Source organism: Mustela erminea, chromosome X (genome assembly GCF_009829155.1).
Source record: "Mustela erminea isolate mMusErm1 chromosome X, mMusErm1.Pri, whole genome shotgun sequence".
Lineage (NCBI taxonomy): Eukaryota > Metazoa > Chordata > Mammalia > Carnivora > Mustelidae > Mustela > Mustela erminea.
In genome coordinates this window covers 33,198,121-33,270,209 of record NC_045635.1, presented here as the reverse complement: position 1 = coordinate 33,270,209, position 72,089 = coordinate 33,198,121, and the positions used below count along the sequence as shown (strand labels likewise).

At 41.2% G+C, this 72,089-nt stretch overlaps 2 protein-coding genes and 1 pseudogene across 2 annotated transcripts in view; 2 read left to right on the top strand and 1 right to left on the bottom strand.

Annotated features, from left to right (window-relative positions):
* The window catches only part of DYNLT3 (dynein light chain Tctex-type 3), an 8,016-nt gene extending 3,547 nt beyond the window's left edge, over positions 1 to 4,469 (top strand). Inside the window, exons 3-5 of the mRNA XM_032330899.1 lie at positions 1,539 to 1,662; positions 2,321 to 2,398; positions 2,687 to 4,469. Of these exons, the coding sequence (XP_032186790.1) occupies positions 1,539 to 1,662; positions 2,321 to 2,398; positions 2,687 to 2,763 (279 nt within the window). The 3' untranslated portion in view covers positions 2,764 to 4,469. The remainder of the gene's footprint in view (positions 1 to 1,538; positions 1,663 to 2,320; positions 2,399 to 2,686) is intronic.
* A 26,463-nt stretch (positions 4,470 to 30,932) lies between these two features.
* Positions 30,933 to 31,554, top strand: LOC116582228 (annotated as a pseudogene).
* Positions 31,555 to 37,040: 5,486 nt separating this feature from the next.
* On the bottom strand, positions 37,041 to 70,068 carry LOC116582650 (cytochrome b-245 heavy chain). The gene is made up of 13 exons (XM_032330286.1): positions 69,946 to 70,068; positions 67,867 to 67,962; positions 66,220 to 66,330; positions 57,097 to 57,181; positions 54,300 to 54,445; positions 52,135 to 52,325; positions 49,260 to 49,389; positions 47,034 to 47,126; positions 44,022 to 44,275; positions 42,744 to 42,906; positions 41,577 to 41,723; positions 38,799 to 38,923; positions 37,041 to 37,512 (listed from the first exon to the last, which is right to left on the bottom strand). Exons 1-13 carry the CDS (start codon positions 69,988 to 69,990, stop codon positions 37,386 to 37,388), a joined length of 1,713 nt encoding a protein of 570 aa, XP_032186177.1. The 5' UTR covers positions 69,991 to 70,068; the 3' UTR covers positions 37,041 to 37,385.
* Positions 70,069 to 72,089: the final 2,021 nt, after the last annotated feature.

Below are 72,089 nucleotides of genomic sequence, written 5' to 3'. Positions count from 1 at the left end.
TGGGAATCAGTTCTGGCAGAGAAACTTGAATTACTCTAGTGGTATACCATACAGACTACACGGTGGGGTAAGGTATTTATGAACACTTTTAATAGTCCTGAGTCATTTTTCACTGTGCCAAATCCCAGGGGGAAATTGAGCTGGCCTAGAAGGCAACCTTGTGTTGTAGGTATGGTGGCTGAGGCTGTGTCCTAGCAGGCCCTACCTGCCTCTAAGTCTGGGCTGTGTTGGCTTGCCTTCTGGGCACTGAGCACCTCCTCAGTCCATCCTAAGACAGTGCCTCACCTGTCTGAATGTTCTAGGGCACAAGCTCACCGAGAACTCACCCAGGGCTGGCCTTATACAGCTAGGATCAAGCCGAGGTCTGAGAAAGCTAGACAGGCCCCTGAAGATCCTGCCATATTTTTCAAGTTCAGACTCATGTGTTCAAACTCCTTAGTATAGCAGGATGGCTGCAATTAACAACACAGCACTGTATGCTCCAAGCCTGCTGAGAGTAGATTTTAAATGTTTCTACCACAAAGACACAAAGTGGTAACTGCATGGAGGGATGGATATGTTACATAACTGACCTTATTGTGATCATTTCCTAGTGTATCTGTGCATCAGGTGATCACATTGTACACCTTGAACTTACACACTGTTATAGGTCAGTTACATCTCAGTAACGCCGGAAGGAATAGAACAGCAGCAGCGATAAGGGTGACGATGGTGATCTGTAAGGTTTCATGTGGGCTTACTCTGTCTCAGTCACTGGACTTGAGCGCTTGACATTCATCTCACTCCATCTTCACAGTAACCGGATGAGGATCTTATCTCTAAGGATTAGGAAAATAGGGGCTCCGAGAGGTGAAGTCACTTGCAAAAGGTCACAGTGAGTAGGTGGCAGAAGTGACCTTACCTAAGATTGTGACGCTAAACCAGTGGCCTTAACCATCCAGAGGTGGATGTGAGTGAGCACTGGAAAATTATTCAACGGTCTTGTGCTGGGGCACCTGAAAAGTGGTGTTTGTTCATTTACTTTTAGTGGCGGGAGGTGGTGGCTTTATGGCTGAGTAATTACATAATATCAACAAATGTAATTTTTACACATGAGAATTCGCTTTTTAAATTGGACTCCTGCTTTATTTCTAGTATCCGAAACCTCTTCAAATCCCAGCTGTTTCAAAGCCAACCTTCAACCAATTAATATCACCCTTTTTTAATCTCCACTCCCCTCCATAATCCTTTTATGACATAGCTTATCATCCTGATTAGTCTTTCTTGTGTTACAGATTTCTTTTATTAGCTTCTCTGCTAGTTCTTTACAACAGAGGCCATGTCCTGTTGATCTTTATATGGCCCATAGTATCTCATAGAGTGAGATGATACACGCAGGAACACTCTGAAAATTCCAAAACAGCTGGAGACAGGACATAATAAAGTATTTACCAGAAGCCTATTTTCTAAGATGCTTTTTGGGGTTATTAATTTTTTTTGTTTTGAATAAATTTTTGCTGTGGTTTGTACAGGTCTTTAACTGTCCTCTGCCCTTTTAGTGTATAGATGGGGTCTTGGGTGGTGAAGATTATAACCAGAACAACATCAACCAGTGGACCGCAAGCATAGTGGAGCAATCCTTGACACATCTGGTTAAGTTGGGAAAAGCTTATAAATATATTGGTAAGTATCAGTGACCTTCCTCCCTCATTTGCTCCCCTTTGTCCTCACGGTCTTCTCTGAACTTAGAGACTGTAAATGAGTAATAGACAAGTTGGATTCTAATAGGATGTGAAGGACTTCTGGCTTACTGCTCCAACGAGAGTATCTGGTAATACCTAAAAGATGGAGAGCTTTCACTACTTGGAAGCACTTGGAGCTCCTGCCAGCCGCCTGCCTGTCCTTGGCAGCAGCCCGTTTTACATTTGTATCAGCTGCCGCCTTCCACAGAGACCCACTCAGCCCTACGGTCACCCCATCAGGAGCTCCGTGCCTCCCCACACATACATAGGATGGCAAAGAGCCACACGGTAGTTGTTGAGACAGTGTAATCTTTTCTTCATTTTTTGTGTTTGGATTATGCCCAGGGAACGAGGCACGTGATTTGGCCCAGATTTTTCCTGCAGCATAATCACCAGTGGTCATGGCAGTGGGCAACAGACTGGATCCAGTGGGGTCAGAATTGTGGTGGTAGATAATCAAGAGGACTTATTTTTTTCTGTTTGCCGAAAGCTTTGTTTTCTGTTCTTTTTATAGCTTGTAGAGCTCTGAACTCAAACACTCAGATATCTGAGATATCTTTTCCTTTGTTAGTGTTCTCACGCTGCAACTTTATTTTTAGTGACCTGTGCAGTGGTCCAGAGGAGTGCCTATGGCTTTCACACAGCCAGCTCATGTTTTTGGGATACTACATCTGACGGTAAGAGACCTTAAGCTGATTTATACAGAATCCAACTTCCGGCAGGGTCAAACAGTGCACTTATGATCAAATGCTCGTTTATCTCTAATTAAATTTTGAAAAGGCTATCAATAGGATCGCTTTATACCTAGCCACAAGTATGTCTTCAGAGAGAGATGAAATGTGAAGATTTAGCAGATTGCAGGAAATAATATATTAAAACTGATGAAAAATGTGTATATATATTCCCTCGCAATTTCAATATTTTGCTGATATTTCATCTGAGTTCTCGTTTTGTGTGTGTTTCAGGAACCTGTACCATAAGATGGGAGAACCGAACCATGAACTGCATTGTCAATGTTTTCGCTATTGCTATTGTCCTGTAACAGACTAAAAATGTTCGGCCAAAGCCATTAACTTAAGAATTTGTCAGTGTATCCTTTCTAAAAAGAGTAGTAGTTACTTAGTAATGTGTTAGATGACAAGTGTGCAATATGCTTCAAAAGCTACCAATGAAAACTGAATATTATAAGCAAGCAATCTCATAGTGAGTTGGCAGATTATCTCATATTCTATCTGGCATTATTTAAATAGGAAAAATTTATTGTTGGCAAAAAACAAAAGCAAATATGGCATGACATAAAAATATAATCTTATATTTACACCGGCTTTTCACCAGCATGTACCTAGGAAGATGGGAAAATCCATTCAGATAATAAAATTCTCTTTCATCCAGAGAAATTAACAGGGATAAATATATGACCCCCCCCAAAAAAAGCTGCAAAGATAAATGTGCAGAAAATAATAACTAACTAACCCTTCTTAGTTTTTCATTTTTTCTCTTCACTTAGTTGTACATATATCACTGAGTAGGAAATAATTCTGTTCGGCTTTTTTTCCCTACCAACTATTACTATAGTAGCAACCATCAGCGACTTATTTACTTTTTTCTGAGAATTGTTGAAACAGTTTTTTAAGTTTAAAATTCTTGGATTTACATTTGAGGGCCAAATAAATCTGGTAACCTGAATTCTCTAGTTCGGCAAAGTTCATGACTGTGTGTGCTAAAAAGTACATGACACTGACAGCCGCCTTACACTGACTCATTTCACGTAGAGCTGACATGTATGGGATCCTTATTATATGCTTATTTCTCTCTCAGCATTGTAATTATCAATGTACTGTGCGAATTCTAAGTTACCTTTGGCACCTGTTCAGTTGGACAGCTAACATATTTGGGGAAGAAATAAAGAATTATTTTACAAGAAGAAAATGAATCTGGTTATCCACATAGAAACAAGCAAAATGAAAAGCACCTATTGCTGATGGAGTATTGTCAGTTTAAGAATTGCTCCTACCAAGTAAAAAAATGCATAAAATATGCAACTATTAGTTAAAGGCCTTACTAGCTGTGTAACTATATAGATAGTCAGTTTTCTGATTGGTTTAGTTATAACCATCTGTAAGTAATTTAAATACTTACTACATGGGGTTCAAATTGAGTGGAGTCAAGTATAAATTAAAAGTATACAATCATTAGCAGGTTAATGAATATCTCAGGGCTTATGAAATGTAGCTGTATTTATTAAGAAAATAAAAGATGAAAAAATAGATGGTGGTAGATAGTTGGTCTGACAACTGGTCACCAAACGCTAAGTCAATCTGGTTATTTATGCTGGAAAACAAAATTTTACATATTACCACTAACACTAATATACATAAGGAGTGGAACCACGATTCATTGCATTTTGAGGGGAAAGAAAGGCTTAGTATTAGTACTGACAATATTAAGAGAGTGATGGTATTCTTGTAGGAATACTATGTGCATGTTTGCTATATTGCTGAATAATTTTTCAATGTTTAAGAAGAATATTAAGAAAATACAAGGAAAGAGTTTCATGCGGTGATAGACGTTTTTTGGCACGTCAAAAATTCTCATAGCCATTACCTTTCTTTTACTTTGCACTGCTGGCTTTTGTGCCCTTGAAGATTATAATAGTGACCAAAATATTTGTTTGGTTAAGGCTTGCTTTTGATTATTGTTATTGAGGCCTGATTTTAAAGGAATAATAAATATACCTCGTGAACTTGCTATCTGCTCTGTTTTTATTTAAGAATACAATAAAGATTATATTCCTGTGCTGTGCTTTTGCTTCTTGCGTGATCATTGAATAGTTTAAAAATGGCATTGTGGGGGCACCTGGGTGGCTCAGTGGGTTAAACCTCTGCCTTGGGCTCAGGTCAGGATCTCAGGGTCCTGGCATCAAGTCCCACATCAGGCTCTCTGCTCAGCAGGGAGCCTGCCTCCCCTTTCTCTCTGCCTGCCTACTTGTGATACCTCTCTCACTCTCTCTCTCTGCCAAATAAGTAAATAAAATCTTTTAAAAAAACGGCATTGTGCTTACTTGAAAAAATTCTAAAGAATAAGGGAAAGGAATGTCAGACCACATAGATACAGCGTACAGAATAAATACCATTAAAATAGCAACCCAAACCCAGTATTCAACATTACAACATAATTAATAGCTTCTATTTTGTGCCTTTTACCCTGTGACCTTAAGAGAAAATTTCACTTTAAAAAAAGTCAATGTAAAATATATTCTGTAACTATTCATTAGCTTTTAATGACTATTTTTGGCAAGGAATTCTGTCCTGTTTGTCAACTTTCAATTGAATTGTTGCTGTTGTTTTTTTAATTAAAGACTTTAACTATGTAAAATTAGTGTATTCAAATGTAAGTACTAACTCGGATTTTTGTAAAGCTGCAATTTTATGTTTGTAAAGTGGTGGTACGCTGCCTTAAGTTGATGGTAACCTCTCATTACATTTTCTCCAGTAAAAAGTACTTTTTTGCTCTCCCCAAGCTGGATGTTATCTAATTAGGAGTTACTGAAAGCATTTCACCACATACAGTCATCACATATTTAAAGTAATCTTAAGATACTGCAGATTTGGGGTGCCTGGGTGGCTCAGTGGGTTAAGCCTCTGCCTTCGGCTCAGGTCATGATCTTAGGGTCCTGGGATCGAGTCCCGCATCAGCTCTCTGCTCAGTGGGAAGGCTGCTTACCCCTCTCTCTGCCTGCTTGTGATCTCTCTGTCAAATAAATAAAATCTTTAAAAAAAAAAAAAGATACTGCAGATTTTATTTTCAAAGGATGAGTAAAAACAAAAAACAAAACCTTGACTGTTCCTGACAAGTCTCTCAAAACTGAGAGAAAACTGGCTTTTTATGACAAAGGAAGTAGTCTTTTCACATAGTGGACACCAAAGGAGTTTGAGAGATGAACTGAAAATTGCACCCCATGTGTTAGAATCTACCCAAGGGGAATTTGTTTTAAAATTCAGAAGGTGGAGCTACATTTGTGGCTAGAAAAATGAGAAAAATTGACTTTTGTATATTTGTGAAATTCTCTGTAAAAGGATCTTCTTAAACACTCAGCTCTTGCAAGATTCAGATGGCCATCATCCTTCTACATCAGGTGGCCCAGGAGATTCCAGTCCACCATGCCAGTTGCAAACTCAATCATTCCCACTGAGGTTCCACTTAATGTCCCTCTATGTCATCCTTGGATATGTAGGATAAATGGACAATCCAGGATTATTTAGAAATGACCTGCACTGCTTCATGAAAAGAGTCTCTTTCCAAAATGGTTTCTAAGGATCTCAGGGACGAAGCTGGGACTTTGAACAGATGCTTACAGCACCCCTGGTATGATGTGTATCTTCCCTGCAGGGCACAAAACATGGGCAACTCCCCCCACACACACACTCTGGGATCCTTTAAAGGTGTAGACTGTATGCGGAAGTTTCTTTGCAGCTCTGCCTCACCAGGTCAGAGAATTTGATGCCTGGGCTTATCCAGTAATGTATATTCGACTTTTTTCATGCCAAAACATGCCTTTTTATTTTACTGAATGCTTCATCTTTTTATGTACCTTTTTTTTTTAAATGAACACCAGCTTTTAATGAGATATTTAAGTCTGGGTTTCTCAGGGCAGAGTTTTACATGAGCCAGTAATGAAAGTTCTGTCAACTCATCTTCATCCCCTCTAATACCTTACAGAGAAAATCTGCAGGAAAATTATTAGATATGGGCATGTACTGACCTTTCATTTCATAGGCCAGGAATTTGAGTTAAGCTGCATGACTGAACATAGCCTTCATAGTTAATGCTCATATAGAATACCACCCAAAAGGATCAGGGTTAGAATAATGATTTCTCAATAAAAGTAAAGCAATTTTTTTTCATAAAGGGTCATCTAGTAAATATTTGAGCCTCTGCAGGCCTTTGCAACTATTGAGGTATGCCGGCGTGGTATGAAAGCAGCCATACAGTGAGTGAATGGGTATGGCTGTGTCCCAGGGAAACTACAAAAACAGGTGGCCTGCTGGCAGAGTTTACCAACCCCTGCATTAGAGGAAGCAGTGTTTCCTGGACACTTAAAAAATTAGATGTTGGGGTGCCTGGGTGGCTCAGTGGGTTAAGGCCTCTGCTTTCAGCTCAAGTCATGACCCCAGGGTCCTGGGATTGAGCCCCGCATCGGGCTCTCTGCTTCACGGGGAGCCTGCTTCCTCCTCTCTCTGCCTGACTCTCTGCCTACTTGTGATCTTTGTCTGTCTAATAAACAAAATCTTTAAAAAAAAAAACTTTAAAAAAATTAGATGTTAATGGACCCAGGATTTTTTTTTCCTTTTATCGTTCTCAGTTACAAAGGGACACAAAGCATTTTTTATATATTATGTTTTTATTTTCTTGGTCTCAGAGAGACCTTATCAGTAAGCCTAATCTGTACTCTCCCTACAAAAAGAAAGGCTACAAATCAACTTTTCCAAAACTAAAGTGTTCTTTTTTTGATATATATATCCCCTAACTTTTCATTGGTCAGCAGATCATTTTATATCTTGTTGGAGTTCATGTTATCACCTATCTTAAAGAACATTATTGTAAAAAGTCAACATTTCCGGTTTTATTGGTTTTGGGGTTTTTTGTGAGGATTCTAGAGAATCTCCCATGCATACCAGACACGGTAATCATGTCCCATTCAATGCCTCCTGTTAGCAGAAATCACATACGAGAAAGTGCATAGCCCACAGATGAAATAACGTTGCCTCATAATTTGGGAAAGAGGATGTTCTTTACCCAGGAGTAGCTGTGTATTGCATTGGCATGAACACCTGACCTAATGAAGGCTTATCCATAGACTGATTCTTAATCCATAACATGGCTGGGGTACATTAAGTCAAACAAAGTAGTTCCCTCTGCGGATCAGAAAATAATGAGAATTAGTCAACAGGAAGAAAAGAGAGCAGAGAGAGAAGCAGAAGTTTTGTCAAAGATTGGTGGCGGAAGAGTCACCACAGCTTGCCCGGTCTACCATCCTTCAATCCCAGGAAGACAGACCAAACTCCAGTACCAGAGTGGTGTATTAGGCCGGGAGCAGGTCAGTGAGAATGGTCTGGCTTAGAATCACTAGCATAGGGTGATAAAAAGAATAAAGAAACCTGCACACAAATGTTCATAACAATTTTAATAATAGCAAAAAAACTAGAAAACACTTAGAGGTCTTTCATGGATGAATGTTTTAACCAACTGTGGTTCCTACATAGAATAATACTCAGAAAAAAGGAATACATTATCGGTACAAGAACTTGCATGAATCTCAAGAGAAGTAGGCTGAGTAAAAAAGTCAGCCCATGATATATGATTCCATCTATATAGCATTTTTGAAATATTTTATTTTTTTGAAGATTATTTTAGAGAGAAAGCACCTGAGTGGGGGGAGGGGCAGAGGGAGAGGGAGACAGAATCCTCAAGCAGACTCCCCACTGAGCGCAGAGCTTGATGCAGGGCTCAATCTCATGACCCTGAGATCATGAACACAGCTGAAACCAGGAGTCAAACACTTAACCAATTGAGACACCCAGGCACTGCTTAAAACAGCACTTTAAAAACGAGAACAGATTAGCGGGTGCCAGAGTGTAGAGATAATAGACAAGAGGAATCCTTGTGGGGTTGGAACTATTCGGCATCCTGGCTGTGGTCGTGGACATGCAGAACTATAGGTCATAAAATTGTGTAGAAGTGAATACCCACAGATGAGTACAAGGAAAAACAGGGAAATCTGAATGAGGTTAATGGACTCATCAATGGCAATATCCTAATTGTGATATTATAGTGTAGGTTTGCAAAATGTTACCACTGGAGGAAACTGGGAAAAGGACACTGGGCTATCTGTATTATTTCCTATAACTACATATGAATCTATAATTACATCAATAAAAATTCCATTTAAAAATGAAGATGAAACAAAATTTCATACAAAAAAATAAATAAATACAGATCAACTTTTGGTTTTTTTTTTTTTTACTCTAAAATTCGCTACCAACTACATGCTCCCTTATTGCTTACTCCTGGGGAAGACCACTCACACTACTTCCCAGGATATACCCCTAGGTTAAGACATACTAAAAGAAAGAGTTGCTCTTTAATAACCTAGTCTCTTAATCAGGAAAATTCTGTGTTGATTACCTTAAATTTGAACTCTTGAATGCTTTGTTGTAGCAAGGATACAATTACACTTAGACCAGACAAGTGTTAGCTTTCCATAGAGTCTACCACAAGTGTGGAAGATAGCTGAATTATTTCTAAAAAATTGAGGTACTTTTTTGCAAACTGTATTTATTTTACATACTGTATTTATCAGTTGATGGAAATTTGGATTGTTCCTTGGTTTGGTTTTTTTTTTTTAAGATTTTTATTTATTTATTTGACAGTGAAGATCACAAGTAGGCAGAGAGGCAGGCAGGGAGAGAGGAGGAAGCAGGCCCCCTGCCGAGCAGAGAGCGCGATGTGGGGCTCGATCCCAGGACCCTGAGATCATGACCTGAGCAGAAGGCAACGGCTTAACCCACTGAGCCACCCAGGTGCCCCGTTTCTTAGTTTTTGATATTATGAAAAGGCTGTCCTGAACATTTGTGAACAAGTTTTTATGTGGGCATACGTTTTCATTTTCTCTTGGGTACATGCTTAAGAGGGTAATTGCTGGGTCATACGTTGTGAAAGGAGCAGAAGGGCTTGGACGGGATGCCAGTAAGAAATCGGCAATGCCCATTACCCTTCCACAAAGAAATGCTCTCCCACGTTATTTTAAAATATATAGTTATCTTGATATAGTTTCCATTTCCCTCTAGGGATAGATAATGCATATAAGAAATGTTTTACTTTCTCCTTAATTCTTACATTAGTTTCCTATTGCTGCGTACACTTGGTGGCCCCAAACAAAATGAATGAAGTTTCTTACAGTTCTGGAGGTCATAAGTCCAACATGGTCTTACTGGGATAAAATCAAGGTTAAAGCAGGGCTGCATTCCTTCTGGAGGCTCTAGGAAAGCATCTGGGTTTTTTTTGCCTTTTCTAGTTTCTAGAGGCTACACACATTTCTTGGTTAGTGGTTCCATCATCAAAGCCAGAAGTGTAACGTTTTCAAACTTCTCTCCTCTCTGACCCCTGCTTGTCCTTGTCTCTGACTCTGAGCCTCCAACCTCCACCTTTCCTTCCCTAAGTTCCTTGTGATTATACCAGGCCCACACAGGATAATCTCACCCTCCCAAATTCTTTAACTTAATCACACCTGCAAAGGTGTCAACGGACTTGATCTAAGTATCGTAAAATAGGGGGCTCGATCCCATGACCCTGAGATCATGACCTGAGTGGAAACTAAGAGTCGGGCACTCAACTGACTGTACCACCCAGGCGCTCAGATTCTGAGGTTTTTAAACACTGTGTAGACTGACATTGTCCAGGCCGAAGAAAGCAGGTCTGTGGGTCAATATGGCCCATGGGTCATTAGTCTGTCTCTGTTTCATGGCCCACCAGGCCCTACCTTCCCCTCCCACACTTTCCCAGTCTCTTCCCCTGTTTGGCTAATGGCCAGACACTGCAATCATTCCATGATGGTCAACAGGCAAGGGGAGAAAATTAAGTCAGCCTTAATTTTGTTGTCTGGACTTAAGGCCAAGTCAGTATGTCTGGGAGTGGTTGCTATCACGGCAACTTCGATGACGTGAGCTACAACTACACAGAACTACTGTTCTATGAATCGTTAGTATGCTCTCTTCCGAGGGCAATTCGGCAGCATCTAGCCAATGTTTAAGTGTTACATCCCATGACCTCAGTTCTTAGAATCTATACAACAGAAACGACAGCATTAATGGATGAAGAAAAAAACAAGAATTTTCCTTGCCATAGTTCATAAAAGCAAATTTACAAAAAGAAAACTACCACCACTAGGACAAGAGATAAATTATGGAGAAGAAAAGAGGAGGTATCACACTGGGCTTTATAGATTACAGGTTAGAAACAGATAAACAGTTATATATTAATTTTTAAAACTTAATTTAAGTCACACATGAATGCATTTTTATGGGTCACACTTCTAATATAACAAAAGCTTAACAAGGCCCTTGCTCTCCATCTTGTCCCCTTCTGGTTCCCCACCTTGTCATCCACTCCCAAGGGTAATAAGAGGTAATAATTGCTGTCATTTTGATGCATATAATTTTTCCCACATTTATATACATATATACATGTACCACCAGAAAATTGTATAAAATAGAGATGATTCTGCGGACTGTTCCTTTCAGGCAACAGTATACCTTGGGGATTTGTTTTCAAGTGAACACACACCAAGCCACCTTGTTAAGTTTAGCTGCCATATTACATCATAGGGTACAGATCGGCCATAGTTTATTCCTTTTCCTCCTTGTGGGCAACTGGGTAATTTCCAATGTTCCACTCTTACCAACAATACTGACACGAGTATCTTTGCCCAATCTGCCTCGTGTCTGTGTGCAAATGTTTCTCTAAAAATACTTCAGAAATAGAATTATTGGGTTTTAACATGCATACCTTTCAAATATTAATATATTGCATTTCTTCTGTAATCGAAAAATCATCATTTGTCTTAAGAAGACAGAAAACAATTCAGACTCTTGAAAATAGCGAGCAAATATATTTGCACACGGGAGGGAACATTTCCTCCCACGGACATACATACAATGTACACATAGAAGGCTAAAGCGATCCTGCGCCAGCCCTTTAAACAAACAAACTCAAGAGCAAAGAAGAAAAAAAATGTGTTACTAGGCGGAAGTAAGAGTACGTGGTGAGGCAGCACATGGCTCCGGCAAGGGGAAGCTGGACAAGTTCGGAATGCCCAGACTCACGGACTAGAAGGGAATGGGAAGAGAAGGGCTCGTCATAAAGCCGTAGAGTCCTGGAGTTGGAGGGAACTTTGAGTTTGCCTGTATTAACCTTCTGACCACAATAGAAGTTCTTTTTACAAACACATTTGGCAGATGGTTTATGAGGGAGGTCAGGGAGGGCCTGGGTTGGGGGGTGTTCTACATCCCAATCCATTACCTGGCAGGGTAATGTCTTTCGTTGAACTGGTCCCCTTTGATGCAGAAACATCAAAGCATCATCGGATTTCATGGAGAAGAAACCCTGGGACGTCTTTACCCCCGAGCAAATACACCTGTGCACACACATTTAGGGTTGGTATGGGCTTTGGCAGATAGAACATTGAAATTCTTGTTTTGCCTTCTCTTCTTCAAGGAAATTTAACTCCCTTGCAGGTTAGCGGTGCTGCCACCAGGGGACAGAAGGAAGCCACTGATCCTGTCCTGATTGTGAACTTGAAAGTTTGTGCTCTCCCCAAGATTCAGACCATGGCTCAGCTGGCTTCGATCTCTCACCCAAGATGTGCAGCCCTAGAGCTCCAGCTGCTCCTAGAAAACGTATCCGTTTGTTAAACCGATTAAAATCTGTCAAGCTTTAAGCCCGTCACGCTGGAACCCTCATTTTCCAGGCCTCTGAGTATATAAACTGGAGAAACTCGGACAGTTTGATTTGCAGCAACTCTTCTTCAGAGAAGTCCCTGAAATGCCAAATCCTGCCATCGCATTGGAGGCCTCTCGACTGTGTCTCATTTGTTTTCCTCAGTGGCCCTTTTAGGCCTCCTCTTGCCAGCCTCCCAATGCCTCTTGTCCTTGCCTGGTCTCTTCCCACGTGGGACACGGAACACGGGCCGGTGGGGGGATGGCGGGGATGGGAGGTCAGTAAATCATGCAGTTAAAGTTTACTTAGCGGGGCGCCTGGGTGGCTCAGTGGGTTGAGTCCTCTGCCTTCGGCTCAGGTCATGATCCCAGGGCCCTGAGATCAAGCCCCGCATCGGGCTCTCTGCTCAGCGGGGAGCCTGCTTCCTCCTCTCTCTCTCTGCCTGCCTCTCTGCCTACTTGTGATCTCTGAGTATAAAATAAATAGATGAAATCTTTAAAAAAAAAAAAAAGTTTACTTAGCGTGCACTAGGGGCCAGACACCGTTCCAGGCTCTGGAGGAACAGAGGAACAAAACTCTTCCCTCACGGAGCTTACATTCCCGGGGAGAGGCAAACAAGAAACACACGTGTTCAGACAGTAATCAACACTACACAGAAGTAATAATAAATAAGAAGTAATGCAGGTCTTACCAGACAGAGGACTGCGTCCACACTCAGATTCTGCTGCTCGCCAGCCGCCCGAAGGTCAGTAGTTGAGAGAAGAGCAGTGGTCGGAAGGGAAAGGCAGCTTTATTCTGGAAGGGGGCAGCCTAGAAAGATGGCGGACTGACGTCCCAAAGAGCTTGTCTGGGAGTAGCAGGAGGTTTTTAAAGGGGAAGGCGTGGGAAATGGTGATGGGACTACACGCAGGATAAGCCACTGCTCGGCAGTTAATCATTTGTCTTTGCAAGGCTTCCAGATTCTTCCACTCTGCCAGTAATCAGGGCTCCCATGTGTCTGTTATTGAGGATACCACGGCCAGCAATGGCTGTTTTTGAGGGCAGTCAGGCCTTATCTTCCAGAAAGTCTGGTCCTTTGGTCCTCAAGACTGGCAGTCAGCAGGACCTCAAGGGAAGTAGGTGAGTTCTGCTACAACCTATGGGGTTTAGGCCAGCAGGCAAGGACTGCATAAGCTTACCTGCTGGAGTGCTATTACACAGGGGAGGGGGATAGGGAGGAGTTCAAGGAAGGGGCAGTGGCAGGGCTGCTACTTTCAGTGGGGTGGTCAGAGCAGACCTCTCTACTGAAGGGAATATTCGAGGTGAGATCTGGAGGTGAGGGGGTGAGTCACACAGACTTGTGAGACAAGATGCATTCCAGGCAGAGGGAAGCACGAGTGTAAAGATCTTGAAGTGAAACCAGCCTCGGTATGGTTGTGGGACAGCAAAGTGGCCAGTGTGGTTGGAGCTGAGTGAGAGAGGGAGCGAGCAATGGGGAATAAGACCAAACATGTAAGACAGGACTTGATCACATAGGACCATTTCTGCGTGAGGTGATAGAGTCCTGAGGTGATGGGATCTCTGTGGCTGCTGCGCTGAGAGGAGACTATAGGTGGACAAAGACAGAAGCAACGAGCCCAGTGAGGAGACCATTGCTGTGGGTCTGGTGAAACATGGCGGCTCAGATGAAGACAGTGGTAGGGGAGGGGCTGAGAAGTGGTCAAATTCTGGAAACATTTTGAAGGTAGTGGTGACAGGATTTGATAATGTATTGCCTGTGGCATTGTGAAGAAAAAGGACTTGGGGTAGGTTATGGTTTGGCCAAAACGAATGGAGTTTTCTGTTTACTGCAATGGGAAAGACTGTGAGATAGGCATCGAAATAAGAAAAACACTACAGCCCTCACCATAGCACATATGTTCCCCAGTGTCCATAACCCCACCACCCTCTCCCTACGCAAGACCATCTTTTGAGGTAGACGCCTATCCTGTATCCCAGTGAATTTCAGTATCTCTGTACGTTTTCCTTGATCACCATTGTTCTATGAAGATAAAATGTAGTACTTAAATTTTGTGGAAAACACACTGTCCAGATTCAAATCCTTATTCCTTTGTTTCCTAGATGTGTAACACTGGGAAAATTGCTTATTACCTCCCTGCCTCAGTTTCCTCCTCTGAAAAGCAGGAATGAGAACTATGAAGATTAAATGAGATGAAGCATATAGAGTCCTCTGCACAGAGTAGAAGCAGGGAGATAGAACAGGCCCCGGCCTGGGTCTGTAAAGAAGGAACATGTTGAACAGGGCCTCTTACACTCAACCAACATACCATGCTCGTGTAGCATAGCAAGAAGTAAACTTCCATTGCTTTAAGACACTGAGATTGGGAATTGTTTGTTACTGCAGCATAACCTAATCCTGACTGACTGACATAGAAATTGAGTTTGGAAGTAGGTCATACTGTACCAAAACCTAAAATTAGTGACTGTCACATAGTCATCTCTTGGTGGGTAGTGAAGAAACAGGTATCAAAGTTTGAAAAGGTGAAGATCTCTGTTATGTGGAAACAAAACATGGGTTTAAAATGTTGCCTATAGTCACTTGGGAAGAAATTCCTTTATCTATGAATCCTGTGCAGGTGGGAAAGATGGAACATCTAATGCTAGGAATGTGTTGTTGGCTCTTAGCTGAGACTATAGGCGCATGGCAGGACAGCACTTTCTAGGGTCCTTAACATTAAGTATAGGGAAGGCACAGAAGAAGACACAGTCGCTTTGAAGTCATGTTAAAAACTGAGGGCTCTAGGGGCGCCTGGGTGGCTTGTTGGTTAAGCGTCTGCCTTCAGCTCAGGTCATGATCCCAGAGTCCTGGGATTGAGCCCTGCTCAGTAGGGACCCTGTTTCTCCTTCTTCTTCTGCTGCCCTCCACCTACTTGTACTCTCTCTCTCTCTCAAATAAATAAATAAAATCTTTGAAAAAAAAAAAAAAAGGCCTCGGGGTCTATCCTGGAGCAGTAGGAAACATTGAAGAGTTTTTATTTTATTTATTTATTTTTAAAGATTTTATTTATTTATTTGACAGAGAGAGCACAGAGAGAGAAGGAACATAAGCAGAGGGAGTGGGAGAGGAAGAAGCAGGCTTCCCGCTGAGCAGGGAGCCCGACATGGGACTTGATTCCAGGACCCTGGGACCACAATCTGAATCAAAGGCAGATGCTTAACAACTGAGACACCCAGGTGCCCCAGGGGGGTTTTAAAAGAGAGTTGATGGAAAACAGGCTGGCCAGAATTGTATCCCCTACCAAACATTTTGTCAACAATAAATATGCACAAATCTGATTATGTGAAAAAGCATTTAAATACTCAAAAACTAACACAACATAATCTAACATAATATATCATAACAAAATATAGAGTAAAAGTGAGAATTCCGTTTCACCTAACCCCAGATCCTTCTCACCTCTTCACACTATTGTATCGTTATTTTGGTGTGCATCTTTCCAGGCCTTTGTTATGCACCTAAACTCACACACACACACACACACACACACACACACAGTCTTCCTTTTTTTTTTTTTTACATTAATGGGATTATACCTATAGATCTAAGTAGATGGCTGTATGATAGGTATTCCAGTGTGTGGATACACTATGATTTATTACTGATATACAAGTATGATGTTTCCAATACTGCATAATTATCCTTCTATACATCTAGTGTAGTTGTAAAGTCTGACTCCAAACCAAAGTGTATGACTCCCTGTACTTTAGAGCATGTAGGACTCCTTCTAACAAAACTTAATTTCTCTGTTAAGTCCCTTCTATTATATAGAAGTAAAACTAACCAGTCTTTTGAGGGTTATGGCTTTACTGCCCCCTGTGGAATTTGGGTCACAGTTCCAGGACCTTACACAAGCCAAGAGGGCTGGAGCATTGGGACATTTCCCACCCCTCCGTCTGTCCATTTTTTCCATCAGCTCTGGTATCTCTCAGCTGGTCCTGTCCTGCATCTGGCCACACGAAATTCTTTCTAGGAGATTTTCTATGGGCATATCCACATGTCTGGATGGCATATCCCTTTTCTTCCTCAGGTCTTGCCAATACCCCACCCCTTCTGTTGTATCTTCCATTGTACCTTTAATTTTACATTGTCAAGGTTGGCAACTTTACTTTCCAGTTTTTAAGCACAGCCGATTCTTCTGTGCTTTGTACATTCATTAATTCTAAAATTTAAAACAATTAGACAATATCTACATCATTATGACATATAATATATTTCGTGATGATAATAATATCTATATTTCTTTTTAACTTTGAGCCAAGTTGCATGCTAGGATTATTTTTCCTTCCCTATGGATCTAAGCTCATGACCATACCACAAAAAAGGTGATATTCCTAGTCTGATGTTTGAATGGATTCCTTTTTTTCAAACTCCTATCAAATGCTTTCACCATATGCTCAAGAAGCCCAACTCTCTATCCCTGCTTATTCCACCACGTTTCTTTATTTCCTGGAGATCACGCTGGAGTGTTCTTTCCTCCTGCCTCTATCTGAATTAGCAGCTCAGCCTGAAAAACTGCACGGCCATAATCCCAAGGCATTCTTTCCCTGCTCCCCTGGGTTAGAGACATTTCGCTTTAGATCTTACTTCCTCATTTGGTTTAGATTACTTCCCTGTTTTTCAAAAATACAGCCTCAAGTGACTTCTCATGAAAGAGCTATCGGAGGTTAATTTTAGTGCACCTAAAAATCTGAAAACGTCTGAGACTTCCAGCTGCTCCACCTCCTCGCCACCGTCAAGCCTCTTCAAATAAAGCAATAGTTCGTGTGAGGTGGTATTGCCTGGTGATCTTAATTTGTATTTTCCTGATGGCTAATGATATGGAGAATTTTTCTGGTTTCTGTTTACTGGTTATTTGGATATGTCTTTTTGTGAAGTGGCTGTCCAAGCGGTTTGTCTATTTTTACTTTTTTTGTCTCTTGGTTATAGATCTGTACAAGTTCTTTATATGTTCAGACTATGAGTCCATTATGGCCATATTCATTATCAGCCATCTTCTCCCAGTCTGTGACTTGTCTTTTCACTTTCTTATTAATATTTTTTGATGAATAGTAGTTCCTAATTTTATGAAGTCTGATTTTAATTTTTTTTCTTTATGGTGAGTGATCATTGTATACTCCTTATTTAATCTTTGCCTAGCCCCAAGACCATAAGTGTAGTCTCCTCTGTTCTACTCTAGAAGTTTTGTTTGTTACCTTTACAATTTAGGTCACTTAGGTCTATGATTTCTCTGATTTTGGGCTGTGGTGTTAAGTAGGGGTCAAGATTTAACATTATTCCATACAGATATATAATTTCTCCAGTGCCATTTATTTAAAAAAAGACCATATTTCCCTTGACTTAATTTCAATGGCACATTAATATATGCTTATAATATATGATATTAACTTGAATATAAATATAAATATATATATATATATTTGCTGACTTTTCTATTTTTTCCCCAATACCACACTATCTTAATTATTATACCTTCATAGTGCTAGTGGGACAACCACTTTGGAAAAGTCTAGTGTCTAGTAAAGCTAAAAATACACTTACCTTATGATCTAGGAATTTGACTCCTACATATTTGCCCAAGAGAAATAAATGCATAGGTTTACCAAAAGACATATAAGAATGTTTGTACAGCTTTATTCATGAGAGCCAAAAATTGAGAATAAACCAAATGTTATTAATGGAGAATGGATAAATGAATTTTAGTGGAGTCATACAATCGAAGATTACACCACAATAAAGAACAAATCCCTGCTTCCCATAACATGGACGAATCTCATGAATATTTTTGAGCAAAAGACAGAGAACTGCATATACTACAAGATTCTATTTCTTTTTTTTTTTTTTTGAAGATTTTATTTATTTATTTGACAGACGGAGGTCACAGAGAAGCAGGCAGAGAGAAGAGGAAGCAGGTTCCCTGTTGAGCAAAGAGCCTGATGTGGGGCTCAATCCCAGGACCCTGGGATCATGACCTGAGTCGAAGGCAGAGGCTTTAACCCACTGAGGCACCTCCATGATTCCATTTCTATGAAATTCAAGAGCTTGCAAAACCAAACACACTGAGATTAGAAGTCAGAATAGTGGTTACCTCTAGGGGGCAGGGTATTGACTGTCAAGGGGCAAGGTGAACATTGGGTTCCAGAAATGCTCTGGATCTGGGTTTGGGCAGTGTTACACAGGTACCTATGCATGTACAAATTGACTGAGTTGTACATTTTAAGGTAAGTGTTCATTATACACTTTGCTTTATCAATGTCATATATCAATACATTTAAAAAAGGAGATGGAAGTCCAAAAATGTTTTTGTTCTGCCTCACAGTTGAATATTTAGCTGGGTTAAAGGACACAAACTGTGTGCTTCCTCTCGCATTTCCTCAAATGCCTCCTTAATGGCCCTCTTGGATGGGGCCCCGTCTGTGTGGCATTGCTCCTTTTCTGTCAGACCTCCGTGAAATCTCCCAACACAGCATAGGAGGTCTTGTTTCTGACATGCCACTAAGGCTAGACGAGGCTACCCAAAAGTGTGTGTGTGTGTGTGTGTGTGTGTGTGTGTGTGTGTGTGTGTGTGTGTTTTGGGGGGTGCAGCGATGAAAAGGAGAAACCATTATTACTCTCCACACGACTTCACTTCCAGTCACCAAATGTGTGGACACTTTCCCACACTGACCAAATTTCCAACAGCAACTGGGTGTCCTACAACTCACTTCAGGTCCGACACTGTCTACCTGGAGTTAACTCGGATCCCCCAAGTTCAGAGCTCAGTCCCACAACACTGCTCCCATTCCGGACGCCGCCAGTCACGAGTCTCAGGCTGTCATCTGCACTTTGACTGACCGGCTATGAGTCAGAGTTCCCACGACCTGCTCTTCAGGTTCGGTCAGTTGTTAGAGCGGCTCACAGAGCTCAGGAAAACCATTTATTTATGAGGTCACCAGTTCATTATAAAAGGTTACGGCTTATGGACATTGGGGAGGGTATGAGCATTGTGAGTGCTGTGAAGTGTGTAAACCTGGCAATTCACAGACCTGTACCCCTGGGGATAAAAATACATGTTTATAAAAAAAAATTTAAATTAATTAATTAATTAATTAAAAAAAAAAAAAGGTTACGGCTCAGGAACAGCCAGGTGGAGGAAGTGTGTAGGCCGGAGCCGCAGGAGGGGCTGAGGAGTTTTCCAGTCCTCTTGGGCTGTGTCAGCCTCTGAGCACCTCGAGGAGTCCAGCAACCTGGAAACTCTCCGAAATCCGTGGTTCAGAGATATTTATGGAGGCTTCGTCATATAGGCTGGATCAATTATTAGTCTCTAGCCCTCTTCCCTCCCTGGAGAACGGGGAGTCTGCCCAAAAGTTCCAAGCTTCTAATCATGGCGTGGTGTTTCAGGTGACCAGTCCCCATCCTGAAGCCATCCAGGAGCCCATCCAGGTCTGCTTCTTTAGACCCAAACGTTCCTATCATTCAGGAAATTCCAAGAGATTTAGCAGTTCTCTGTCAGGAACTGGGTCAAGACCAAATGTTAGAACAAAAGATGCTTCTAGCACCTTTATTGCTTGGGAAATTGCAAAGGTTTTAGGATCTCTGGCCAGAAGCCTGGAATAAAAACCAAAGTAAGTATATTTCTTACTATATCCCAATATCACAAAGGGTTATAGTCCCTTGAAGTGAAGTTGGCCAATGGAAAATAGACAAGAATACACTAGGTAGATTTTTTTTTTAAAAAAGGGGAATGCATTTAAATATCACTCTAGGAGTATTCCCTTTTCAGTGTTATAGTCATGACATTAGATCTGTAGAGAAGGAAAAATAATCCTAGTACACAACTCAGCTGGAAACTAAAAATAATATGTTATTAATATGTATATATGTACATATATGTCATGTTTACTGGTTACCCAATGGACCCTATCAATATAATGCTTTGTGTTATTTAGCTCAGATAAATTATCTTTTACTTTCTTTGATACTTTTTTTGTACCTGCTATTTCTGTACTGTCTTTCTGGAACTTCTCTTTGTTGGATAATGGACTCTACTCTTTTCAGCTCCATGTCACTATTCTCCTCCTTTAGAACTCTCTGGCACTCTTTAGGATAAGTATGGCATCTGTCTACACTTTGGCCTCCTCTTCAGACACTTCCGGTTTTGGTTTCCTTCCTCCTAATTCATGAATTATCATTTCTCTACCAATTCTAGGAATTGGTATTCTAGGAATACATTGAAACCTTTTATCCCTTGAGGTCCTCATCTAGTCTCTTTGCATGGGTAGTTATACTATTATCTTTTTTTAGTGCATTCTAAGAGCCTTCAGGGAGAGAAAAGGAAAATTGCTTAAGGTCAGTTCGCCACCTTGAACTAAGGTGTCTAAATGTTTATTACATAGTTGAATCTGTCTTTGCCATGTGACTTGTGTGTTTCATGACTGCTTAACAGGACCATCTTTTTCTAAAAGTTAGGCATGCTTTTGATTCATTTGGCGTAAACTTTTAGAGACAAGTTAATAGTTATCTGCCATCCCAAAGCAACCAACACCACCTGTCCCCAACCTTTATCCACAGGTCAACACATCTTTATTTCTGAAAATAACTAATTGTGTTTTTTAAATATCATAAAGAAAGCGGAAAGTGAAAAAGTTGTTTGTATGTTCTATATTTTTCACTTCCAGGAGAAGCTTTAAGGAATTATTTTTAGAAAAATAAAACTCTGTTTTTCTTCTTTTGATGCCTTAAACATCACATAATTTTGATTTTCCCTCCCTGATCTTAAAGCAACCTAATTCCTTATTTTTATCTTTAAATTATCTATAAACAAATTTTACTTGTTTTTTAAAGGATTTTCTTTATTTATTCATGACAGACAGAGAGATAGAGGGAAGGAGAGGCAGAAGCAGGCTCCCTGCTGAGCAGAGAGCCCGATGTGGGACTTGATCCCAGGACCCTGGGATAATGACCTGAGCTGCTTAACCGACTGATCCACCCAGCTGCCCAACAAATTTTACTCATTTAGGCAGAATCTACACAAGTTCTCTTTTCCTTTCCCCCAGAAATCTGGACATTACTGTACTAGAAATGGACATACTAATGATACAAAACTTATTAAAAAATTAGACATCCTAATGATACAAAACTTAAGCCATCTGGAACACTTGACAAAAGTCGTTCTCAATGTTTGCACTTTCCAATGACTAAAAATTTACCTTTTAAACATGGGCGTGAACAAAAATCTTAACCATTATGTATGAATATTTTAGTTGATTTAACATGTTTTCTCAGTGGACTACTTAAAACATGATGGCCATGGCATGTATTATTTTACCAAATTGTAAGTTCTAATTAATATTTTCAGTCCTTTAGGTCCTGGACAGTACACCGACCAGAGAAAAAGCTCAGTATACATAACATTTGTTGAATAAATGTAGGTAGAAGGAAGGAAGGAAGGAAGGAAGGAAGAAATGCAGTAGGATGATGGCTTAACTCACTGAGCCACCCAGGCGCCCCTACTATTTACCTTTTTAAGAGCAAGGAAAAATAACCACTCCATTTTATTTTAATATTCCCCATTTTGTTTCACCCCCTATAGTTAATGCTGATACCATCTATTTATGTTTTGTTTTTTTTCCCTATTCCCATCTCCTCACCCTTTGGTATACAATACCTTTTTTTTTTTTTTTTTTTTGACAGACAGAGATCACTGTAAGGACCTATTTTATACTTTTATTTTAGCCAGAGGCTTCCATTTAGGTTAAACAATAACTTTTTTTTTTTAACCCTTAAACTGTCCCTGCTCCCCCCTCTTAAAAACAAGTCCCGGAAACTAGTTCTAGGTGTGGAGGCCAAGAAAACAAGGCTGTACCTACCTCGAGTCTAGCTCTGACGTAAGTACAGCCATCTTGGCAAAGCAAAAGCCGGCACCTTGCACTGTTAGAGTGGGTTAGCATAAGAATGGCCATCCTGAAGGCCGGAAAGCCATTTCCCTGAGCGTCCCTAACCAGCCCACCCTACGCACGTAACTTGAGATAAGAGAAAGTAGCTAAAACCTAAGAAACAACTTAATCATATACCACCAGGGCGGTTAGGCGATGGCGCCACAGGGACCAGATGTTGAAGAAAAACAAATAGTTAACTTGTAGGGATCAAGATCCTGCAAGTCAGGAATCTCCCTTGGTTTGCAAATATCCCAGTGATTTACAACAAAAAGGCCATCATTTCAATGGCCCAATTTCCAGAGACAAATGGCTCAGTACCTCTAGGCCTAAGGTCGCCCTCCCCACCATAAAACTGAGGAGGATGAGGCAGAAGGAAATGTAAATAAAGCTAAATTTCTTCTATACCTAAATCACACTTAACGGCCAGGATGGCTCCAGGGTGACGCTGGGGTGGCAAAAGGTTAAACAAAGTTAAACTGTCAAAGTGGGGTGCAAGATATGTATGTAGCTATGGGAAAGTGCCTTGAAAATGCTATATAAACCCTTGGCTTTGAGTGTTCGGGGTCCTTGTTGAAACGCGCTGCGCCGGGCAGATACTTGGACCCCAGTCCAAGCTAGCTGGAAATAAACCTCGCTGTGTGACTTGCATTATCGAGAGTGTTCTCTGTCTAATTGAGGGGTGGTCGACTCCGTACCCTAACAATCACGAGTAGGCAGAGAGGCAGGCAGAGAGCCCAATGCGGGGCTCGATCCCAGGACTCCGGGACCATGACCTGAGCCAAAGGCAGAGGCTTTAACCCACAGAACCACCAGGCACCCCATGGTATACAATACCTTAAAGAAGATGTCTCAAAATGGAAAGTAAGTGGAAAGTAAAGTTGGCTGAATATTTGCTACAAAAGAAAAAAAAGTGTGAAAACGCATATTCTGAAAGGGTGTTGTACAGCTTACTTCCACTGTGAGTTGGATGCAGTCAAACTTGCTCTTGCCTTTGATCTCGATAAAGGTGGCTGCACCTTTGCCCTAGCAGAATGGAACACTAGGTAATAGGCGCAGCACGAAGTTGACAACATGGATATCTGAGCTTAATATTTTAGCTGCGGGCGATGCAGAGCCTCCAGCTGGGAAGTAGAAGGATCAGCTAGCTCTGCTGACCTTCAGGAGCTGGGTCAGGAATAACCACCACAGGAAGGGTGTGCCCTGGGTGCCAAGTGTGTTAATTAACCTCAGGCCATGTTTAGATAGCATGGTGGGTTGGTTTTTTGTTTTGTTTTGTTTTGTTTTTCTTATCAGCCAGTGCAAGGAGCTCTGAAATTTGCTCTAAAATCCCTAAGGAAGGATAAAGGTGACTCATTCTTTGTGCCCTGAATTTCCCCCCATCTGACCTGAAAGAGTGAGGTTTAGCTTTTTCCATGTGAGTGGGAGGGTTAGAGATTTTATTGTTACTTAATTGGGAAACGTATGACTGAGAAGAGGAAGCAATGTTTAGCAATCGAGTGATCTAACATAATGGTAAATTTAGTGATTCCTTAATCTGTTAACGTAATTCTAAAATTTATGAAGAAATTTTGAGCCTGATTTGTCTTATAAATCAGGTTTACTATATTTGCAGTAGTCTTCTCAAAAGGATACATTTCCGAATAGAATCCTTTGGGGTGCCTCCAAAAGTCAGGCGAAGTCTCTAGATCATTAGTTCTCAGAGTAGGATTGTGAAAATAAACTCACAGCAGCCTTTCTTAGTACTTCCTTTTACCCCCCACACAGTATACATCAAAATTTAGTTTCTTCTTAGACTATGATATCCCAATTTCTTTTTTTTCTTCTTTTTAAAGATTTTATTTATTTATTTGACACAGATAGAGATCACAAATAGGCAGAGAGGCAGGCAGAGAGGAGGAAGAAGCAGGCTCCCTGCTGAGCAGAGAGCCCGATGACCCTGGGATCAATCAATCAATCCCAGGACCCTGGGATCATCACCTGAGCCAAAGGCAGAGGCTTTAACCCACTGAGCCACCCAGGCGCCCCCTGTATCCCAATTTCTTGAAAACTGACCATACGTTAGCGATGATTAGTATTAACTGGAAATATCCCATTCAGAGACTGCCTCAGTCCTCACCAAGATGATAAAGACGATAGTTTTAAAAGAATCTCAGGCCAGCTGGTTGGTCTTTGTTGAATTTTTAGAAATCTCTAGGGATCAGACATCCTAGCCTTCATCAGCAATTTGGTTTTTATCCAACAACACTTACAGCTGTGAAATTCTGTCCTTTTATAACTTAGCTTCTTCCTCATATGATTTTTTTTCATAATACCCACACGCACACACCACACAATATGGATGGTAACTGGCCATTCTCTATCAGATAGACACTATAAATAAAATAATTATCAAAAACTAGATTTCATAAATATTATTGAGTCATTCTAGAACCTTCTTTTCTCTAAGCAAAAGAATTTTGGTGCTTGATAGGTCTGATCTTAATTTCAAGTAAAAATTAGGTTCCATGGAATAAATGGTGACATCAGAGAACCCGGCTTCCCAATCTCCCTCCCCACAAAGCTCAATAGACACTATCCATGAACAAAACCAGCTCTGGGAGTGCTCTAGAATCCACGCAGGATATTTTAGAAACACAGTGGAACAAAAGGAACACTAAGAGTAGTCACACAAAAAGAGAAGGAAAACAGATTCATTTTGCCTGCATCATCCCATCTCCCAGCCCAGCGTTGTTCAACACCAAGAAGGAACTCCCCAGCCAGAAAGCGTTCCTCTCACCCTCAAAGAGTGGGTTGGGTGACCAGTTTCCACAGCCTCTTGGGACACTGCACGAAGGTTCCGCTTCAGTTTCACCCCACCCAGACCTGCAAAGCTGAGATGTGTTGAGCCAGCTAAGAATAAGGAAGAAAAACAGAGGCTGTTATTAGCAAACACACAGTGGCAGCAATCATTGTTTGTAGAGACCTGCTGTGCAGAAAAACTCAGCCGATTTTGCTACTGATAAAGCCAAAGGTCAGCACAGCGCCCACAGAACCCCCTGCACATGGCCCACGTTTTGCCCCACAGGAGTTTTCTGGCTGATGCCAGCTACTTGAGTCTCTCCTGCTCCTCCCCTGCCCCGGGTCTGGGACCATCGCCTGCAGCCATTGAAGACTCTGTGGCCTGGCAACTGAAAGGCACCGCCCACTGGAGTCCCTGCCCACTCCCAGCAGAGCCCAGGAGCCATGCTCCCAGCCTGCTCTAGCTTCTGCAGCTGCACAAATGCAGGACCTCAATCTAGGCTCCCCTAGCTGAACCCACTACTATGCCTGGCCTCAAGCCTAGCCCGTTCAGGTGTGCACCTGCCCACCACTAGCTTGACACCAGTCCTTGGCCTCTACCCTAGCCAGCAAGCACGGGGGTGTGTATACAGCCATGGCTGAGTGCACCAACACCAAGGGCCTTTGCCCAGATCGAGTCCTTTCTTCCAGCCCTGGCCAGCACCATCATGTCCCCCTATAGCTAGCCCCTCCAGCTTTGCAGGTGTACACCCCCAGCCTGAACCTGTCACCAGCAGTCACAGGGGAGCACAGCAATAGTCAGGTCTTCTGCAGCTGCTAGTGACCCCAGGGTTAGCCCCAGCCCTTGTCACCTGCCCCGGTGTCCATCACTACACCTTTGCTGGCAACTGGCCCCAGCTACCACGAAGCCCCTGCAGCCGGCCCCCATAGTTAAGTGTGTGCATACCACCAGCTCCCTACCTGCTTACCCTGATCCTTAACTACTACTAGACCTGGAGGCGCTAGTTAGGATGCCAACAGCCCCTGCAGCAGCCACTGCAGACTCCTCATAGTGCCCACAAGGACCACATAGTTATTGATGCTGTGGGTCCCAGCGGCCTGAGCCAAAGAGACAGCACACTTCCCCAGACCTGGTGCTGCCACACACCCCCACATGTGGCACCTTGCATCACTAGACCCAGTGGATTACAACACAACCAAAGTACCCCCAACCAGAGGTAAAAGATTTCCCTTACTGAACCCAATCCATAAGGTCTGAGACAGCTGACTGCTTTTTCAAATGTGTAGACACCAGTGCAAAGCTATAGGGATCACGAAGAATCAGGGAAACACGACACCACAAGGGAATACAATAAAACCCCAGCAGCTGGCCCCAGAAATGGAGATCCAGGAATTGCCTGACAAAAAATTCAGAGTAATTATTCTACAGATGGTCCTCAGATCGCTACAAGAGAACTCAGATCAACAAGTTAATATCAGGAAAATAATACAAGAACAAAATGAAGAGCACTACAAAGAGATTTAAAAAAAAAAAAAAAAAGAACCAAAGAGAAACTTCGGAGCTGAAGAATACAATGACTGAATCGAAGCATCCAATTGAGAGCTTCAGCAGCAGACTTGAGCAAGCAGAAGAATCAGTGAGTTAGACGATAAATTAATTGAAATTATCTAGTCAAGGAGCAAAAAAGAAAAAAAAAGAGTGAAAAAGAATGAAGAACACCTAGGTAAGTTATAGGACACCTATAAAAAGAAATAATGTGTACATCACTGAAGGTTCTGAAGGGAAAGAGATGGGGAAAGGGCTAGGAAGCTTATTTAAAGAAATAATGGCTGAGAATTTCTCAACTCTGGGAAGAGTTGAACATCCAAGTTCATGAAGCCAATAGGTCACCTAAAAATTTTAATCCAAAACAATTTTCTTTAGCACACATAATAACAAAACAGCCTAAAACAAAAAACAATAAGAGGATTTTAAAAGCAATGAGAGAGAGAGAGAGAGAGAGTGAGAAACTATCTTAAACAAGGAAACCCCCGCAAGGCTTTTAGCTGATTTCTCAACGCAGACCTTACAGGCCAGGAGAGAATGGGATGTTATATTCAAATTGCTGAAAGAAAGTGCAGACCAAGAATACTTTACCCAGCAACATTCCTTTTCAGAACTGAAGGCAAAGTAAGGACTTTCCCTAATAAGCAAAGCCAAAGAAATTCCTCATCAGTAAATCTACCCTACAAGACATGCTGAAAAGAATTCTTCAAGCTGAAACAAGATGATGCTGATTAGCAGCATGTAAACATGTGAAAATGTACAACACACCGATAAAGGTAAACAGAGAGTCAGGTATAGAATCCTCCAATACTATAGTATAGCGATGTGTTGTTAACTACTTAACTCTAGTGTAAAGATTTTAGGAAAAGATGTACTAAAAATAGCTATAACTTCAACAATTTGTTAATGATTGCACAACATGGAAAGATACAAATGATGACATCAGAAACAAAAGGGAGAGTAAAGGCATACAGTTGTTGTATGTGATCAAAATTAAATTCTTGTCAGTATAAAATAGACTGATATATGTATATATGATGTTTTATGTAAGCCTCTTGGGATTCACAAAGCAAAAATTTACAATACATACAAAAAAGATAAGGAGAAGGAAATCAAACCATAGCACTGTGGAGAATCAATAATTTATAAAGGAAGACAGTAAGAAAGGAGGCAAAGAAAAATAGAACTACAAAATGGCTGGAAAACACTTTCAAAGATGGCATTAGTACCTCCTCGCCTATCAATAATTATTCTAAATGTTAGTGGATTGAATTCTCCAATCAAAAGGCAGAGTGGCACTGGGTATTTACCCTAAAGATACAAATGTAGTGATCTGAAGGGGCATGTACACCCGAATGTTTATAGCAGCAATGTCCACAATAGCCAAACTATGGAAAGAACCTAGATGTCCATCAATGGATGAATGGATAAAGAAGATGTGGCATATATATACAATGAAATACTATGCAGCCATCAAAAGAAATGATATCTTGCCATTTGCAATGACATGGATGGAACTAGAGTGTATTATGCTTAGCAAAATAAGTCAATCGGAAAAAGACAACTATCATATGATCTCCCTGGTATGAGGAAGTGGAGATACAACATAGGGGATTTGGGAGGTAGGAAAAGAATAAATGAAACAAGATGGGATCAGGAGGGAGACAAACCATAAGAGACTCTTAATGTCACAAAACAAACTGAGGGTTGCCGGGGGTAGGGGGGTAGGGAGAGGGTGGTGGGGTTATGGACATTGGGGAGAGTATGTGATATGGTGAGTGCTGTGAAGTGTGTAAACCTGGCGATTCACAGACCTGTACCCCTGGGGCTAATAATAGATTATATGTTTATTAAAAATTTTTTTTAAAAAGGCAGAGTGGCTAGATGGATAAAAAATAAGATCCCAACTATATGCTGCCTCCAAGAACTCTTCAGGTTTAAGAACACACATAGGCTGGAAGAGATGGCAAATATATCCCACACAATTGGAAACCAAAAGAAAACAGAAATAGCTATACTTATATCAGAAAAAAAGACTTAACACCAAAAACGGTAATAAGAGACAAAGATGGTCACATAATAATAAAGGGATCAATTAGTCAAAAACATATAATAATCATAAATATATATGCACCCAACATTGGAGTTTCAAAATTTATTAAGCAAATGCTAACAGATCTGAAATATAAAATACAATAATACAATAATAGTAGGAGACTTCAATACCCTACTCTAAACAATGGATGGACCATCCAAAAAGAAAATCAAGGAAATATTGGATTTGAACCATACTTTAGACCAAATGGAAATAACAGATACATACAGAACACTCCATCCAAAAGCAGCAGAATATATATTCTTCTAAAATGCACACAAAACATTCTCAAGCATAGATCGAATGATAGGTCATAAAACAAGTCTAAGCGAATTTAAGGAGATTGAAATCCTAAGTGTCTTTTCTGACCACAATGGTAAAAAAACTAGAAATCAATAGCAGGAGGAAACTGGAAAATTTAGAAATATGTGGACATTAAGCAAGTACACCTGAATAACCAATGGGCCAAAGAAGAAATCAAAGGTAAACCAAGAAATATCCAAGACAAAAATATCCAAGAAATATCCAAGAGACAAAAATGGAAGCCCAACATGTCAAAACCTATGGGAGGCTGCAAAAGCAGTTCTAAGAGGGAAGTTTATAGCAATGAATGCCTACAGAAATAGCTCAAATAAACAGCTTCACTTCAGTTCTCAAGGAACTAGAAATAGAAAAACAAACTGAGCCCAAAGTTAGCAGAAGGGAGGAAATGAAGACCAGAGCAAAAACAAATAAAACGAATAACAGAGAAATAACGAAAGATCAATGAAACTAAGAGCCAGTATTTTTTGTAATGATAAACAAAATTGACAAAAGCTTAGCTAGACTAACTCAGAATAAAAGAGATATGACTTAAATAAATGAAATCATAAATGAAAGAGAAATTACAACTTATACCACAGAAATACAAAGGATCATGAGAGAATACTATGAATAATTATACACCAAAAAACTGGACAACCTAGAGAAAGGAATAAATTCCTAGAAGCATACAATCTGCCAAGACTGAACCATGAAGAAATACAAATCTGAAGAAACCAAAAAAAGAGTAAGGAGATTGAATCACTAATCAAAAACCTCCCAACACAGAAAACTCTAGGACCAAACTTTTTTTTTTTTTAAAGATTTTATTTATTTATTTGACAGACAGAGATCACAAGTAGGCAGAGAGGCAGGCAGAGAGAGAGGAGGAAGCAGATTCCCTGCTGAGCAGAGAGCCCGATGCAGGGCTCGATCCCAAGACCCTGAGATCATGACCTGAGCCGAAGGCAGAGGCTTTAACCCACTGAGCCACCCAGGTGCCCCTAGGACCAAACTTTTAAAGAAGAATTAACCCTGGGGTTCCTGGGTGGCTCAATCCATTGAGTGTCTCACTCTTGGTTTTGGCTCAGATCATGATATGAGCATCTTGAGATCAAGGCCTGAGTCTGGCTTCCAGTTCAGTAGGGAGTCTGCTTGAAGATTCTCTTCCTCTGCTCCTCCCTCTGCTTGTGCATGCACATTCTCTCCTTCCAATAAATAAATAAATATTTTTAAAAAAGAATTAACCCAATCCTTCCCAAACTCTTCCAAAAAACTGGGGAGAAGGGAAAACTCCCAAATTCATTTTACAAAGTCAGCTTACCATGATACCAAGGCCAGATAAGAACATCACAAGAAAAATAAAATTATAGCCTAACTTTAATGAACACAGATGCAAAAATTCTCAGCAAAATACTAACAAACAAAATTCAACAGCAATTTAAAATGATCATACACCCTGATCAAGTGGGATTTGTCTCTGAGATTCAAAGATTATTCTACATACATGAATCAATAAGTGTAATCTACCACATTAATAGAAAAAAAATCATATGACCATCTTAATAGATGTAGAAAAACCATTTGACAAAATAAAAAATCCTTTTGTGTTCCCAAATTGGATATAAAATGAAGACACCTCAGCAAGGATGCCTACTCTCTTCACTTCTATTCAACATATTACTGGAAGTCCTAGCCAGAGCAATCAGGCAAGAAATGTAAATAAAAGACATCCAAATAGTAAAGGGAAAAGTGAAGTTGTTTTTGTTTGTAGATGATACAGTCATGCATGAGACAATTGTCAAGACTCCACCAAAACACTGCTAGAACTAATCAACAAATTCAGTACACTTGCGGGATACAAAAATCAACATCCAGGAAATAGTTGTGTTTCTATACACTAAGAACAAGACATCTGAAAAAGAGCGCAGCATGCTGCGGAGGAATGGCGGTTGGTCTGCGGTGGGTTCAGGTCTCCCCGGTTCGTTGGTGGCTTCTGAACTCTGCTCTCCCCACTGAGCTGCTGTCCTGTGAAGAGGAACCCATGGCGCTCTGGGTCACCAGGAACACAAAAGTTAATGTTGAAAATAAGGCAAAGATCAGTATGGCAGGCACAAATCGTGTGCCTCTGGCCACAACTGCGGCCTCCAAGCCAGGGCTGAGGCCCAGAACAGCTCTTGGAGACATTGATCACAAAGTCAATGACCAACCACAGGTCAATTTGCCTCTGAAAGAGGAAGCAAAAACTTTGGTTCCTGGAAAAGTTATTCCTAAAAAAAAAAATACCTAAACCTCTGGAAAAGGCACCCGAATCTGTGTCGGAACCAGAACCAGAACCTGAGCCCATTAAAGAAGAAAAACTTTCACCTGAGCTGATTTTGGTTGGTACTCCCTCTCCAAGCCCAGTGTAATCCTCTGGATGTGCCTCCTGCAGAAGAATCTCTGTGTCAGGCATTCTCTGGTGTAATTCTTTGCAGTGAATGATGTGGATACAGAAGACGGAGCTGATCCAAAACTTCATAGTGAATTATGTGAAAGATGTTTATGCTGATCTGAGACAACTTGAGGAAGAGCAAGCAGTCAGACCAGCACTGAAAGTTCTCGATAATGGTGAATGGACACCAACTCATAGCATTATCTGTCATACACTGAAGGATCTCTTCTAAATGTTAGGCAACACCTGGCTAATGGTATGGTCACGGTGAATTGTGGGCTTAGAAAGCACGTGACTATCAAGAACAAGTATGCCACATCGAAGCATGCTAAGTTTGGTGCGCTGGCCCAGCTAAATTCTGCACTAGTTCAAGGTCTAGCCAAGGCTGTGGCAAAGGTGTAACTGTAAACATGAGTTGGAGAACTATAATAACTGCAAATAAAATTGGCACCATCTGCCGTCTCTACATTATATGTTACCTTTACTTACGTTTAATAAAGTTTGTGGTCCTTTTTACTTCTTATACCTTAAAAAAAACCTAAAAAAGAAATAAACAATCCCATTCATGATAGCATCAACAATAATAAAATACTTAGGAATAAATTTAACCAAGGTGATAAAATATCTGTACACTGACAACTATAAGAATTGGATCAAAGAAAATGAAAAAGATAAAAATGAATGGAAAGATATCTCATATTCTGCATCAAGAGAATTAATATCATTAAAATGTCCATATTACCCAAAACCATCTATATATTCAATGCAATCCCTATCAAAATGGCAATGACATTTTTCATAGAAATAGAATAAATTATTCTTACACTTGATCTTAGCCGAAAGGCCGGGAAGCGATTAGAATAAACTATTCTTAAATTTGTATGGAGCCACAAAAGATCTTGAATGGCCAAAGCAATCCTAAGAAAGAACAAAGCCAGAGGCAAACTGTACTACAAAGTTATAGTAATCAAAACAGTATGGTGCTGGCATAAAAACCGACACATGGACCAATGGAACAGAATTGAGAGTCCAGAGATAAATCTCGACATATGTGCTCAACTAATATTTGGCAAGGGAGCCAAGACTACTTAATAAGGGGAAAAGATAGTCTCTTCAATAAGGGGTGCTAGAAAAACTGGATAACCACATGAGAAGAATGAAATTCTTCTATATTACACTACTCACAAAGATGAACTTGTAATGGATTAAAGACTTAAACATAAGGTCTGAAACCATAAAACTCCCACAGGAAAACATGAGAAGAAAAACCCCTTGACACTGGTCTTGGCAGTGATTTCCTGCATATTACACCAAAACCACAAACAATGAAAACAAAAATTAATTACTAGGACTGCAAACCAAAAAGCTTCTGCACAGTGAAGCAAACAACAAACAGCATGAAAAGGCAACCTACTGAAGGGGTAAAATGTTTGCAAATCATATATTGGATAAGGGGTTAATATCCAAAACATATGAAGAACTCTTACAACTCAGTAGCAAAATCAAGCAATCCAATTAAAAATTGGGCAGAGGAATTACACAGACAACTTTCCAAGGAAGACATACATACGGCCAACAGGTACACGAAAAGGTACCCAACATCACTCATCATCAGGGAAATGCAAATCAAAACCACATGAGCTACCATCTCACACCTGTTAGAATGGCTAGTATCAAAAAGATAAAAGATAACAAGTGTTGGCAAGAATGCGGAGAAAAGGGACCCCTTGTGCAGTGTTGGTGGAAATATAAATTGGTGCAGCCACTATAAAAACAATATGTAGATTCCTTGAAAAATTGAAAACTAAAGCTAGAACTATCTTACGATTCAGTAATCCCACTTCTGGGTATATATGGAAAAGACTTGGCATTAGTATCTTATAGGGATACCTGCACTCCCATGTTCCCTGCAGCATTATTTCGCAAGAGCCAAGATGTGGAACAACCTAAGTGCCCCGCAACAGGTGGATGGATAAAGAAGATGATTTATAAATATAAAATGGAATATTACTCAGCCATGAAAAAGAAGGAAATTCTGCCATTTGTGGCAACCTGGATGAAACTTGAGGGCATAATGCTAAGTGAACTAAGTCCAACAAAGAAAGACAAATACTGTGTGATTTCACATGTATGTGGAATCTATCAAAGTTGAACTCAGAAACAGAGTAATGCGGTGGCTATCAGGTGCAGGAGTGTGGAGGGCATTGAGAATTATTGGTCAAAGTACACGGATTTACAGTTAGGAGATGAACAAGTTCGGGGCATCTAAGGTATGGAATGGGATTATGGCTAATCATACTGTATTATATACTTGAATGTTGCTAAGAGACTAAATCTAAAATGTTCTCACCCCAAACATCAATGGTAATTAGGTGACAGGACAGAGGTGTTAAGCTAATGATATGGTGGTAATCATTTTGCAAAATATGAATGTATTAAATCAACCCTTCGTACATAATACAGATTACTGAGGTTTAAGAATCCAGCTCTTTTGTAACCAAGGTTATAAGAATTGATTCAGTGAAATTTCATTAGTGTATGCTAAAATGTCTGGGTAAAAGGCTGTTGGAGAAAATGAGATTCATATGGCCACGGAGTATTCCCCAAATGTGACTTACTAGCTACAAAAGTAAAATGAAACCTTTACATATATAACAGAGAAATCTGGTGATCAAACTTAATACCACCAAAAACAGGACAAACTGAGAGTACTTACCCCCTAATGCAACGCACTGAGGATACAAAGTCACCTGTACGTAGATGACAGAGTAAATGATAGTTTTGTATCAGTGTGAAATTTCTTGGATTTGTTCATTGCCTTGTGGTTATATAGGTAAAAGTTGTTCTTTGGAAAAACATCATTTGGTGAATCATCACATTGTAATGCTTTAAATATCTTACAATTTTATTGGTCAATTATATCTCATTAAAGCTGAAGAAACATTACAAATAAATATAAATAAATAAAAGTAAAAATAAGCATGGATTGGCTTAGCTAGCGTTTCTAAACTAACAGACAATATATTTTTTTAATTTTTTATTTTTTATAAACATATATTTTTATCCCCAGGGGTACAGGTCTGTGAATCACCAGGTTTATTTTATTCGTTCATTTGAGAGAGACAGACAGAGCACAAGCAGGGGGAGAGGCAGAGGGACAGGCAACAATCCTCCAGCATAAACCGGAGGATTATACCACCGCGGTTACCCGGTGAGAGTGCCTAACCTGTACCTAGCAAAATAGCTTTGAAAATATCCTAGGTCACTCACACTTTGGTGGATCTGCTCGTGTGGTAGAAAGAACATGGACTTTTTTTTTTTTTTAACCAGAAAGGTGTGCATTAATGTTGACACAGTTCCACAGGAGTTGTGAAATGGCTTGTGCCTATCATTTGTTTGGCTTAGACGAGGATGTTTTGCTAAATGTTAGCTAACTGTGTTACAGACATTTGTTTTGGGTGCTGGCCTCTCCTCCACTGGCAGCGCTTGCCAACCCCCCAGAAGAACACATGCCCACGCGTCTACCCATTTCCCAGACCGTGCAGATCCTAACTGAGGATTCATTCAGAACAACGGCCAAGACCGAATCGTGAGCGTATGGGTATATTCACAGTCTGATTTGCTGACACTTAACTGCAAAGTTAGAGCCTACAAAATGAGTGGAAGCGGAAGAAAGAGGTCTCATACAAGATCTTCTTTGCCTCTGAGATTCTGTCCACAACATGAGATGACACTCTTGTCTCCTCCCAGTGCCGTGAGGGTCACCAGGCCATGAGCACCAAACTCGGTACTTAGTTTTCCCTTCCCAGCCCCTGAACAGTGACACGTTTGGCCCATTACATGCAAAAACACAGAGAATCTCAGCCCCACTGGGGCAGAGCCCATCTCTGCTGGGTGAATCCACCCTTTTAATACTAAGAAGATCAATAACACAGACACCAAGAGGGCTCATTCATTTTAACAGTCGTGCACAACTTTATTAATTCTTCCTAGGAATCATCTCCCCGGGCCCCGCCCACCCCCCACCACCCACTATCCAAATACAACAGCTACAAGTATTCAAATTTCATAAATGCGATATTGCAAAAGCAGGGGAACTAAGAAAAGCCTTCATAGTGCTGAGATAAAACAATGCTTAATCACGCTCTCAGTACATGTTACTAAATGCTAAGTACTAGAAACCGGAAGAGATCTGCGGGCAGCTGGCAGCCGGCGGCTTGGGAGAAGGATGGACGACAAGCCGGGTAACACAGGACGGCGCTCTCTGTTCTGGTAACTCTGTTGGTATCCAGGTTTAAAAAACAAACAAACAAACAAACAAGCAAACAAGGAACCCTGGAGACACACTTTCAGGGCACAAATGGACCACAGAGGGTAGAGAGGGCCAAGGTTCTCAGACGCCTAGAACTGTGGTTCCCCCTCTTGATCTCACTCTGGTGGAAAGAACTGACTCTGTGAGCCTGTGTCAGAGTAATAGCACAATGAAAATTTGCTGAATGAATGAACTGATACCTGGCTGCAGTGTGAACAGGCCAGACCTAAGTTTCTTTGCTGGGACGTTTTGGGGAGGCAACATTGTCCACGGCAAGCCTGACTTGTCAGGACGGACCTGCAGTGACCTGCACATCCTGGGAGTTTGCCCAAAGGAACAACCAAGTTCTTACTACTGTATCCTGGTCGTCGGAATATGCCCACCCAGCATCAAAATTTGCAGCCAGAACCTCAGGTTCAATACCACATGCTCATTTTATGTTGATTACTATGGAATCTGGAGTGGAATGTGACTAGTGTGAGACCCCCCCCCCCCGACTCCTCCCTGTCCCTTTTGTCTTTTTCACTTTCAATCGCCTTCCTCCTGTTCTCTTCCCCCCGCCCCGCCCCCCGTCCTCCCCTTTTCTCCTAACCCAGTCTTGTGCCCGTCCCCCAGCTTTCTTCTTTCTTCCTCATTACCAAGGTTAAGTAGTTCTAAATATCTGTGGCTCCACAGGGTGGGGCAAGTAAAGCTATTTTTAGTTTCCAGCAATAAGAGCATTTCCAAGAAAAACAAAAAACAGAAAACCCTGTTCCTGGCCACACTAACAGTGATTCACAGACTCTCTCTTGAGCTCATGCATATCTAGAACATTCTACTGGGTGTGAATTCAACACACAGTAAGCTGGGGATTTTGGCTTCCAGGACATAAATTTGATGATGATGATGATGATGATGATGATGATGATGATGATGATGATGTAGTAAAAATAAACCAGTATTCACACAAGTAAGAGCCATTTTGTGTGTGTATTTAAATAAAACAAGGAGTAGGTGCTATTTTAAAGCAGCTGGGCATATCGGATAAATCTTTGGCACAATTCTTAGTTTAAGACTTTAAATTATTTCGACTTGGGTCCTATATGGTTCTAAATGTCTTTTCATTCATTCATTCATTCAGTAAACTTTCACTGAGTATTCACTCTGCCAAACATCCTTGTAAATGCTCCGATGGCCGTCCTGTCACTCTTAAGTGTTCAATCCTTCTTGGCATATATTATCTCCTAAATATTTGGAAGATTTCATTCACTATGGCGACAATAATTACAAAGATAATACAAGACGGAAAATGAGTGGCCACTCCCTGGATTGTTACCTCTTTTGGGGAGTACATGAGCCTATCTCCAGGTGGCCTGCTATCACAGGAAGACCCCCAAACCTGGGGCTGTGTGGACTAGATGTGGTCCACGCTTCAGAATCTTTGGGAAGTTACTTCCCCATTTTGAGTCCCTATTTTTTTTTTTTAATCCTAAACACTGAGTCCAGGAACCCTTGCCCTACCTTTCTCTGGCATTATTATGAGTGAAACATGAAATCAAGTTTGTAAAAGTGCTCTGAAAACCATAAAGCCCCATACAAATGAGAATTATCACTATCAAACAATCTTTAACATTCCTTTCAGGGAAAACCTTCCCCTTATAGCTTGTTTCTCTCTTTTTTTAAGGGTTGGGGGGCACTTACATGATCAACTAGCATTATTGGGTTAGGTACTTGGCGGCATAACCCACACTGATCTCACGGGAAGACAGCAGTTAGAAGTTTTCCTTGTTGAAAATGAAATGTACTCCCCGGGGGCCAGACTCAGAGTTGGAGATGCACTGTTTACTGAGGGTTTCAGCTAAGGCTTCAGGTCCGCAGAGGAAAACTCCTATTCTGGTACTTCGGGGGAAAGAAAGGAAAAATAAAACAGTGTCAGGCTTTTGGATGAGACAGACTACAAAGCACGTGAGGGTATTTCCTCTTGATTTTAGGCTCTAGGGCAGAGTCCCCCCTGCTCTTTTGTCTTTTCCTCTATGGGCAGTGTTCAGATTACTCTGTGGGGGAGTGTGGTTCAGCCCTGTTTGTGGGGACAGCTGCAAAAGGCTGTTGACTTCCCTGGGAAAGAGCACTCAAGGAGAGTTCATAGAAACTTCTGCCACAGAAAAAATGGTGGTGAAGTGATGTTTGTGGACTGGTTCCCTTCAGGGCTCTATGACAACTCTGCCAACAGCTGGGTGCGGCTTTATCCTTCTCTGTTTTAGACTCTAAAGCCTAGTTCTTCAAGGTGTGGTCCCAGACCAGTAATTTCCTAGTCAGCTTTTTAAGAATGTAGATTCTCAGGGCGCCTGGGTGGCTCAGTGGGTTAAGCCTCTACCTTCAGCTCAGGTCATGATCTCAGGGTCCTGGGATCGAGCCCTACTCGGTGGGGAATCTGCTTCTCCCTCTCCCTCTGTCCTTCCCCCTGCTCATGCTATCTCCCCCAAGAAAGTAGAATCTCATCTCCCACCCCAGACCCACTCAGTCAGCATCTGCCTTGTAAAAAGATCCCCAAGTGATTCATATACTCATTAAAGGATAAAAAGCAAAGGTGTGAAAGGTATATTTGTGGTGATTTCTTGAGTTTATCATGTGTTCTAGCAAGATAGAGGATCTCCTCAAACTTCCAGAATGGGTACAGCTTTAATGAAGGCACAAAGGACCACAGGATGTCTGGCAACTTATGATTTTAGACCCCAAAACTAAAACTGAAAGTGGGCACCATATCTCCTTAATGACAAAAGTCTAAATCATATTGAATGAAAAGAAGTAGATACACCAGTGAGATTTAGGAGCCAAAAGAAAAGAGCTAAGTTATGGCCTCACTTGGGAGGAACAGGGTTCAGAAAGGCAGACGTGAGTCCCCCTGCCAGCATCTTTGTTTATAATAAGTAATTATTATAATTACTTACTATAATTATAATCCAGGTAAAATTGATAATTATTATAATTACTTACTATAATCATAATCCAGGTAATTTTGGTGTGCTCTAAAGCCTCCCTTGTAAAGTCATATGTATCTGGAAACTTTTATTGGGTGTGAATACAGTAATCTAGGTATTTTAGTTTTCAGAATATACAAATCTAGCTGTGTTTGGGAGCTCCCTCTTTCGGTGACAGCAAAAGGGCTGGATCACCCAACTCCTTACTTTGGGTGTTGACTCGCGATTGTCTTGAATTCATTATCCCAGTTGGGTCGTCCATACAAGGTCTTTTGTTTCAGGCCTGTGATCACATCTTTCTCCTCGTCATGGTGCACGGCAAAGTGATCGGCCTGTGGGAAAGGACACGAATTCACAAAAAAGAGACAGGCTGTAAGGAAAACACCGCTCTATATACCTATCTCGCAAGCCAAGTTCTCACTACCCATTCTAACCATGTATATATTGGAGGGCTAGAAGGTAGACAAAGATGAACAAACTGGGTCTCCTCAGGGAATTTACAGTCTAGAAGGGCAGACCTTGAAGTGTGAGCATGAATAATCCTTTTTGCAGAACAGGGTATCACGAGTGCCACAGGAGAGGTACAACTATCTCAGTGAGAGTGAAGGGGGGAGGCGGAATGGGATGGATATAGGAAGACAAGGTTGGCAGCACTTGGCATCGGGCATTGAAGGTGTGGGTAGGATTTAAATTCTGACTGGTTTTCTCCCTGTTCTACATGTGACTTTCTCTCTTGACCCTAATAGACTCCCACTCCTTTAGGAGAATTGCTAAGAACTAAAACAACCACAGACTAAAATGCACTCATATCTTGGCAACATTAATGAGACAACAAATCAAGTCTAAAGCTAGTGTGTGTGTGTGTGTGTGTGTGTGTGGGTGTGGGTGTGGGTGTGTGTGTGGGTGTATGGCTGTACATAGTCACCTGTTGTTTTCTGCTACCATTCTAGGGGGTCTCAGTTCGAACAACAGATAGTTTTCATAAAAGTGGTTCATTACATTTATTTAAAACTTGAATCAGATTTTAAATTCACCGGACAGGGGATGGTTGATGGGGATGGAGGAGGTTAATAAGGGTGACCACTGTGATTTAATAATCCTGTAGGGACTAACTTTGTAAAGCAAAACAGTTATTTTGCAATGCAAATAAATTTCTCATCTAAAAAACCGTGTCTGGTTTTTTAAATAATAAAACTGCAAAGTAATTTATAAAGTATAGATTTTTTTCCCCTTGGGTTTAATTTTTATCAAATATTTGCTGTTTTGTTTTGTTTTTAAATTGCAGAAATGGCATGTGAAATACTTTTTTCTTGGGGCACCTGGGTGGCTCAGTGGGTTGAGCCACTGCCTTCAGTTCAGGTCATGATCTCGGGGTCTTGGGAACGAGTCCCGCTTCGGGCTCTCTGCTCAGCAGGGAGCCTGCTTCCCCCCACCCCCACCTGCCTCTTTGCCTACTTGTGATCTCTATCAAATAAATAAATAAAATCTTTAAAAAAAAAATCCTTTTTTCTGGAGCAACAATGTTCATGGTCATGTGTTCCCAGATCTACAATTGCAACAACTCTTCTAAGACTTGGAGGATCGATGATAAACAATATGCCAAAACCCAAATGAAGGGTCAGTTTTCACAATCCAAGGTGCTTGTGAAAGTTGCCCAGGAGGGAGGAGGCAATGTGTGCCTATGGCCACCTTTCTCTCTGACACCAGCCACGGAGAGGCAGAGACTCTTGTCTTAGCTCCTTACGCAGGGTGAGCTCATGCTGCTTCTGCTGCTTCTAGGCCAAGTCATTGATGTTTGCTTATTTAGAAAGATTTTAGGGGCCCCTAGGTAGCTCAGTCAGTTAAGCGTCTGCCTTCGGCTCAGGTCATGATCGCAGGGTCCTGGGATCGAGTTCGACATCAGGCTCCCTGCTTGGCAGAGAGTCTGCTTCTCCTTCTGCCTCTCCCTTTGGCTTGTGCTCTCTCTCTCAAATAAATAAATAAAATCTTTAAAAAAAAAAAAAAAGAAAGATTTTACCCCCTAGGAATCATTAACTTGTTTCAGAGTTTTTCAATTTCAGCACTTTTGACATTTGAGACCAGATAATTCTTTGTTGTGGGTGAGCTGTCTTATAAACTGTAGAATGTTTTCATTGTTAACATGGGAGCTATACACGCACACACACACATACATATATAATGTGTTATGTTTTATGTATTGTATGTTATATTACACACACATATACAGACATATATGCTATATACATATGCACACATATATCATCTTCATTAAATGTATTTTGATTTATTGATAAATGATAATCATGAACTAGTAGGAGTTGCTAAGAGTGCAGGTTCTGGAACATTCTGCCTCTGTCTCTTACTAGTTGGGTGCCCTTGGACAAATGACTTAACCTGTCCTGGCCTTTGCTTTCCTTGTCAGTAAAGTGTGGAGAATAATACCAGCTACTTCATAGGACTGTTGTAAGGATTGAATTTGACAATCTGTGTAATCACTAATAAAAATACCTAGCACATGGGATATGCTTAATAACTATGAGCACTTATTATTACTATTTACTAAATGTATTGTGTGTATTGTAAAATAGACATGAACATAAAATTAAAGGAATATGTATGTGTGTACAGATAGAGGTAGAGATAGGCATAAAGAGAGGGAGATGGACAGCTAATATTTTCTTCCCATTACCCTGTGGATCATCTTGTCCAGGTGGTTCGAGACCCTTGGAAGAAGCATGACTCTAAGAAGGTCAAAGTCATGGCTCTTATTCCCTGTGGGCTCCCTAGCTTTGTTTCCAACTTCAAATCTAGTCTCAAGAGTCTGAACATGTGTGGACACTGAGTGAGAGCGGATGGGCTGGATCTCCCAACTCCACCAACTGTTCTTGGTAAGAATGGAATAGGGAACACTCCAGTAACCAAAGGGAAGTCGGTCTGCCCCGGGGAACTGTGGGAAGGATGCGAGAGCTGGGATCTCGCCCTCACCTGAGACTCATCCCAGCCCGTGAGATAGATGTTATAGCTGAGGAAGCCGGCGTTGTTCCTCTCCTGCATCTGGGTCTCTAGAAGCTGCAGCAAGTCCGCAAACCACTCAAAGGCGTGTGTGTCCCGGCACAGCCAGTAGAAGTATATCTGCAAAAGGTCTCATCAGAATGCACAGACGGGTTTCTACCCCACCCAACCTTGCAACCTTTCCCTGTTTCCCTAGAAACATGGGTTTTCCGAAAGCTCTGGACATCTCACAAGCTAGCTCACATGAACCTGCAAAGGCCTTCACCCCGTGGGGCAGTAAATACCTTGGTCTCAGAAATGCATGGCTTAGGAAAACAACATCAGCTCAGCGCTTTCCCTCTGGGTCTGCTCTTGGCCACCTCAAATCCCTGGCTTCCTTTGTCCCGCCTCTCAGAAAGCCCAACTGGCTGTAGTCTAGCTTCACTGCCCGATAATGCCAGACATTCCTGAGTTCCTGGGGGGGAGGGCGGGGGAGCTGCTCTTCCTCTACCTTCTCCATATAGCAAAGAGAGAAAGGGGAGAATAAAAAGTCACCGTCTGCTCAATGTCCCTACTCGAGGTTCTCTCTAAAGTGATTCGAATGACTCAGGTTTTATTCAAGATGTCCTTTACCGGGCAATGAAACCAAATGTACATGTGACCAAAAAATGCCCTGGGAATTTACTCTGAGGAGATACCCGTAAGAAAGTAAGTACGAGTTTCATGAAAGGGCGTGTTTCCTGCCCTCCCCTTACAAAAAAGAAAAAGAAAAAAAAAAAGGTATTGGGAGACCGGAAAAGCAATCAATCTCAATATCTAAATAGGATGGTAGAAAAATGATTCTGTACCCTCTCAATGCCACATAAAGAATCATTAAAAAGAATCATTATAAAGGCTGTGACAACACTGAAAAAACACTATGTTGTTTTTTTTTTTTTTTCGAAAAAGTATACGTACTCAATATTTAACCCGCTTATTTATAAGCACATTTGACTTATCAAACAGCCCTTTTATGAGAAGTCTGTCTCTCTGGAACCACCCAGAACTTGTCTTCACTTCCTTTGGTCTCCGCCAGCCTCTGCCCAGAAGGCTCTCTTCCACTTTGCTGGGCCGAGTGGGATGATTGCCCCCCAGCCCTCCAAAAAAAATGAAGGGACTCACCTTTTTGAGTCTCAGATTGGTGGCGTTGTTGCAGTATTTGTACCAGACAGACTTGAGAATGGACGCAAAGGGTGTGACCCCAATCCCTGCTCCCACTAACATCACCACCTCGTAACTGAACACATCTTCACTGGCTGTGCCGAAGGGCCCGTCCACAGCTATCCTGCAGGGAAGCGTGTGAGGAGGTGGTTAGAGGGTCACCTCGCACTGCAGAGTAGGATGGGGCACAGCTTATGTCCCGCCGAACTGGCACAAGGTATGTACAGGGCACACTCTTCTATGAAATGGCTTTCAACTTGGTGTCAACATTGTGGTTCGAAGTAAGAAGAGGAAGTTTTAGCTAACTGAGAACATTTGGTAACTCTCAGGGGCATTTTTTTCATCTCTCCACCCTTTCACCAACCACCCCCCCAACAAACACACACATACACACACACCTGTACCTCTTGCCAGGGCATCCCACAGTTGAAATTCCTGCTTACATTGCACGCTGAAGTACAGTGCAAATTTTCTGTCATAGCATCTTGTGAATTTAAAATCTTCACTTTTCATTTGTCTATTCATTGAGTCAAGCAACAAGCTTTTCTTGAGCATCTACTAAGTGCCCGGCACCATCTCAGGCACGTGGGAAGAAGGGGGCAAAGTTGATAATATATGGCATTTATCCTCAAAAAACATAGGTCAATTAAATTTTAAGAATATCCTTGATGGGGCACCTGGGTGGTTCAGTTGGTTAAGCAACTGCCTTCAGCTCAGGTCATGATCTCAGGTTCCTAGGATCAAGCCCCATGTCGGGCTCCTTGCTCAGCAGGGAGCCTGCTTCTCCCTCTCACTCTGCCTGCTACTCTGCCTGCTTATGCACTCTATCAAATAACTAAAAATAAAAATTTTTAAATAAATAAATAAAACAAACATATCTTGATGAGATGTGTTCCCTCTATCTTTAAAAAAAAAGAATATCTTTGATACACTATAACTTCGTTTTTTAGAAAAGTTAATATACCTTGGCCTTGACCATTACATATTTAAAGGAATTTGGGAACACTCATTACTAATATTTGATTCAATATTTTCTATTTTACACAAGATTTATAAGTATATGCTTAAACGCACCACACACATAAAATGGGGAACACCGACATAGCTACCTATATTTGTAGAACTTGTGTGTTTGCTCACGCCCGGGAGACAGTGTAGTGAGAGATGGGAAAAGGGGAGCTATTGGGGGACAGTTTTCGTGAACTTGTACACTTCTGTAAATATGCTCTTTGCGCTTACTTAGGTAGTTTCCAAGCATCCTGAAACTCCTGCTTATCACAGCCACAAGCATTGAAAAGTCCTTCTGTCCAGTCCCCAACGATCCGAATATGGATGCTGAAGAAGTCTTCCTCAGGGGCAGAGGTCAGTGTGAAAGGGTGCCACTCCAGCCTGGACACCTTGGGGCACTTGACGAAAATGTATTGTCCCACCTCCATCTTGAATCCCTTCTTCTTCATCTGTAGCTCAATGGTTTTGAAAGGGTGAGTGACCACCTACAAAACAAAACATGTCTCTGGGGGGGCGCCTGGGTGGCTCAGTGGGTTAAGCCTCTGCCTTTGGCTCAGGTCATGATCTTAGGGTCCTGGGATCGAACCGCACATCGAGCTCTCTGCTCAGTGGGGAGTCTGCTTCCTCCTCTCTCTCTCTGCTTGCCTCTCTGCCTACTTGTGATCTCTCTCTCTCTCTGTCAAATAAATAAATAAAATATTTTTTTAAAAGTCTCTGGAAACTACAATTTCCCCCAAATACTTGCCTTTTCAGTGTCCATACGGACAAAAGGCTGAGCTAAGATGCCACCCACACATCCTCTGTTCAAGTCCAAAGAGGCATTTCCTCGAGTGCATGCGTCTCATCTCTTGTGGCTTGTCCTCAGCTGGAGCCCATGGCCTGCCAACTCCCAGACATCTTCCCAACCCACTCCCTGGAGGATCTGCTGAGGCTGCAGCTGCAACCGACTGAGAGTCATTCATTTCCTCCCCAAGCCTGGCCATCTTTCCTTTTACAGGTTCATCTCCTCAGAACACACCTCCATCAACCCTCTGTCTGCAACTCTCTGTCTCCAAGTCTTTGCCAGGGAGTCCGGCCCAAGACATCAGCCTACTGTGATATTTTTTCTTCAAAAAGTCAAGGCACGTGCTAGAAACAGGAAGAAGAGATGGCTGCCTGCTCAGCCTTCCTGTCTCCCTAGGGGACGATCGAGAGCCTTGGCAGCTGGATAGAAGAAGGGGACCCTATTGGCTGGCAATATAGCAACATCCCCCAAACCAAGCCAAATGTACTCGTCTTTGTCCTGAGTCATACCTTGAACCTGCCTGATTGCATGCATTGTGTTTACATTTCTACCTATCTGGGAAGTACATCATCGGTCTATCCCAAAGTCAGCTCCCACCCACCCATTGCCATGCTCATTCTCCGTGTGTACAAGGGTTCATGACAGCTTTGTTTGTAATAACAAACAATTGGAAACAGTCCAAACACCCATCAACTGGTGAGGTGGTAAATAATTTAAAAAAAAAAAAAAAAAAAAGCAGTCCAAAGAAAAGCTGTCATTACAATACAGAGAGCAATATATCGTTTCTGGGACAATTCCTGAGATACTGAGGACTTTCTATGTACAACTAAAAAAACAAACCAAGGGGCACGAAGGCAAGGAAAAATCAATAGAAACAAAATTGCAGCTCCCTAAATGTTGACCGAAGGTGCCAAGCTTTTCTTTCTGTGAGTGAGGAGGGTTAAGGCAGGAAATCCTTTCAATAAATATTGCCAAGCATTTCCAAAACTTGTGATTTCACTCCATCTTAAATGATTAAGCAGCACCCAACATCCTTTCATCACGGAAATAAAGAATCTTAAAGCTTCATTTTGAAGCCAAAAAATAAAAATCGACAAAAATTATTTTTAAAATGATGTTTACCGTGTTGCAATTTTGTATGGTGAGAACATTCTTTTGGCTGCCCCAGGTGAAACTGGGATTAAATGAACTGACACCTTGTTTCCTAGTTGTTTTTTACTTTTTTACTTTTTGAGAAGAAAATGAGTATCTGTTTTTATGAGAAGAAAACGAGTATCTATTTTCTCCACAGGAAAGCAGATTTGTTTTTAAAATATGTTCGAGAAAAATACTTGCCTGCTTAGTCAGGTCTAGCCTAGTAAGGGAAATTTTGTGGCAGCCTTTTTTGCTCTTCTGTGGGCTTTTTCTTTTCATACAGTGTAAGTATCATAAAAGGAGAACTGCTATAGCTTCCTATATTTCATGATTTCCAGTGCCAGCTGGACTAACTTTACTCTGGCCTTCCACAGATGCCAAGAAGGAAAAGCTAGGGAGGGCAGGGAGAATTCATATGTTTTGCAAGAATAACCCATACTAGGCTTTTAGTAAACACTTTTTAAACTGTATTGAGTTGAATTCAATTTTATTTGATGAAACTAGTTTTGTCTCTTGTTTCCTGAAACTATAACCAGGAGTTTCTATTTCTATTTATTGAGTCGGATATTTATTTAGTTAGTAATGAGAAGCAGCAGAGAAACAAAACGCATGATATTCTGTGATGACATTCACAGTACACAAAGAAGGTAAAGGGAGACCAAGAAAACTACCTCCACCTCGATCAGACCTGCCCTTGGCTCCCTGGGCCAAGGAACTCATGTGTTTTGCTTCCTCACTCTTACTCGCCCACGTCATCGCTGGATGCCACTGGATCATCCTCCTCTCTCTCTCTCTCTCTCTCCATACACACACACACACACACTGAGAGAGAGGGAGAGAGAGTTTTATTCATGCACACAAAACAGTCCACTTTATTTTTCAACAGAAAATGTTAATTTGGGGGTGCCTGGGTGGCTCAGTGGGTTAAAGCCTCTGCCTTCAGGCTCAGGTCATGGTCTCAGGGTCCTGGGATTGAGCCCCGCATCGGGCTCTCTGCTCAGCGAGGAGCCTGCCCCTCCCTCTCTCTCTGCCTGCCTCTCTGCCTACTTGTGATCTCTGTCTGTCAAATAAATAAATAAAATCTTTAAAAAAAAAAAAAAGAAAGAAAGAAAGAAAATGTTAATTTGTACTTCCCCCGGTTAAAAGGTTCAACCATCATCAAGCTAAGTATATCAACTGAATTCAACCATAGCTCTTCTCTCTGTTCTACATTTAATCAAAAGAAACCAAGTGAAAGACAGCTCCGATCAACGGTACAGACAACTTGGGTAGACTTGTCCATGTTATAGTTAGATACGATTAGTTATTCTTAACCTAGACAATACCTTGGTGATGACCACCTTCTGCTGGGATCGCCAAAACCGCACCAGCCTCTCACAGAGATACAGAAACATGGGACCCACTATCCACTTCCACGTCTGTAATCAGAGCAAAAGATGAAAATGGCATGTATTCAGGGGTAAGAGCTAATAAAAGATTAATGGGAATGAAAAATTTCCAAAGTCAAGTTAATCTTCGTAAGCTTGTTTAAATATTTGATATCCAATAGGTAAATTTCTTATACAACAGAATGCATGAAAAATATCGAAAGTTAAAATAAAATCTTAAGCCAATAGAAATGAGCATTGTCCTTAGCCACATTGGGGAACTTTATCTACAGTATAAAACTTTCCCAAGAGGAACTGCCCACAAGAATGGGATTTCCTCCTGGTGTTGCAACAGCAGTTGCAGTAACCCTACAGCAGAACAAGATTAGTTTCAGAATTAACATTTCTCTTAAGGATAGCATTTCAACAACACCATATTTTTAATGCAACATTGTAGTTGCTTTCTCTCAACCATGTAGTCAAAGCTTAGTCTTTTGCAAGGTAAGAAATTTCATGCAAGAATTTAGCTGTTTGTCCAACATCCTCGTGAGTTCTGGGAGCTATGCAATGCACCTGCTGAACAGGAACAAGGCCAAAGATTTTCAGATTTCTTTAGATTCCTCTCTTGTCAGAATCTTCAATGCTTCGCCACACTGGAATTACCCTGTAGTATTACTGGCTATATGAAAACCTTTAGGGTAAACAGATCCATCCCGGGACTCCCGTCAGTTAGGTTCCCAGTTTAATACCTAAAGTAGTAAAGAGCTTTAGAAGGCGGTATCATTTAAAAGATGGCATTTCAGAATGGATTCCAAGAAAGAAAAAGAAATCACAAAGGGCTTCCTATAGTCTCACCTATGATCTTTCTATTAAATGTTTCAAGGTAACTTTAGATTGGAAGTTGAGAGCACTGAATGTCCCACCTCCCACCAAAATTGAAGACTATCTGCCCGCAAGTCAGATATATTCTGCTGCTGGCCTTTGTTTTCATGGCACAGGTTTTCAAAATAGCCTGGCACCACCCATCTCTTTCCTAGGAAATCGAACGTAATGAGGTGTTGGACATTGCCTCTACTCGCAGAAACCCAGAAGCTACTTTGAGGTAGATGCCTGTTAAGTGCCCTGATTCCAGCTGTCTTCAAGGAAGGGTGCATTCCCTTAACCAATAAGAGGACCTGCAATACAGTTTCTTTTCTACCTTTTCCATTGATGTGCGCATGTACCGGGGGCAGTTTGTTGATACATCTGGTTGCTTTCATTAATGGGCAAGGATGCTTAAAGTTATTAAGTCTCTGGACAGCAGACTGTGTCTTAGAAGAAGAAAATTCCTATCTTAAGAGAGTAGGAAAAAAGAAAGGAGAAAATGGGGTAGGACTTTTGCCTTTACATTATACTGTGCTTAAAAAAAATAATAATAATCCTGTTCAGAAGCCCTGTACCAACGCTGATTTTTGCCTAGCTTTATACCGGTAGTTGGCATGGTAACCAATAAGGTACACTGCTTGTCCATGGAGGAAAATAAATGAAGAACACAGGGCCCGCTTCTCAACGGAGAGGAGATATTGAGAATACATCAAACTTTGCAGAGCACACAACAGGAGCACCCAGTGGAAGGTGAATATTCTACCATGTTCTCCCTTAGTCATCCTTGCTATACTCTTGTGTTGGTATAAACCTGGATGTCCAGTGTCCTTTATGTGGTGCAGACATGGCCCCTGATGCTTAAAGGCAGCCCTATGAGTTACTTCATCAGTTTCCTTCCCAGCTTTGAAAGCTGTACAGAAAGTCTTACTTCGTGGTATCTGAAAAAGCCCTAAGCTCCTTATGAGCAATTATCTGAGCTATCCAACTCAGCTCAGAATGGAATCCCTCTGGAAATCATTACTGTGGCCCTCACATCCAGAAGAGAAGAGATGGAATTTCTTGAACCCCCAACAGCACTTCCAAAAGCAATGCTTTTCCAAGTTTTATATCAGGTTGTTCGTAATAGACCAATGCAATCCTTACCTTTCAAGAAATAATTCTAGACAATAAATATAGGAGAAAAAAGTAGATATTTATAACATTCTAACAGTTCCGTGGCATTTGTAACAGACAGCTCTATGACATTTGTACATATTTCTGAGACACAGTTGGAAGATTATTGGTAAAGAAATTATAATTGTAACAATGAACTATACATACCATAGGAGGGTTTCCAGCGAACTGTGGGATTGCACATTTTCCTGGTTTTCCCCATTCTGATGGATCTTTGTCACACTTTTCAGGGTTGTCTTTGTCTAAACTCTCTTGGGTTTGCTGGCGAACAATTCGCCTGCGGAGGAAATGTAAGTCCAGACCATTTAGTAGCAAGAAACTGAGTTCTTCGCTTTTTGAGAATCTGGGCATATTTCAAGTATTCTAGAATGGATCCTGTACTTCCTACTTAACAGTGATATCTCATTAACCCTTCTGAGTAGATTCAAGGAAGGGAAAGAAAATGTCTTCTTCAGCAATAGAAAAAAGACATTAGCACAATGGCACAAAGAATACATAAGTTTTGGATCATCAATACCTGTTTCCTTAAAGGGAGCATTTGTGCTTCTGTTTCAAGTATTATTTCCATTTACAAACAAACAGACCAAAAGAGGAAAACTGCAAATCTAACAGAGCAAGTACTCGCCCATACAGTGCCTTTGTGGGAATTACAAAGAGATGTCCCCTCTGTGAGGACAGTCCTAGAAGCAAAGAGCTTGGCCAGTGAAGCATAGGCGAATTTTACACGCCATGGACAGGTGCCCCTGTGTGGTTGACCATCACACACAGTAGCTCTGAGGCTTAATCCAAGCACTTCATCTGATGTTCCAAAATTGTCTCAATGAAACTGAAAGTGTTGAAATCAATTTAAGGAAACTTTGCGGAGACTCAGACATTCTCACAGATATCAACACCAATGGTACATCCTTGGAGGCACTAAGAGCCTGGTCATTTCCATTCCCCAGATTTCAGCTGAGCAACTGCTAACACACAAGACAATATGGGTTTAGTGGGACCAGAGGAAAGCAAACGCAAAGTCAAGTGAGTCATGTTTCTGACCTCAAGGAACTTAAACGGCAGGGTCTTCAGAAAATATACTAAGAGACACAGAAGGCCCCCTTTGTAGTAGCTGTATGGGGGACCTAAAATGTGGTGTGCCACGTGGTATATTCTGTGACTGTTTTAATCCAATGCTGTCAACCATCCTTTTCTACCCTAGGCCTTGGGGCCGAGAGTTACCGTGTACTGAGCATCTATTATGTGCCAGGCCGGAGGAAAGTTACTCTACACAAATTATCTCAGTTGTACCCCCATAACAAGCCTGAATGGTAAGTACTGGCACCCCAGTTGACATACGAGAATGCCGAGGCTTAGAAAAACTGGTAACAGAAAGTGATTTGTAACAGAAAAGCAGAATGATTTGGAGAAAACAATTTTGGGCCCATCAGACAGCCTTGGTTTCAAATCCCAGGTCCACTCCTTGATAGTTTGGTGGCCTTGGGCAAGTTATTTAACTTCTTCTGTGCCTCAGTTTCTTCAGCTGTAAAATCGGTCTAATAATACCTAACTAAACCTGTATTTTAGTAATCAATTGACCTGATGCATAAAATATGCCAGCACAAAGTAAGAGTCCCACAACTGATAACTGTCAAAATTCCTGAGGGCCAAGTTCACATGGGGAGTAAGTGAGAGAAAACAAATTAGATTCTCTCCTCTTCTCTGCGCCAGGACCAGAAGTCAGAAAACCTGGATTTTAATCCCAGTTCAGCTGCTGCCTTGGCCATGAGACTGTAAGCAATCAGCCAGCCAGTGTAGGTGGCAGATTCTTTTCAGATGGCGAGTAGGGCAAATACACGACCTCGCCTGCTCCAAAGGAAAATGCATCGTTGTGAAACTATACAGACATAAAGTGGGGGATTACTAAGCTAGGGAGGGGAAGAGACTCATTTTCTGTGTCTGGATTCTCTGAAACAGCTGGGTTCTGACCAAATCCCATTTAAAGATACTCATTTGCTTTAAGAGAGACCAGAGTTCTTTGTCTACACAGATTTTTCAGAGCTTACAAAGGGTTGATCAGAGGTCAGAGTCAGCAAGTCGGTCAAGAATGCATATGAGTAATTGCCTGATGCTACTTCTTCCCACCCTTTCCCTTTTCACACTTAGGTCTTAGGCACCTCTAGGCCAACTTGGCTCCCAGGAGAGTCACTGAGCCTTGAGCATGTGCTCTCCTGATGCTTAGTTATGTGGAGCCCGAAACCCACCAGGGGACTTCCCCAGGCCTGCTTTTGTGTGCAGGTGGGAGAATCAGCTGCTGTGAAACAGCATAAAAAGGAAACCCAGTATAAAATAGGATTCCCCATAAGACCTACTGTGCCAACCACACATGCAGGCACTGTGACTCTCTATGAGGATATTCGTCACCACTGGCCTGAGACCACCTGGGCCCCAGTCCCCCAGGATATGGGGATGTGAGTTTATCTCTAGAATGAGTGCTCGATAGAAGTGAGCTCTTACCTTTATTGTGTTAGAATGCTGGAAGGCAATAACCATGTATGTTTCCTTCTAGTATTGCCCACCGTGCCAGAGAGCAGGCCTCATGCACCGTAGATAATCAATACATGTCCAGCTTGAATCGAAGCTCACTGAACTACAGCAAACCCTGTCGCCTGGTTAATCAGGTGCCCCTCTAGTTTGGGAGTTTGTCTAATTTAGTAGAGATTGAGCCATAAGAACATCACTGCAGACATCTAAGACCCCTCCAGCACCCTTAACGTGTTTCACACCCTTGCAGAGGTACTCAAACATTGGTGCATTTTTCAAGCTTGTTAGAATGAACTGCCTTAATAATAGCTATTGTTAAATTACCACAGAAATAATAGCTATTCATCAGTGTGAGAAACTGAAATGCTGCTGAGTGGTCTCTGTCCAACTGACCTCTGGTGTCCCCTCATATTCCCTCAGCAGACAGACTCGCCACACACAGACTAGGTCACGGTGCCTCCGACAGCATCATACCTAGAAATTAAAGGATTTAAACACTCACTCAGCTCCATGGATGGCGAGGCCAATGAAGAAGATCACAAAAAGGTGGTGCGTGTACCAAAACACTTCAAAGTAAGACCTCCGGATGGTTTTGGCAGAGGAGGTGATAATTAGAATGAGGCACAGGGTGATCACGATACCAGTGATGCCGGCCACGCGGGTCACAGCCACATACAAGCCTCCCTCAGGATTCTGCAAAATACACACACACACACACACACACACACACACACACACACACATTATCCATAGGCTCTCAAATACAGGATGACCTATTTATAAAGTGTCTGGTGTATAGGCCAATAGATATTTTCATTCCTCCCTTTCAATAATCCTAACCATCCTTCACAGAGTGAAATAGATTTGGAATAGGTATTTCTCAATTTAAAACCGTCTTATGTGGTCGAGGTGTCATAGGAAGTACTAACTGATAGGCTGAAATAGTTCTAAGGGAGTATTGAACAAATAGTTCTAAGGGAGCCAACTGTAAGATGTCCTAAAAGAGTCTGAGGTTCTTTCTCCCTTTGGTTTGGAAAGGGCCACAGTGCTTAGTGGGCAAATGTATTCTGGACATGCCCCCCATCTTAGGCTGGGTTCCCCTGAAGCAGACAGACCTTGAGATGAGGATTCATGAGTAAGTGATTTAAAAAAAGGTGTGCTCCAAAAGACACTGGTAAGAAGATGGGCAACAGGATAGGAAAGAGGGAGAAGTCAAACAAGAGGGTGAGCTCAGGCCAAGTCTTTAGTGAAGGTTGCTTCAAAGTTCATCCTGACTCAAGGCAAGGAAGCTGGCCTTTCATGGCCTGCACCCCACAGGTATTGGCTAATGGCTGCCCACAAAGAGGTAGCCATCCAGGCCGTTCCAGATCTCTGAGTTTGTGCGTCAAGGAACTTCCGTAGCCCCAGGGTGGTCCTCTGAGGAAGAAAGGCAGGTATCAGCAATTGGAAGTGAAAACACATGGAAAGGTAGGGGGAGCACAGACATAGTACAAGTGGTCCAAAGAGATCCAGGCAAAGCAGGACAGCATCGGCTCACCTAGTGTGCTCATGTTGCCTTCCTTCTGTATCATTGTACAAACAATGAACAATATGAAAGAAAAATTATCCCAGAAGTTACAGAAAAGGAATTTCTTTCTCTCTTAGGCAAGTTGTTTCCATGTTGGTCTGAGGAGAATTATTTCTGCAACATTAAGGGACATTTTTTTCTCATCTTTTCTAAACACAAGGAAACATGTTTGGAATTCAGTGTATAATTATGTGACTTGGCCATCTTCCCAAGCCATTGGGCACATGAAGATGACTCAGAGCTTCTCCGACTGAGAGGAAACTCTAACAACTGCTGGAAGGGAAGCAGTCCTTGCTGTGGATACCTCAAATGGCTTCGCCTGGAAGACCTTGGAGTTACTCCCAGTTCACTGTGCTTCCCATGGGATGATAATCAGCAGACATAGGCCACCCCTCGGATGTTGTAGGCAAGAAGGAAGAAAAGTACCTCTGTCGGCTGTCAGCTGGTGGCTAGCCTGGTATGAACCTTGAGGCCAGAGTGTTCCCTAATTCACATAAAGAATCTCATAGAACACCCGCATCAGATGAGGTCGGTGTGTGACTGTGAGGGAGTGGGACAAAAACAAGACCACTCCGGAACTTTGTCAGAGCCAAGACAATAACACAAGGGACTGCTGCTAAGATACCCAATCCTAGAAAGACCCCCAGTTCCTGACCATGCCTGATGCAGAGCAAATCCTTGCTTCCTTAAACCCTGCCAAAACCGCCTGACAGAAGTCCATGACAAGCCTCCATGAGCACCTTCCTAGAATGTCCCAGACTTTCTCATGGTGTGAGGGCTCTTTTGCTGCAGTAAGTAATAAACTCAACTTTGTTTGACTAGATGTATGTTCTTGTTTTTCTTTGTCATGGGTGAGCCTGAGTTACTCCAGATTCTACAGGTGAGCATAAGGAACTGGAAAACATCTAGAGACCCTCCACACATGGGATCAGGAGTGGGGAAGACATTTTCTCTGTATCCACATTCTTAGAAACTATAAACTTTGCCCACTGATGGTCAACTTTTATCATTGTTGGTGTTCTGCCCAAGTAGAGTTCTTCACTCATTGAAATCTAGTCCTCAGTTTTAACGGCCTAGTCTGAATCCAGAAATAGACTTACCGGGATTTCCTCTCGAGCAAAATTGAGGTAAGTTTCACCAGGTTTATCTCCAAGTCTAGAGAGTGCTATTGAATAGCTATCAGATTTGTTGACTCGGGCATTCACACACCACTCCACATTAAACAGATGGGCAATGGTATGAATCGCTGAAGAGGACAGAGAAGAGAAGGGTGCAGTCAATATTCGTGTAAAGTGGGTTTCTGGTTATAGCCCCTGACTCTATGATAAGATACAGGGAGACACAGGGATGGCCCAGGACACTTAGAAACAAGAACTGGGTCTCCAGGCCAGACAGGCAAGACTAGAACTCTAGTGGGTAAGCTATTCTCTTGTTGTGTGATCATACGCAAATCACTTGACCTCTCTGGTCTTGGTTTCCTCATTTGTAAAATGAAGATGTTTAAATAACACTATCCTAAAGATCCAATCAAGTTCTGAGATTCTACAAAATAACCGTGGTCTCTGAGGATATTTAGGTGTGCTCTCATTGTCTCTCTCCCCCTGATATGTTTATGCTCAAACAAGAAGACTCTCGTGCAATGTATGCCTTTGGCCAGCCCATTCACCTGATTCTGACATTACTCCAGAGAGACAATAACATTTTATTGAACTGATATAAACCAATGGCCACAAGAGTGAATATCTTCTTGAAAATTGCATTCCTTACTTAATAAGCACTTACATACAACTTCCCGGGTGCCAAGAACTGTTGTAAGTGCTTTATAATTACTTAATCCTTATGTGGAGGCAATGATGTAGGTACTGTTAGTACCAGCTCATCTTACAGATGAGGAAACTGGAGCATAGATTGCTTTAATATCCCGCCCAAGATCACCAAGCTAGAAAGCAGCAGAATTAAGAATCTAACCCAAGCAATCTGGTACTCAAAATTTGCTCCTCACCATTACGCTATGTTGCTTTCTAATAAGATTTTATCATGCATTTTGCTTTTGAACCATCTTATTCACCACAGCTCAGAAAGCCTGCATGATCTACTAATAGAAGAGAAACACAGTTAAACACTTGCAATGTAAACCTATTTTACTCAAATTATGGGGAAACTCTTTAACAGCAAAGTAAAAGTCTCTTTTGTTCATCACTGCCAATTGCCCAGCACATCACTTATTTGTTAAGTGAATTAGTGAAGATCTGATTAGGGTCCCAAATACATCCCTTCTGCCAACACTGCCACTTTAGTAATTATAATAACAACACATAATAAAGAATACATATACACATATGTATACCTAGTAGATATATAATAACAATAATAATAAAGGAGACTCTTGGCCGATAAGGGCTATCTTACCCTTAAGATAAGATAAGATATCGTCTCAGCTTATGGGTTGTGGCCCCCATAGGGTTAGTGCAAGAAATTCGCAAATCTACATGTTCAACCCTAGTATTTTTGTTAATGGATAAATAAAAGCTCTCAGTTGTGGACTTTTTTTATATTAAAAAGCATGGAGAAGGGTGAGGACACTGAGATTTTGTCAGAAGACCCCAAGATAAAAAAAGTTTTAAGACTTGAAAGAATAGGGTGCCTGGATGGCTCAGTCGGTTAAGTGTCTGCCTTTGGCTCAGGTCATGATCCTGGGGTCCTGGGATTAGGTTCCATAGCAGGCTCCTTCTCTGGGGGGAGCCTGCTTCTCCCTCTCCCTCTGCTGCTCCCCCTTCTTGTTCTCTCTTTCTCTCTCTGTGTCAAATAAATAAATAAAATCCTTTAAAAAAAGAGTTGAAGGAATAAATCCTAATATGGCAATGGAAGAAAGAATGGTGAATATTTTTTAACAGAATTCATTCAAAAAGTACAACATATCTTGGTGGGAATGTAAATTGGTGCAGCCACCATGGAAAACACTACGGAGTTGCCTCAAAAAAACTAGAAAAAGAAATACCATATAATCCAGTAATTACACCCAAAGAAAATGAAAACACTAAGTTGAAAAAAAGATATATGCACCCCCATGTTTATAGCAGCATTACTTACAACAGCCAAGATATGGAAGCAACCTAAGTGTCCATCTATAGGTGAATGGATAAAGAAGAAGTGGTACTATATAGATATAGATATAGATATAGATATAGATATAGATATAGATATCTTATATAGATATCAGATATACATATCTTATATCTTATATATATATCATAACATACTCAGCCATAAAAAAGAATGAAAACCTTGCCATTTGCAACAACATGAATGGACCTAGACAGTATTATGCTATGTGAAATAAATCAGACAAAGAAAGACAAATATCGTATGGTTTCACTTATGTGTAGAATCTAAACACCAAACCAACCAAACCAAACGAACCAGAAACAGACTTATAAATATAGACAGCAAAAAATATATATATATATAGACAGCAAACAGGTGGTTGCCAGAGGGGTTAGGAGTGAGGGGATGGGCAAAATAGGTGAAGAAGATTAAAAAATATAAACTTCCAGTTATAAAACAAGTAACTCACAGAGGGGTAAAGTAAAGCACAGGGAATGTAGTCAATAATAGTTACTAACTTTGTGTAGTGGCAGACGATAACTCCGTGTATCGTGGTGAGCATTTTATAACGTATGTCATTGTCAAATCACTATGTCATACACCCGAAACAAACAGGATGCTGTATGTTAAGTATACTTCAGTTAAAAAATTAAAAAAAAATACAACATAGCCAATCACCACCTGATCTATCTAAAAAGGCTGACCTCTTCTAAAATAAAAGGTATCTAGGAGAAGAGGGAACTGTCTGGTTTCAAGTTTTCTTTGCAACCTCACATATCTTAATCAGCTCACCAGTGTGAAGCGCAATCATCCACGCCACCATTTTATGGAAAGTGAGGTTCCTGTCCAGTTGTCTTCGAATTCTTGTGGAACAGCACTTTTGGATTAAGGGGAAAAGAACAAAACAGTAATTGTTATCAAGAAGGTTTTCTGTGTGCCAGACAGTAGATACAGATCATCTCACTTAATTGTCATAACCACCCTGAAAGCACTGTCATTCTATGCCTTTGATAGATGAGAAAACAGAAGCTCAGATACTTGTACTCATCTTCCCAAGGTCAACCAGCCAGTGAGTAGTCTACCTGACAGGTTCCTGAGCAACCACACACAAGCACAACTGGCTCAGCCCCAGGAGCCTGGAGAAGTTCGTTGAACAATAAGTGTTAGGTCCCTACAACCAGTCTCTGCATATTTTACCTGGACCTGAAGGAGGAGCTCTCTGTCTCTGTGTCTTCTCCATCACTTTTTCCCACCCCCGAATGTTTGTGAGCTCCCCACAGTTCCTCACTGGCAGGTAGCAAAGGCTCATCCTTGTGAAGGTGTCAACCAGTAAGTTAAGTGTTAGTTAGGTGAGAGATTCAAGAGTTAGCTCTCCCTGGAATACCGGCGGTGTCATAGGAAAGATGTATGCATTTCACACAACCCTGAAAGTCTAACGGGGACACAGACTAGTAAACAGCTCTAGAATAAGTGAATACTTTAAGAACAACACCCTTCGAAGACATACACTGTGGGAGGAAAAAAAAAATACCCACTCACCTCTGTTGATAGAGACAACATCACAAGGAGATATCATTAACCAAATATTAATAGCAAAAAGAGTGATAGGTAGTATTTACAAAGAGCTTGTGCAAGGAGCTGTTTTAAATGTTTTATGTGCATTCTGACTCTTCATTTTTGCATCAGTCCTAGCAGGGAGGGACCATTATTATCACTGTATGACAGGTTAGGGAAAAACCTGTGGGGAGGTAGCCTTAGGACACATAGTTAATAAGTGGCAGAGTTGGGATTTAAATCTATCAGATGCCAGAGTATCAATATTCTGATATTTCATGCCTTGTATGATTACCTTGACATTAAAAATACTATTTTGGTCAGTACTCAAGTGTGACTGTCCTTCTGATACGTGTTAGAGGATGTGGATTTGAATCTTGATTCAGGTCAACGCCCAAAGTAGAAAAAAACAAACTCTGTCTTTTGATTGAATCCAAACTTTGTCCTCCTGAAAACTGGTCAAATGCTTGCTTTGGCTGCTTTGTTCCCAAGTCTAAATGTACTGCCATAGAGATACAGAGAATTGTTAAGGAGAGCCAAGTGCAAAACAAAAGAAAAAAAATCTTAGTATAAGCACTTAGTATAAGTAATCTAAGTATATCGGGTTCTAACAATATTAAATTTAATCTAGAGTTGTTTAATATTTGACTTATTATTTTTTTTAAGTAGGCTCCACGGCCAGCATGAAGCCCAATACAGGGCTTAAACTCATGACCCTGAGATGGAGACCTGGGTTGAAATCAAAAGTCAGACACTTAACCGACTGAGCCACCCTGGGCCTGGTGGCTTAGTTATTTTTTAAAAAATGTTCTGATTTTATAGAAAAAAATGTAATTGTGTGGGAAATTGTGCTTACTCCATTATCTCTCAGTTAGCTACATCTACAGAGAGCATGGCACCATGAGATCAGATTCCCGGGACCACAACAATACTACTAGGGAGGAAGACACAGGATTCCAGAGAAAGGAAGAAAGAATTAGGCTTCACTGAATGCTTTCTGTGAGCCAGGCAGTTTACTCATAATCATTATCTCATTCAGTGGCAACGAGATAAGAATGATTGTCCTCATTTTAAGATTAAAAAAATTAAAGTTAAATCTCACATTGGCTGGGATGCAAGTCTCTTTGTCTTTAAGGTTCACACCCTTTTCCACCAAACCAGATGCAATGATATAGTCACTATTACTTTACAAGTCTAAAAAAAAAAAACCTGAGACAAGACTGTAAGTACTCAGCCGCAAGGTGATCACAGAAAACAAGGTCAGGGGAAGTGACATTGGGAAGACAAGGCAGCCAAAGAAGGGCGTATTATCAGATCAGCTACCACCGCCATATAGCCTACCATATCATATATCATATCATACCATGGTCTCTTTGACTAGAGGATTCTGAAGCTATAGAAAATCCTCCAGAGGTTTTCTTTTCTTTTTTCTTTTTCTTTTCTTTTTTCTTTCTTTCTTTCTTTCTTTCTTTCTTTCTTTCTTTCTTTCTTTCTTTCTAACCTGAGGCATTAGAAAGTTTAGGAATTCATCCCTCTACTTCCAACTGTCACAGGCCAAGGGCTGGTGCCAGGGCATAGATTCCCGGGCATTTCAGGCTTGCCCCAGGAGAGGGCCGAAAGAAAATCCTCAGGCAGAGAATGAGTGGGGCTTGCAGAAGGCAGCGAGCCCATGCACTATAGAACCACAAGTGTGGAGGCAACATGACTGAAAAACCAACAGCATCAGCTACAACTAAGTGTCCATGGCTGAAGGTGGGCCATGACTCAGGCTCTCAAAACAAGGGTTTCCTGTTTGAAATCACTTAGTTCACATTTCTGCTGGTGAAAAATTGTCTTTGGTTTTTTTAATATAGCCTTGTCATCTTTTCTGTTTATTTCAAATGCTGTACATTGTCTTACTACTTTATATTCTTTACAATTTTAAAGTAATATCTTTTTCCTGTTTCCTAGTTGCTAGGTTCCTCCATAGTTTCTTGGAGTCCTTGTAGCAGACAGAATTCAAAGACGATCCCCCATGACATTATATAATATCTTCCCTTTGAGTGGGGCTGGGACCTGAACTGTGAATACGATGGGATGTCACTCCTGTGAGTTTGTTACATTATATGGCAAAAGGAAATTTGCAGGGGTAATGAAAGTTCCAAGTTGACCTTAAGAGAAAATTATCTGGCTGGGCCTGAGCCAATCACATGGCCCTTCAAATCTGGGTCCAGAACTCAGAGACTGAAGAACTCAGAGATTCAAGGCACAAGAAGTATTTGGTGCAATGTTGCTGGCTTGAACATGGAGGAGGCCAGATGGAAGGAATACAGAGACACTCACGATCTGAGAGCAGGCCCTGAATGGCTCTCAGCAAGGAGACAGGAACCTCAGTCCCACAACTGCAAGGAACTAAATTTTGCCAACAAGAATGAGTTTGGAAGATTTTTACCCAGGGTTTCCATTTGAGAATTCAGTCCACTTGGTACCTTGACTTCAGCCTTGTAACATGCTGAGCAGAGAACCCAACCAAACACAGGAGGCTGCACCTCTCACTGACAGAACTGTTGGCTAATACATTGTGGTTGTTTGAAGCCACTGAATTTGTGGAAATCTTTTACACAGCAACATATAATTAAGATAGTCCTTATTGAAGTGATGGAACACATTTGGAGTCTTATGACTGAGAGAATGGGAACAGTAGGATCAGAAATCAGTACTGAATTGAAGTTCAGAGGGCAAGTTCTGCAAAACATGTGTTGGATCTCAGTCCTACCACCAATATGGTCAGTTTCTAACTTCCTCACCTATGTATTTATCATAGTTCTTCTCTCATAAGTCTAGATTCACTAAGAGGTGTTTAATAAATATTTGAGGGGTTTTTTTGGTATTATTATTTAACTTTTCAGCTCACATGGCTTGGCTCCCCAGCTAGAAATTAAGCTTCCTATATGCAGAGCAATGTATCATATGCTTCAAAAAAAATATCTCTTAGGGCACCTGGGTGGCACAGTCAGTTAGGTGTCTGGCTCTTGGTGTGGCTCAGGTCCTGCTCTCAGAGTCATGAGATCGAACCCCACATCAGGTTCCACACTCAGTTCAGAGTCTGCTTGAGTTTCTCCCGCCCTCTCCCTCTGCCTCTCCACCCTCCTCTACATGCCCTTTCTCCCTCTTTCTCTTTCTCCAAAATAAATAAATAAATCATTTTTTTAAAGTCCCTTGATAATTATTTGGTTAAATAAATTACATTTTCACTGTTCTAGAACCTAAGATGATTATTCTAAATCTATAGTGATGTATTTACCCATGTATCTATACTTGCCACACGGATTTCTTTTCTACTTTCTGACAAACTGTTTTGAAATTTTGGTGGTGGGGGTGATTAATACACTGGCTTCTGCATGCTGAATTTGAAGAAAAGAATATGGTTTTGGGCGCCTGGGTGGCTCAGTGGGTTAAGCCGTTGCCTTCGGCTTAGGTCATGATCTCAGGGTCCTGGGATCGAGTCCCGCATCGGGCTCTCTGCTCAGCAGGGAGCCTGCTTCCTCCTCTCTCTCTCTCTCTGCCTGCCTCTCTGCCTACTTGTGATCTCTCTCTCTGTCAAATAAATAAATAAATAATCTTAAAAAAAAAAAAGAATATGGTTTTAATGTGGCCTCTACAGTGTCTCCATAGTTCTACCTTTATCATCATCAATATAGATCATCAAAAATGTGGAACAACAGATTCTGATGCCACCATCAGAAATTGAATTGAATGCTTGAGAAATAAAAGGCCCATTTGTAATACTCTGATCATAATAGGTAATTTTTTAAAAGCTAGTTGATATGAAACACATATATCTTAAAAAACGGAAAAATATAGGCCATTAGTTACCAATGGGTCATTGGAATGGATCTCACTGAGGCACAAATCCTTAGTTTTTCCCAGTTGCCTTCTATGATATGCTCAGGATGCCCCCCACTGCCAAAAAAAAAAAACAAAATCCAAAGAGAAGTCACAAGTCATGTTTATATGGGGCTTCCAAATACAATTTCCTCACCATTTCCTAAAATGGGAGCGAGGCAGGTGGTTGGTGGAGTGGAAAGGAAGAGCTTTGCTGCCTGTGACCACCTAGGGCTTGTTTGTTCCTCCTCATCACACAGATACCATTTTTATGCTTTTCAGTCGCTTCTGAATTATTACCAGCTACCTCCTAATTACGCAAGTTGCCATGATGTCCCATGGCTTCCTCACTGAACTACCCCTTTGCCATTGACTTCTAAAGGAAGTTTCTCTTTTACTGTCACCTAGAGCCTAGCCTGAACTCACTTGGCTAACATTCAAGTGTAAGGGAGATTATTGCCTCATCTCAGCAAATTTCTATGCTGCGTTCAAACCACAAGAGAAAAAAAATTTTTTTGAAGATAAAGATTTTATTTATTTGAGAAAGTGAGAGAGGGAGAGTAGGGAAAAGGTCAGAGGTAGTGGGAGAAGCAGACTCCTTGCTGAGCAGTGAGCCCAATGTAGGGCTCCATCTGAGGACCCCAGGATCATGACCTGAGCTGAAGCCAAGAGTTGGACACTCAACTCACTGAGCTACCCAGGTGTACTGAAAAAAAATTTTTTTTTCAAGTGAGAAATGGAACCAAAAAGGAGTGCATATTTAATGGGGTAGAACATGAGTTTCTGTAACATGACCATTACAGAAACTTAAAAGATCTATCTTATGTACACCTGGTATCACCACACATGCCACGAATTCACTTAAATTTGATGTTTATAAGCAATTTGGGGGAAATTACAAAATCCACCCTTGAGTCTATAGAACTCAGGCAAAGAAGTTGCCAGTGATGTCCAAACCTGGTGGCAGTAGGGTATGTGATGAGTAAGAACCTCAGTTTACTTGTATAGCACTGTTGAGAGCTTTGAAGTCGCATGTTTCTTCTCCATCCCTTCCACAAAACTCTAAGCTCCTTGAGTTTTACTCATTACTCAGCATGTGTCACAAGTACCTAGCACACAGCTGGCAGTCAACAAATGTTTGTTGACTGACAATTCAGCAGTTGACAGCTTAGTCAATTAATATACTTTTAGAATGTTATATTCATTCTTACAGTTACATTGTCTCACCTGCTTTTCAGCTAAAAAAAAAAAATAACAACAACAACAAAAAACCAAACCCGTGCAACAGGAAGTCCAAGAGACTTCCCTACACCATGTGGTTATACGGAGCCCCACTGACGGCCTCTCACTGTCAGACTGTGTAAGGTTACAGATAAGAGCTGACTTTCTCACCTTCCTTTTTCTTTCTGATCTGAGACTCCAATCGATTAGAATTCAGTTTCTACATGGCAAGGTAGGGATTACTAAGCCCCATTCTACCCCATTCCGCGCAACAAAGCAGGCTGAGAGCCTTTGCCTTTACCTTCCTCAGGGTGGGCCAAAACTGGGGCTTTATTTCTTCAAATAATCAGAAGGGTTATAAAGCAAAGTCTAACTTTAAGACCACTAGAAACTGAATGGAAGTTCTGTGACTGTGCAGTCTGCGGGACGTCCTACTGGCAAATCCTTGAAGTGACAACAACTTTGTCATTTCTGGCCTGTGCTATTCAGCATGCTCCAGCATTCAAATATATGGCGGACTTTTGAAGACCGTCAAACGACGCGAAGGCGGTTTTGAGGTTCAGTGGCACATAGGAAAGTGAATGGTCTCTCGGGACACAAAGAGCAGGTTTAAATTCCAACACTGTCATCTCATTTCATCCCCGTGTCGCTGACTTGACATGCAGCTTCTATGAGGCGAGCTCTACGAAGACTCGGTAGGAGGCAGCTATTAGGAGTTCCAACACTGGTCGCAGGATGGTCACTCATTTTAATCCCAATCAGAAAAGAAGTTTTGTTTGCCAAGTTCACACTTCAGGTTGGGAAACCGGAAGGAGGGACACTCCTGGTCTCTAAAAGAATGTGGCTTGCTCCTAATTTTATAAAATATATTCTCCTACATACAAATCTCTCCATATTAGCAGAGCATCTCTGCAATTTGAAAAGCAGCCTTATTTCGTCCCTGTCTTTGAAGACGCTCATGAAGATCTTCCCTCCTGGGCCCCAGGAAGCCTGAAAGTGGCCATTACAACATGTGCATTTCACGAGGCAGGGCAGCTCAATAGCAGTGAAATTTGGGCCTGGGTGGTAACAAGGATTTCTTAACCGGCCCTCCTGGTGAAAATGCTGCCTGTTTCTCAGGGTTTACTTCCTCTAAATAGAAAGTATTCAAACAGGGCATGGGGGGGGGACCAAAAAAATGAATCGTGCCTTCCTAAAAACAAAAAGCTACAATACATGAGCTTCATTTAGCAAATGTTCATTGGGCACCTACAGTATGCCAGGCCTTGGACTTAAGAGGTGGCTTGCTGCTAAAACTTGAAATTGAATGGAATTTTACCTCTGTGGTTTCTTAGATGGGGAAAATTATTTAAAAACCCTAAACGCTTGTAATCAGTGTCTACTGTTAATTGTATCCCACTAATCCTATATTTGTTAAATCAACTAGTAAATTTACTAAGATTAGGAAAAATAAGGCAGAGTTCAATGTAAATTCTACTTGATATTGACAGTTTAGATCACTTTCCTTCCCCCAAATAGTCCACAATTGCCAAATTAAGTATTAACTTCTCAGGTCTACATTTAAGGTCCTAGTTTACCAGGAAAGTTCCAGCTGTCCTCTGCAGCCTTAGTTCAGACACGTGGCCTTTACAATCCCTACATCCCCATCAAAGTACATTGCTCACGTCTCTCCTCTATAAATTATCTCCACTAAATAGATTTTTTAAAGCTGGTTACTATAAAACACATACATTTTATTTAGATGAAAAACAGAGGCTAGTAGTTACTCATGATCCAGTAGAATGGGTCTCACCAAGTCATCAATCCCTAGCTTTTCCAAGCTACCCTCTTTGGTGGGATCAGGAACCTCAAACAAATCCAAAGAGAAGCCATGTGTCGTGCTTCTATGGGGCTTTCATGAATGTAATTTCCTCGCTAATTTCTTTGCATTGGCCCATTCCATTTTCTCCAGGTAGAATGTCTTTCTCGTTTATATCTCCTAGTGGCTTGTCTGATCCTTATATGCTCATATTTGATGCCACCTTTTCGAAGAAGCCTTTCTTCATTCTCTGCCCCAACTTCATTCCTAATCCCCCCTTCTTTGATACCCCAGAGCCCCTTATTTCTAATGTTCCGTGGAATCCATCAGATTTGGTTTTGTAGTACACAGATTAAGTAGATTCTAAGTTCCTTGTTTCTCATCTTTGTGTGATAACAGCAATAAGAAATTCATGTGCACTGGGTGTTATATGTAAACAATCTTGGAACACTACATCAAAAACTAATGATGTATTATTTGGTGACTAACGTAACACAATAAAAAAAAGAAAAAGAGGCTTATTTTAAAAAATTATAAAACTATAAAAAATTATAAAAAATTTTATAATTAAAAAACTATAATATAATTTTAAAAATTATAAAAAATTATTTAAAAATTAAATTAAATTAAAAAGAAATTCATGGGCGCCTGGGTGGCTCAGTGGGTTAAGCCGCTGCCTTCGGCTCAGGTCATGATCTCAGGGTCCTGGGATGGAGTCCCGCATCGGGCTCTCTGCTCAGTAGGGAGCCTGCTTCCTCCTCTCTCTCTCTCTCTGCCTACTTGTAATCTCTCTCTGTCAAATAAATAAATAAAATCTTAAAAAAAAAAGAAAAAAAAGAAATTCATATACTATTTTATAGGTCACAAAGTTTCTTCTTACGTAATATTTTCTTCCTTCTAACAGTACATTTAGGGGCTCACCAAATTGTTGAAATGAGGGTTTAAAAAAAAAAAAACCACCCTGGACATTTAGAAAGCACCAAACTCCTCAGTTCCATGGACTCAGTACCTCTTAGTCATTCTCGGTATACCGTGACTCATCACTCCCTGATTCCACCTGCTTGGGATGTTATTCACGAAGAGATTTTCTCTGACTTCAAAATTTTGAAAAACATGCTGCTGTAGGATTAATTCCCAAATCTCATGTCAGCCTCATAAAGTCCATAATATATTATATTATGTATGTCTGGTGTGTGTGTGTGTGTGTGCACACGCACAAGTGTTTTATGGCTCTTCTTGAGCTGTAGGTTGATTTTTTTTTAAAATGTCTGTTCCAAGCTAAATGATTGTCCCAGGGAACTCCATCAACAACTGATATACAAATAAAATGGAGAATCAAGCACAGTTCAGCTTGCAAATACTGGCCAGAGGTTGGAATCCTCACAAACCATTAGTCTGCTTTTCCTCAGAAAGGACACTTCGTGTAATGGCCTTTGAAAATTTTGAGAAGCGTCAACTTTGTAAATGTTTGCTCTTACCGCGCTGGAACCCCTGAGGAAGGAGAGCAGATTTCGACAGACTGGCAGCAGAATCAGCATGCAGTTGAAATTCAGGCAGGCTGCAGGGGCCCTGGCCAATGGCAGCGCAAACTGAAAGATGTGGGATAGAAAGCAGGTAACTCCTGTGAGCGCAGAACACCCCTCCCCCACACCACAGGGTTCCCAGCATGAGGCCCACCAGAGACGTCAAGTTATCTGAGAAGGAAGGTCCTTCAGAACCAAGAGTCTACCTGGAGGACCTGCTGGGATCCTTTGCTTTACCCTGGCCCTTCTCTCCTACCCCAACATTTTACTATGAAAATTTTCAAACATAAAGAGAATCTGAAATATTTTCACAATGAACACCCGTTTTCCCATCTCCCAGGGTCCCCCCTCACATAGCTGTCCATCCATCTGTCCTCTAGCCATCCGTCAGTACATCTTATTTTTGATGCATTGCAGATATCAGTTCACTTCCTCCTAAATACTTAAGCATGTGTATCATTTGTTAGAGTTCAGTATAGAAACTGGGGCTTTCTAAAGAAGATTTTCTTAGTTCTTAGACTCACTTCAGCAGTAACTTAGGTTGGTCTGCTGTAATGCTTTGGCATTATAATTGTTCTTTGTAACGTTTAAAGAAGTTTCATACTTTGGAGGGGAAAACAAAGGTAAATCATCCTTCTCAGTATCAGCCTGAATTAGTTAACAACAATTATAATAGCACAGTATTATTATGTAGTATAATTGTGTATACGCATGATATATAACACATAGTATAATTAGCGTTACATCATGAATTCACGGTTTCAGCATAATGTAAAAAATGGTATCCTGGGGGCACCTGGGTGGCTCAGTGGGTTAAAGCCTCTGCCTTCGGCTCAGGTCATCCCGGAGTCCTGGGATCGAGCCCCGCATCCGGCTCTCTGCTCAGTGGGGAGCCTGCTTCTTCCTCTCTCTCTGCCTGCCTCTCTGCCTACTTGTGATATCTGTCTGTCAAATAAATAAATAAATAATCTTTTTTAAAAAAGGGTATCCTGTGGGGGTCAGCTGTCATTGTAATTGTTGCCCGTTTGTCGTGAAGAAGAGTCCTGGCAGTCCAAGGAAAACAAGAACGCTAATGGACCCAAGGAAAGCTGGGGGCCTTCACTCTGCTGGCCTAGTCAATGAATGTGACCCTTGGGCAGGTTCCTCAAAGGCTGCATCTGGAGGGAGAGGCTTATTTCCTGAAGGTCATTTCACAACATGTCACAAGACGCAGGGCTCTCCATGCACGAAAGCTGTCAGGAATCAGATGATTTAAAGTATATGGAAAGTCTCACTTGTTCCACCTGTGTCACCCTTGGATCAATCTCACCAAATCTGCCTGCCATTCCAGGGCTGGCATTAGATTTCTTCTTTAAGCTAAACAGTGGCACAGTAGTTCTTGGGAGGGGAGGGATGCCGCTGGGATTCCCTGACACACTTTAGTTTGTCTCACACGGGAAGGCCTACAGACTTGCCCAGGGGGTGGCAATGGAGGGAGTGAGGTAATGGTGCCGTCTGGGTTGGTGAGAACATTTATTTAAAGTGTTGAAAGGAGTATGAACCAGAATCTTTGATTAGAAATGTAAGCCTGTCAATATTGCATGAGATGCAACTCATACCTACCCCAAGAAGTTTTCGAGTGTAATAGTACTGAGGTTCAATGTCATAAAACCTGTAGAACCGGATAAAGAGGAAGACGTTCATCCCCAGCCATACCAGCTGCAAAAAGAGAAATAGTTGTGTGACGTTTCCACATTTCAATGGGTAGATTTCACACAAGATTCGAGTCAGAGTAGGGTCAGGACTTCCCCAGTCTAGCCTTCAACAAAGGTAGTTACACATCTGAGTGTGACCACCTGAGAGTCAGCCCCTTCCTCCAACAGTGCCCCTACACTTCGTGATTGTGACCTTTCCACCTTGTGGCATTCCCTGTGATGGTTTTACTACGGGCCAGGATGCCAGGTTATTATCAATCTATCTCACCTCTGTTGTTTCATTCCTCTTTTTTTCTTAATGAGTAGCGGGTGAGTCTTCTCGAAAAGAGAAGGGAAAGGAATAGGTTACTGTGTCGTCCCCTGCGCCCATAAGACACTGTGTTCTACTCTCAGGGATGCCATCACCTCCCTCCAGCGCACAGCACCCCACCCCAGCCAATGGGAGTCACATCGGCTAAAACGTCAAGCCTTTAATTCTATTTGGTAACTTTTGCTTAACTTTTTAAAGAGGGACTATTGAACATGAATGAGGGGGTGAGGAGCATGGGATTTTTTTTTTTTAAAGCGACCCTCCTACCTTTTGACTGCTCATTTCATCCCAAGCACTGACTGCATTGAGTGAGGCACTGCTCAGTCTCGAACCTTCAGCTTCATAGTGATCTTTTCTTACCTGTGCTTTAATGCCCAGGTTAAAGGTCTGTAGATGCCTGAGAACGATCTCTTTATGAAGAACCTATTTAAACAACTTCTCCATTCTCTAACCTTGTCATTCTTACTCTTGCTTTCCAGACTGTGTCTTTAATGTCAAACGTATGAGTATGCAATTTAGGAGGAGGTCATCTCCTGGGGAAAACTGTGGTAGGAGCCAAAAGTATAATATGAACCTGTTTTCTATGGGAGTAGTCTGTTTTCAAAGCGGTGATAAGAAATCAAGTTAGCAGCTCTGAGTCCTCAGAAGAATTCTATATTGCATTAGCATGTTGGTTTGGCATAATTTTTTAATGCACATATTTCTTGGTTTTCTTTTATTTATGCCCCCCTTCCTCTCTGTGTCTGCAACTCAGTCTCAATATTTACTTCATGATAAATTCTTTCAAATTCCACTGACAAGTGTTCCTTTTAACATCAGTACAATACTTTCATTGGCTATTAGGAAAGGCTATTTAAAAATCACATTTCTATTTTCCCAATTGTCTGTGATTGCTTTGCTGAGACTGCCATCTTAAAATAATAGTTGGTCCTTTTTATGGTAAAAAAAAAAAAAACTAAAGAGATTAACATGTCTATTTGCAAATTAGCCCTATCTCTACTTACAAAAATTATTTCTCAAGATAGATTAGATTGATTTATATAGTCACATATAATATTATAATATATATAATATATCCACTGTATATATGAGTCTAGTTTATTTCAATTTCCTCCTCTTGAATTTTTATAAACCTCATAAATAACTCAAGTTTACCTCAGAGGAAGAAAAGGTACTTTAAAAAAAAAAAGTTGAGAAATTCAATTATTTTTACTGAAATCACTGAAATAAAGGCCATCTCCCATACATGAGCCGATCTTGTACTTGTTATTTGGAAAACGGTGTAAAATTATGATTGCCCATTTTTAAATGGTATACGCACATAAAAAGTAGAGAATTTGCCTCTGAGTAAATATTGATAAAAAACTTAGACTTAGAGATCATTAGCATGAAATGTCTTCTACCCCGTCTGTGAAATGCTGGCTGATTTAGTACCCCCAAAGTCTCAAGAAATAAAGTAGGTGAAGTGAGACCCTGGATATATTCTTTTCATTAATAAGTTTGGAAGACTGCCCTCGGTCCCGCTTACAGATAGACGTATGTTCACATGGTAAATCCGCTTCAGTGCAACTTCACAAAGAAGCAAAACAAACAAACAAGAAACGTTGCCCTCTTTTAGTTTCCCAGAGAACCCAGACAAGTTGGAGAATTTATCATTTCTCTCTCATTGGTACTTACGACGACAAAGATGGAGAGCCCTTCATTCTCAATCCAGTTCCCCATGGTGACAGACGTTCAATGCCTTGTGTCTGCTTCTCTTCTTTGCTCTGCTTCTTCTTCCCATGAGGAAATGAAAACAGCAGCCTGGGGCAATCAGTTTCCTTTTCTATTATCAGAAATTAGCTAATCATTGGTCAACTGAAAATCTTGTTTCCATAAGAACTTTAAATCTTTAAACCACAAAAAAGCTGCGGAAAAAGGGTCCATAATAATTCGATCATAACTAAACATAGTAGGAAATGAAACCAATTTCTACAACTGAGAGACAACAGACCAATGATGGGATATATTTTACATACAGACTTAACTTTTTGACTAATCAGTTTTTAAGTAGCCGCTTTGAAAAGTCACTCAACTAGCCATGACTTCGTACTGGATAAAAGTCATTAAATAAATATCTTTTGGCAGGCTGAGCAGCATTTTACAGTCTCGTTGAGAAAAACAGTAACAATAATGATGGTTGATTTTTTTAAAAGATTTTATTTATTTATTTGACAGAGATCACAAGTAGGCAGAGACACAGGCAGAGAGGAGGCAGAGAGAGAGGAGGAAGCAGGTCCCCTGCCGAGCAGAGAGCCCGATGTGGGACTCGATCCCAGGACCCTGGGATCATGACCTGAGCCGAAGGCAGAGGCTTTAACCCACTGAGCCACACAGGCGCCCCAGTGATGGTTGATATTTATAGCATGCTTACATCATGCCAGTTTTCTAAGACACATGTGTGTGCGTACACATATATACACACATGTGTACATATACAAACATAGCTACATAATAACTGACACATACCACTGTGTAAACACATACACACATGTATTAAATTTAGTATACAAGTAAATTCACTTGATTCTAACAATTCAATCTTTATAAAGTAGTTTTTTAGAAGATTTTTTGATTTTATTGTTTGAATTTGTTAGTTAACACACAGTGCAACATTGGTTTCTGGAGTAGAATTTAGTGATTCGTAAAGATTTTATTTTTAAATAATCTCTACACCCAATGTGGGGCTTGAACTCACAATCCCGAGATCAAGAGTCACATGGTCTACTGACTGAGCCAGCCAGGAGCCCCTAAACTAGTTTCTATTACTATGATTACACTTAACAGATGAAGAAATTGAAACCCAGAGCACTTAAGTTACTTGGCCACGGTCATGAAACTAGGAAAGAGTAAAGCTGGGATTTGAAATCCAAGCACTTTGGCTATACTTCTAAGCAGATACCAGAAAAAAAAAAAAAAAGGCCTAACTGTGTCAAACCCATCCAAAATCACTCCAAATAGAACTACAGGAAATAAAAATATAACAAATATAGCAAAATGTTTGGATGACCATAGGATTCCTAGGAAGATATGACATCCTCTAGACTAGGTATGTATACAGGGTCAATATAAAGGTACATCAGATGTGGCCGAGGCCAAAAGCCAGATTTAGCATATTTTTTTTTCCTGACTACTACTCTGTCTTCAGGACATGAAAGATACAGAAGGGTAGGATGGTAACCCCAGTATGAGATGAACGCTGACAAATTACACAAGGGCGGTTGTACAACAGCTCCAGTTAACGAAGAGGTAAAGGCAGAAACAGCAGGGCCAAATGGGAATGAGAGAATCAGCAAGAGAAGCATGGACCATTTTGGTGGTTGTTTATTTATGAACCACTTGAGACAGCCTGCAGAATTAGGACAATTCGTAAAGTAACATTATTTTGCACTTAAATATTTTAGGAAAGGTATTAAACTGTGACTTTCTCCATTGCTCTCGGATCATGCACAACCCATGTAAAGGACAGATGGCTTCATGGTTCGGTTCCACACAGAGGTGAATTCGAAGAAACACAGACAACGAAAACATGGGCCCTTTATTCCCCTCTTTGTGCTGAGCTCTACTCCCTTGCCCTTTCCTTGCGCTGCTCCGTCTCAAGGAGAACCGCATGCGCCGGGCTCCTTGGCCCTCTGGCTTCTGGTGTGGTCAGCCAACCGGGAGGACGAGGAGAGGAGAGAAACCCGCTTGTTTCTCCCCCCAGCTCTCTGCTTCAAGTAGCATTTCTGAAGCGGCTGCATTTACACGAAGGCTCCAGCTTCTGCCAGCTTTTCCCTCTAGAA

Bases quoted from the DNA above. Each gene is read 5' to 3' on its own strand.
- LOC116582650 (XM_032330286.1), bottom strand. From the start codon at position 69,990: ATGGGGAACTGGATTGAGAATGAAGGGCTCTCCATCTTTGTCGTC. The intron at 47,127-49,259 runs GTATGTATAGTT...CTCTGATTACAG, and splicing joins TCGCTGGAAACCCTCCTATG to ACGTGGAAGTGGATAGTGGG. The intron at 41,724-42,743 runs GTGAGTCCCTTC...GACCTTTTGCAG, and splicing joins CCAATCTGAGACTCAAAAAG to ATATACTTCTACTGGCTGTG.